This window comes from Malania oleifera, chromosome 4, assembly GCF_029873635.1.
Source record: "Malania oleifera isolate guangnan ecotype guangnan chromosome 4, ASM2987363v1, whole genome shotgun sequence".
Lineage (NCBI taxonomy): Eukaryota > Viridiplantae > Streptophyta > Magnoliopsida > Santalales > Ximeniaceae > Malania > Malania oleifera.
Genome location: NC_080420.1, coordinates 72,413,932 through 72,486,020, shown reverse-complemented (window position 1 = coordinate 72,486,020; position 72,089 = coordinate 72,413,932). Strand labels below are relative to the sequence as shown.

Here is a 72,089-nt window from a genome sequence, read left to right as displayed (position 1 = left end):
TATGTAGTGTCATGCTTAATTTTTGCCCAAAAATTCTCTCCCTGTTGACATCAATCAAAAAGAGTAAGTTATCAAGAAAAAACATATAAATACCAAGGCAATGAGCAACCATAAGAAAAATTATAGATCTAGTGAAGACACAAAATTGAACTTTGCATTCATCATGCATAAAAAGATAGACAATAACTCTCAAGATAGTATAAGAAAATATAAACGATTGTATATCAAAATTTTTTATAATTTCCAGTAATGAACATAAATCATGATATTATCACTTAAAAAATCTAACTCCCCCTGAATGAAATGTATTTTATATTTAGTAGATTCAAAATTTCATTCTAAAGTACAAACAATGAAACCATGTGTTGGCCTTATAAGGCTTAATATCCTATTTTGATGCTAACAAACAAGTGGATCTTAACATGCTATGTTAAGTGATGTATTTTCAGGACTAACTGAAGAATGCAAGGTTAAATCCATGCTTCAAGCTTGATATAATCATCCTTATCCGAGGTACAAGCTCTCATAAACTCTTTGACCTCGCATTCTTCAATTAGTCTTGAACATACATCATTTAACATAGCGTGTTAAGATCCAATTGTTGGCCTTACAAGGCTTAATATCCTATTTTGATGCTAACAAATAAGTGGATCTTAACATGCTATGTTAAGTGACGTATTTTCAGGAGTAAATGAAGAATGCAAGGTTAAAGAGTTCATGAGAGCTTGTACCTCAGATTAGGATGATTATATCAAGCTTGAAGCATGAATTTAAAGTTTAAAACCTGAAGATCATGAGAGCATTCATATTAAAGAAAAAGCTTCAAAAATGAAAGCCCAAGTGATCAACATGGAAATCTCAAAGAAATATGAAGCAAGCATAAAGACCTTAAGGAATTCAAGAATTGAAAATTTGAAAGAGTCTATGAAATTTCATGTAAGTACTTCAAAGAATTTTAATATAGATGCATGAGGCTCTTAGGTAAATTTATTAGACTTAGATACCTTTGAAAACACTTGGAAAATATTTTTATAAGGTCAAAAATTGTTTCAAAAAGGTTAGAGTCATTTTTGGAATGAAAAGCACAAAAAAAAGGATTTCTCAATTGCTGTAAATTTTTCTACATCAGCATTGATTTACATTTTCTCCATCAAAACATCTTTATTTTAAAATGTGTTCAACATGCAAGTTTTAGTATTTTCTCTTAGCTTTAATTTTACACCAAGAAATTCAAATTTGGAGTTACATAGAAAACGTTATGATAAAAATACTAAAGGGTGCTCGAATCTGACTGCATGACAGATGACTGTCAAGAACTGGACAGTCGACTGCTAGTGCACTTTGAGGCGTTTGTTCGTGTTTGGACAGCCGATTGCCACCTTACTGTCCCTTTGGTTTAACAGTACAAATGATTGCCAAAAATGGACAGTCATCTATCACACGGTTGTTTTGAATTTTTTCATAATGGTCAAATTTTTAAATGAGGTTACTTAGGGCTCAAAATTTGTGAAAACTTGGGGAACACTCAGAGTCACTTGGGGATCAAGTTATATATTTTTTAAAGTCTATTAATAAGCCTCAAAGATCATTGAATCAATGCACCAAGAATTCAATTCAGCAAAAATTCAAAATCTCTCTCATTTACTCTCAAATTCTCAAGGCTCTCTCTTGCTCTCAACTTGCACAAATTCAACTGATTTTTAGCTGATCTTCTTCCACTGAAATTGTCCTACAAATTCTAAATCTTTCAATCATTGAAATAATTAATTGGTGATATACTTCATTGAGCTTTAAGTTATATTCCATATTGTTATTTACTTTGAAGTATGTTATAGTGCTGAATTGTTGTACTAATAAGCTCTTTGAGGAGCAAAATTTTTGTACACATATTGTGTTTGTATTTCTTGTAGATTGATGATTCCAAGAATTGTTTGGATCGTTGGCTAAGCAAGGGGATTTCTTAGAGAGGCGAGCTCTAGCCTAGTTAAGGAGTGACCGAATGAGGGGATATCGTTTGGAGAAGGCGGGCTCTAACCTTAACCAAGGAGTGTTGTAAAGGTTTGTTCCACCCGTCAAAGGAATAGGTTTAGTAAATCCTTTAGTGGTTTTCCAAAGGCTAGGATGTAGGCTAGGTATAAGCCGAACCTCGTAAAAATCTCCATCTCACTCTCTTTTTCCCTACTCTTTATTTTCAGTACATATTTAAATTGCGTCGATGGTTTAAATTGGAAATCATACATACTACGTATATTTGGAAATCAAGTAAACTTGAAGTCTGATTTTGATTTGGGTTGCGGAAATCGAAAGGGAGTACGTTGGTTAAACTAATTTTTTAGAAACCATACAGGAGTACGTTACTTGGTTAAACATCTCAAAGATAAATTAACTAAGAGTTTATTTGGATTTTGAATTTTGGGAAGAGTGTTGGATTCTAGATTACACATCATATTAAAGAGGCAAATCCATTCATATAGGGCTTTATATCAACGAGCATAACATTTCATATATATAGGGCTTATATAAACAAACAAACTATTTGAAGTGCTTACATTTCCAAAGTGGTGTATGTGTTAATTTTGGTTTGGTTGTTTACTTTTAATTTGTGATTGATTGATTGGCTTGGCTATTTGGTTAAATGATTGATTACTTGTTTGGCTAGGCAATTGTATTGTTGATTGGATAAAAGAATCTAAGTTCTTTTATGATTAAAGAGTTAAACAAACAAGTCAATAATTATTTAAAAGAAATAAAAGAAATTTATGAATTCTCAAAAGGAATTAAAAGAAAGTTTTAAAATCCAATTCACCCCCCCTGGGACTACACCTTGCTTTCCAATTGGTATCAGAGGGGGGTTATAGCAAATCTTAATTAGTAGCTATAAAAAGATCTTAATGGCTAACTTAGGCATAGCTCCCTTTGGAGAGGGACAATCTTCAACTAGGCTACCAATCTTTTGTGGACACAACTATACACTTTGGAAAAAGATAATGCATTTATATACCTTCAAATCATGGATTGGAAAGCTTGGGAGGTTGTCATGGAAGGTGACCAAATTCCCACTAAGATAGTTTATGAAAAACAGGTCCCTAAGGAGAAAATTGATATGAAAGACTTAGACTATAAGATATTGCAAGTAAATTCTAGTGCCATGAATGCTCTATATTGTGCTTTAGATGCCAATGAATTTAATAGAGTAATGGCTTGCAAATCAGCTAAGGAAATATAGGACAATTAGAAGTAACATATGAAGGAACTATAGATGTTAGGGATAATAGGATTGATATGCTTACAAGTGAATATGAAGCTTTTAAGATGAACCCGAATGAATCCATAACTAATATGTTTACTAGGTTCACTCACATAATAAATTCCCTAAATGCACTAGGAAAAACCTACACTACTTATGAAATGATAAGGAAAATTCTTAGAGGGCTGCCAACCGTATGGGAACCAAAAGCCACTGTCATAACCAAAGGAAGAAATTTGAAAATTCCTTAGATGAACTTATAGGTTCTCTCCTTACATATGAAATGACAATGAATGAAAAGAATGGAAAAACCAAAGCCCAAGAATCAATAGCCTTTAAAGCCTTAACAGAAAACTCAAGTAGTGAAATGGATGAAGATGAAGAAGTTTTCATATCTAAAAAGCTAGTAAGGATATGAAGAAGGAGAAACAAATTTAAAAGAAGAAACCAAGACTCCAAATCATAAGAAAAAGGAGAAGAAATCAGCAAAAAGAAATCTAAAAGTGAAACTCCTACATGCTATAATTGCAACAAAGTTGGACACTTAAAACTGAAATGTCCTCTACTTAAGAAAGAGTCTAAGAAGAAAAAGAAAAAGGCCATGAAAGCCACTACTTGGGACATGATGAGTACAAGTAGTTCAGAAAATGAATCAAGTGACCAAGAGGTTGCTTATATGTGTTTTATGGCTTGGGATGATGAGGAAAGCTTCTTATCTAAATCTTCAAATAATTCTTGTAGTGATGAATCCAATGATGAAAGCATGCCATCTTATGAAGGACTTCAAAATGACTTATTCAAGGTGCATAAGATGCTAATTAAAGTAACTAAACAAAATACTTCTTTGAAAAACAAGAATGAAGGAATGATGAAAGAGTTAGAATCTCTTAGAACTACTAAAAGAGAAAAGGATTCAAGAATCAAGAAAATAGAAAGTAAGAATGAAGCTATAACAAAGGAGTTAGAATCCAAAAATCTTGCTGAAAAGGAAAAAGACTTGAAAATCAAAGAATTAGAATGCAAGAATGAAAAGATGATAGAAGACCTTTGATCCCTGTCTTCTACGGTATATGAGAAAGATATATATATTTCTAAATTAGAGGATAAAATCAAAAAATTATCTCTAGAATTAGAGAAATCACAAAAGAAGGTTGATGACAAGAAAGACAAAGAGATAAATGATCTCAAGAATCAAATTGAAGATAAAGAAAGAATCATTTATAACTTTACAAAAGGAAAAATAAACTTTGAAAAATGATAGGCTCACAAAGGATGACTCTAAATAAAGAAGGCACTGGTTTTAATGGAATTGAAAATATAAGGAAAAAGAATCTTTATATGGGTTATTTTTTGAAAGCCTCCAAAGACTATGCTACCACATCTAGTAATGCCCACACTAGTACAATATGCTATCAATGTAAGAAAAAGGGGCATATCAAGTTTGAATGTCTATTCAAGAGAAAGGATGTAAAAACAAAACAAGCATGGAAAGTAACAGAATCATCCTTTATCAAACCAACTGGACCCAAGAAAGTATGGGTACCAAGATGAAAGACTAGTTCATAAATGAAAAACTCCATGGATTAAGTCATTCCCTTTTAAAAATTGAAAAAGTAACTTAATTCATGATCAACAAATGAGTTTAAGAGCTTATTATAATAAATTTAAAAATGGCATTGTTGGCGAAATCATAAGATGATTTTTTTACAAAGTTTAACTTAAGAAAATATCAAATTGAGCTTATTACATAAGTACTTCAAGTTGATTTAAGTATGATTTTTTTTAAGCTCACTAGGTAAAGAGACTTAAAGACTTTAGTATAAAACTTGAAACAAGTTTTTCAAAGTTAAACAAGTTCATATTCCAAGATTAATTGAGCAAAGATGAGAGAACTGAAAAATATGTTGAAATGAGGAAAATCCTACTAATAGGCGATTGTCTGTCTAGTGATAGACGACTGGCATGTTTTTGAAGTTTTTTTTAACACAAGTCAGAAGACTGATAGACGACTGTCAAATAATGGACAGACAACTGCTAGTGAACAGTGAGCCATCTGTGAATGTTCTGCCAAACGACTATCAACCTTCTATGTATATTGAAAAACTGATTTGATCATGGATAGACGACTGTCACAATATGGACAGACGACTGTCACCCTTCTGTTCATTTTTAAAAACCTGGTTGTTTAGTGATAGACGACTGCCCTTTATTGACAAGTGACTGCATAAATTTTTTTTAAAAGATACTTGAGAATGAAATGCTATATGCTCTATGCTTACATGCCTAGATGATATACTATATGCTCCATGCTTACATCCCTATATGATACACTACATGCTTACATGCCTATGCTACATGATATGCTTGACTTATATTGAAAATTTATGGCTCACTATGTTGAAAATTTGAGCATGAGATTATTGAGTATAAGCATGAATTTTGATATGAGATTAATTCTTGATCATGTATGCTATTGATGAATTACATGGACAGACTTACTGCTTTTTATATTAATATCTAAAATTACAATAGCTTCCCAAAAGAGGGGTGAATTGAGTTTTTAAAATTATTTCCTTTTTAATATTTTGTTTTATATTAACAAGAACAACAAGTAATCACAAGATTAAATCAAGTTAACCACAACCAATCAACAAAGTAATCAATATCTTGATCTTTATAACAATAGCCCTATATCAAAGTGTAAAGCACGCTGAATTTATATAAGCCCTGTGTTATTTCACAATCACACTTCTTCCTAGTGTTTAGTTATTATACAAACTTTCAGTTTAATAAGTTTAGGATGATCAACCAACGTAGTCCCTTTCAGTTTCCACAATCAATGCTGATCAAGCCAAAACAAATTATCTTTCGGTCTATTTAACAACCATACATTCAGAATTTAACAATTTAAAGCATACACGCAGGTTGTAAATTTTGCTGAAAAATAAAGAGTAAGGAAGAAGAGAGAGACACAAGGGTTTACGAAGTTCGGCTTATACCCAGCCTACGTCCTCGCCTTTGGCAAACCACCAAAGGATTCATTAGTTCAGTTCTGTTGATGGATGGAACAATACCGATTACAACCACTCCTTCCTTTAGGCTAGAGCCCACCTCTCTAAACGATATTCCCTCATTCGGTCCAACGATTCTACAACCTTGAATCGTCTATAAACAAGAAACAAGATAGAGAAAGATTTGTGTACAAGAGATACTCTTACAGTAGAGTTAATTAGTACAAGATTCAGCACAAATATACTTCAAAGTAAATCAAATATAAAAAGATTGAAGCTCAAACTGAATTTAGATCACCAAATAGATCTTCCAAGTATTGAAAGATTCAGACTTTGAAAGCTCTACTTTAGAATTTGTATCAGTAGCAATTCAGTAGTTGAAGTAGGATGAACACAAGAGAGTTTGAGAGTTTTTAGAGAACTTTGATTGCTAGAAAATTTCTTGGTGTAAAAATCTTTGAAGTTTGGGGCTATTTATAGATGTTTTGAAAGTAATTCCTTGCCCCCCAAGTTTACTTGGAGTAATCCCCAAGTTTTTCAAAAGAGTAGTGCCCAAGAAATCCATTTAAAAAATCTTCCGGTTGGAAATTTTAAAATTCTATTCAAGTGGTAGTCGCCTGCCACGACCTGGCAGTCGCCTGCCAAAGAAGAAACTCAACAAACAGAACACTGGCAGTTGCCTGCCAAAACCTAGGCAGTCTCCTAGCTTGACCACCCAGGCACCTGGCTGTGCTCAGGTAGTCGCCTAGCACCCTACTGCCTATTTTAAAAAAACTTTTCTAACTTGGGCAATCGCCTACCACAAGTAGGCAATCGCCTGGCCCATCAGCTTTCACAAAAAAACTTTCTTCTTTTGAACCCTTATTTACTTTGATTTTTTAACATACTTTAGGGTTTTTCTAACATTACATTCCTAAGTTTCCTTTGATTACTAAGAGCTTCAATTCAGTTTATATTTGAAGTTTACATGAAGTACTTACATTCAAACATTTTTAAAACTATATTCTTTTGATCTTCAAGTAACTCCTTGTTCTTTTATCGTCTTTGAACTTCTGATCATCTTTCTTTCTTGATCTTTTTGAATAGTACTTTCATCATAAGCTTTATCATCCTTTTAAGCTTTGACCTATCTTTAAGCTTTGCCTTCTTCCTGAAAAATTTTCACTTGAAACAAACCATATTAAACATATCATGATTTGTTATCATCAAAATAATAATTGTAAGCTTTGTTAGGCCAACAATCTCCCCCTTTTTTATGATGACAAATCTAGAGCAAAAGGTATGAAAATATCACTTACATACTTTCCTATTTAAAAGAGTTTATGGCTCAAGGCTCCCCCTTTCAACGAGCATGGGGTTTTCACACATGTATCAAATGTATTCATACAAGTATATCATACATAATGATCAGGTTATGAAGCATATACCAAATGTAAGCATATCAAATACATTCATACAGTCATATTCAAAATGGATTTATACAAGCCATATCATATTTCTTTTTGCTCTTCTTTCTCTCAAACACTCTCCCCCTTTGGACATCAATCAAAAAGGAAAAGAAAGTGATACAAAAAGCATAGTGAAGAACTATAATACAAAGTACTTTTAGATCTTACAAACACAAAGGAAATGCTATCCAATGAAGTATATAGAAAAACTAATACATAAGCAAAAGATTTAAATTTCTCATAGATAAAGCAAATCAATCGGAGGCTTCCATAGACCCACTTTCATCTTCCTCTTCTTCTTGTTCATCATATTTTTCAGCAAATTCATCATCACTAGATGGAGCAGAGCTAATATCCATCGGAGTTTTTCCTTTGGAAGAACTAGCCAAGTGTTTCTCAATCTTGTCAACACGCTGAACAAGGCTTGAACAATGAGTTTCCACAGTGGAAACCTTCTCTCGAAGCGTACCAAGTCCAGTTTGCATTCCATCGCTGAAGGTCAAATAGTGATTGTAAAATGGAATGAACCAAGAAGGAGTTTCTAGGTCAAGTTGTACTGAAGGGGCTAGCATGGAAGGCTGAGGGGGTGCTGCAGAGGTGGTGTGATGATGTCCCTTGTGAAACCATCCTTGAGTTGTTTTCTTATATCTCATATGCTTAAGAATTGTGTCAGTAGAGATATCGAAATGGGTTTTGCTAGTGAAGTTGAATGATGGTGTGAGAACATTAAAATGTGCAAATACCATATTCAATATCCTAGCATATGGTAGAATGATACGAGGGGCATCAACTTTCCTATTATCCATTCGAAAAGTAAACTTGGAAGATCCAGTTTTTTCCCTTTAAGAATACACCACATAATGAAACAATCTAAGAAAGAAACATTGTCATGGGAACCAGAACGAGGTAGGATATTATATGTAATAATCTTATGCAGGATTATAGCTTGGAGATTGAATTGTTTGTAAAGAGGTGGATGCCCAAAGGAGATGGGAGTATCTGTTATGACTAGAGGTAAAAATTCCTCTAGAGTGAATCCTTGGGCCATTATCCATTGTTTTTCAGCAATTTGAACCTCAAAATCTCCTGGCTTGACTCGAAGAATTTTTCCCAAAGATATGGGAGTAAGATGAATACTCTGTCCTAGAAGATTTGTTTTTATCCCATTTTCAAATTTCTCCACGTTAGCATAGAAAATCCGAACCATGTTTGGATTATATCATTTTGCTTGATACATGATAAACCATTCCCATCCAATTTCCTTAAAAATTTCTATGATTTCAGGAAAATCAGAATTGAAGAATGTAACATCAAGTATTTTACCTAGAATTGGTTCACCTGAAGCAATTTGATTTCTATAGAGAGTTTTGGCGTGAGGAGTTACTGACCACTTCTCTACTTCATCATTGTTGATCCTTGTGGAGGAAGAGGTACCCTTGTTACCAATCGATTTGATCCGTGGCATGTTTGTTTTGAAGAGAAAAACTTATAAACCCTAGGTTTTTATGCTAGATGATGCAGAGGTTGGGTTTGATTCAAGATTTCAGACTAATTTGGAAGAGGAATCGGTTTGGAAAGGAGTAGGAATGAAGAATTTTGGAGTGAGAGGAGAAGTGGCAGACGCCTAAGAGAAGTTAAAAGGACACATAATAGGGTTTTAAACCCTTACCCGTCGTGTGGCAGTCACCTGCTACGAGGAGGCAAGCGCCTATCAACAAAAAAATACAAAGTCAGTAGTATGGCAGTTGCGTGGCACCTAGGTGGTAGTCGCCTGCCAAGCAGAAATTTCGTTTAAGTGGCTTCTTATATATGCAAAATTCCTAACTCTCGTCTAATGAATATGAACCACTCCTCACAGAGTGGTTTTTTGAATATGTCTGCTAATTGATCGTTTGTATTGACAAAGTCTAGCATTATGTCCTCGTTTTGCACATGATCTCTCAAGAAGTGATGTCTTATGCCAATATGTTTTGTTCTTGAGTGAGATACCGGATTTTTTGAAATATTTATGACACTTGTGTTGTCACACTTTATTGGAATAGTTTGATATTGAATTTTGAAATCTTTTAGTAGTTGTTTCATATACAAAGTTTGGGCACAACAACTCCTTACTTCTATGTATTCTGCTTCTGTTGTGGATAATGCCACAGAGTTTTGTTTCTTTGAAGACCAGGAGACTAATGAGTGTCCAAGAAAATGACAAGTTCCACTAGTGCTTTTTCTATCTATCTTGCCTCTAGCAAAGTCTGCATCTGAATAGCTTATCATTTCAAACTTAGTTCCCTTGGATACCATAAGAATAGTTCGAGTGTCCCTAGTAGATATCTAAGGATTTGTTTAACTGCTATTTGATATGATTCCTTAGGAGCCGATTGGAACCTAGCACACATACGTACACTAAACATGATATCTGGTCTACTTGTTATTAAGTAATGTAAGCTTCCTATCATGCCTTGGTAATGCTTGGTATCTACTTGTTTCCCTTTTTCATCCTTGTCAAGACTAGTTGAGGTGCTCATGGGAGTTCCTATAGGTTTACTTTCTGTCATGTCTAACTTTTTCAACATGTCTTTAATATATTTAGTTTGATTTATGAAAGTTTCATTTTTAGCTTATTTGATTTGTAATCCTAAGAAGTAATTTAACTCTCCCATCATGCTCATCTCGAATTCTTTTTGCATAGACTTAGCAAATTCATTACATAAATCCTCATGAGTTGCTCCAAAAATAATATCATCAACATAAATTTGTAGTATAAGCATGTCTTTATTTTTGGTTTTTATAAATAAAGTGCTATCTATCTTTCCTCTTGAAAATTTATTTTTAAGTAAGAACTTGCTTAGTCTTTCATACCAAGCTCTAGGAGTTTGTTTCAATCCATATAAAGCTTTTGTTAGCTTAAATACATGATTTGGATTTTTTGAATTTTTGAAACCAGGATGTTGTTTAACATACACTTCTTCATTTATATATCCATTTAAGAATGCACTCTTAACATCCATTTGGTATAATTTAAAATCCTTATGAGATGCATAAGCTAAGAGCATCCTAATTGCTTCCATTCTTACTATGGGAGCAAAGGTTTCATCGTAATCAATACCTTCTTCTTGATTATAACCTTGTGCTACTAGCCTTGCTTTATTTCTTATAAATAGCCCATTTTCATCCTTTTTATTTCTGAACACCCATTTAGTTCCTATGATTGATTTGTCTTTGGGTTTATGTATAAGTTCCCACACTTGACTTCTTTCAAATTGATTTAGTTCCTCTTGCATAGCTATATCCAAGAATCATCTTTTAAGGCTTCTTCAATGTTCTTGGGTTCATCTTGAGACAAAAAAGCATAATGGTTGCAAATATTTTTCAATGAGGCTCGAGTGGTTATTCCTTTTGATGTTTCACCAAGAATTTGTTCTTTTGGGTGACTTTTAGCATTCTTCTTTTATTTCAAAATCTTCTTCTTTTTGTGAAATATCTTCTTTTTCATCAATCTTAATTTTATTGTCATAATTGTTTGATTCATCAAATGTTATGTGTATTGATTCAATAATAGTAAGAGTTTTTCTATTATAAACTCTATAGGCTTTGTTGTTTGTAGAGTAGCCTAAGAAGATACCTTCATCAGATTTTGCATCAAACTTTCCTAAATCATCTTTAGTGTTAAGGATAGAACATTTGCATCTGAATACATGGAAGTAGGAAATATTGGGTTTTCTACCTTTCCATAGTTCATATTGGGTTTTCTCTATACTTGACCTTATAGATACCCTATTTACAATATAGCAAGTTGTATTCACAGCTTCAGCCCATAAATATTTAGGTAGGTTATTTTCATTTATCATTGTTCTTGCCATTTCTTATAGGGTTCTATTTTTTCTTTCCACAACTCCATTTTTTTGTGAAGTCCTAGGTGCAGAAAAATTATGATTTATTCCATGTTCATTACAGAATTTGTCAACCTCTTTGTTTTTAAATTCCCTACCTTGATCACTTCTAAATCGTGTTATATTATATCCTTTTTCATTTTTTAATTTCTTACATAAGGTGATTAGCATATCACAAGCTTCATCTTTGATTGCTAAAAATAATACCCAAGTGAATCTTGAATAATCATCCACTATTACAAAAGCATATTGTTTTCCTCCTAGGCTTGAAGTTTTAGTTGGACCAAATAAGTCTAGGTGTAATAGTTATAGGGGTCTTTTAGTAGATATATATATTTTCTTTTTGAAACTTGTTTTGACTTGCTTTCCCTTTTGGCATGCATCACACATCTTGTCTTTTATGAATTTGGTATTTGGTAATCCTTTTACAAGATTTTTATTTGATAATTTTGATAATAGGTCCATGCTAGCATGTCCTAATTTCCTATGCCATAGCTAACTTATTTCATTTATTGCTACCAAACAAGTTACTTTTTGATTCACTAGATTCTCAAGATTTATACAATAAACATTATTTATCCTATGAGCTATAAACAAGGTTTTATTTTCCTTAGTATTTTGGATAACACATTTTTCTTTCTTAAAGGTTATTTTAATGCCTTTGTCACTTAATTGGCTAATGCTTAAAATATTGTGTTTTAATCCTTCTACAAATAACACATTATCAATGGTAAGAGAAGGTTCTTTACCTATTCTCCCGATGCCAATAATCTTACCTTTGGCATTGTCGCCGAAGGTGACATATCCTCCATCCTTTTGTCTTAGAGAGGTAAACTTGGTCTTATCGCTAGTCATGTGTCTTGAACACCTGCTGTCCAAGTACCACTTATCCATTGACAATGTTGTCCTAAAACGTACCTACAATGGAGGATTTATTCTGTTAGTCTTTGGAACCCAAATTCTTTTAACTTTCTTTGTTTTGTTAGCTCCATTATTAACTTTCCATTCTCCTTGCACTTTAACATACTTTCTTTTTAGTGGGCAATCGAATATTACTTGACCTTTAGTCTGGCACACACAGCAAGTAGTGTGTTCATGTTTGTTATTTGAGGAAGAGCTAGCATAGTGCTTGGTTTCCTTGACGAAGTATTCCATGTATAATTTCTTATTATTTTTATTTTTTTTACCATTATAACATATTCCTTCTTTATTTCCATGTAGCCTTTGCTGTCCAATCATCTTTTCAAAATTATCTTTACCTTTGGTAAAGTTATATATAATTTTCTCCTTTTCCTCTACTAATTTCTTAAGTTCATTTACTTCTAAATCATTTTTATTCAAATTTTCTTTATGAGTTTTGCCTTATTCTTGAGTTACTTCATTTACTTCTTCTTCTTCTAACTTCGTAATATAAGAGTCCTTTTTTTTTTTCAATGATTTTGATTGATTCAAGTTGCATCAATGGTTCTTTATTTTGGTCTTTCAAAGTTATATTTCTTTTGGATATTTTTATGAATCTTTTATGTAGAGAAAATAAATCAGCTTATAATTCCTTGTATGATGGCGTACTATCACATGACTCATCACAAGAATCATTGTATAACTCTATTAAGGAGTAGTAGGAATTTACCTCTTCGTCATTCGCCATGAAACATATGTTTGTCATCTCTTGTCCACTTAATTCATTTTCCCTTTCGCTAGAGCTTGAGTCACCCCAAGTGGCCTTCATAGCTTCCTTCTTTTTCTTCTTGTCTTTCTTGAGCAATGGGTAGTCCGATTTGATATGCCCTGGTTTCTTGCAGTGATAGCATATTGGAGGTTCATTCATACTTTTATTTTCTTTTCTACTTAACTCTCCTTTTTTAGTTTTCCTTTTATTGAACTTTCTAGGAAATCTTTTATTCCTTCTATAGAACTTACCTAGTCTCTTAGTGATGAATGCTAATTCATCTTGATTTAAGTCACTTGTTTCACTTTCCTCTTCACTTGAGCTGTGGCTAGATGCTTTTTGTGCAATAGGTTTCTTATGGTTTGGTTCAGGATTTCTTTTAAAGCTATTTCATAAGTAAGGAGTGAACCTAGGAGTTCATCTAAGGAAGTGGTTTTAAGGTTTCTGCCTTCGGTAATTGTTGTAGCCTTTGGTTCCCATATGGAGGGAAGGCCTCTTAAAATTTTTCTAATCATTTCGTAGGTGGTGTAAGTTTTTCCTAAGGCACTTAAAGAATTAATTATGTGGGTGAATCTTGTGTACATACTTGATATAGTTTCATCTGGATTTATCTTGAATGCTTCATACTCGCTTGTTAACATGTCTATCCTATTGTCTCTAACATCAATAGTTCCTTCATATGTAACTTCTAATTTGTCCCATATTTCTTTAGCCATCTTACAGGCCATGACCCTATTAAATTTGTTAGCAACTAAAGCACAGTATAAAGCATTTATAGCACTCGAATTGATTTGAATCATTTTATAATCTGAATCAATCATATGCTTTTTCTTGTTTGGAATCTGTTTTCCATCTACTATTTTAGTGGGATTAAGGTCTCCATCCATAACTACTTCCCACGCTTTCCAATCCATGTGTTGGAGATAGATTTGTATTCTCTTTTTCCAAAAGGTAGAGTTATGTCCACAAAATATTGGTGGATGAGTTAAGGATTGGCCCTCTCCAAAAGGAGCTACTCCTATGTTTGCCATTTTGATCTTTGTATAGCTTCTTATTAGGAATTTGTTATAACTAGGCTCTGATACCAATTGAAATTAGGATAGCTTCCCAAGAGGGGGGTGAATTGGGTTTTTAAAATTATTTCCTTTTTAATATTTTGTTTTATATTAAAAAGCACAACAAGTAATCAGAAGATTAAATCAAGTCAACCACAACCAATCAACAAAGTAATCAATATCTTGATCTTTATATCAATAGCCATGTATCAAAGTGTAAAGCACGCTGAATTTATATAAGCCCTGTGTTATTTCACAATCACACTTCTTCCTAGTGTTTAGTTATTAAACTAACTTTTAGTTTAATAAGTTTAGGTTGATCAACCAACATAATCCCTTTCGGTTTCCATAATCAATGCTGCTCAAGTCAAAATGAATTATCTTCCGGTCTATTTAACAACCATACACTCGAAATTTAACAATTTAAAGCATACACCCAGGTTGTAAATTTTACTAAAAAATAAAGAGTAAGGAAGAAGAGAGAGACACAAGGTTTTATGAGGTTCGGCTTATACCCAGCCTACGTCCTCGCTTTTGGCAAACCACTAAAGGATTCACTAGTTTAGTTCCGTTGATGGATTGAACAATACCGATTACAACCACTTCTTCCTTTAAGCTAGAGCTCGCCTCCCTAAACGATATTCCCTCATTCGGGTCAAAGATTCTACAACCTTGAATCATCTATAAACAAGAAACAAGATAGAGAAAGATTTGTGTACAAGAGATACTCTCACAACATAGTTAATTAATACAAGATTCAACACAAGTATTCTTCAAAGTAAATCAAATATAAAAAGATTGAAGCTCAAATGAAATTTAGATCACCAAAAAGATCTTCCAAGTATTGAAAGATTCAAGCTTTGAAAGATCTACTTCAGAATTTGTATCAGTAGAAATTTAGTAGTTGAAGTAGGGTGAACACAAGAGAGTTTAAGAGTTTTTAGAGAACTTTGATTGCTGGAAAATTTCTTAGTGTAAAAATCTTTGAAGTTTGGGGCTATTTATAGATGTTTTCAAAGTAATTCCTTGCCCCCAAACTTTACTTGGAGTAATCCCCAACTTTTTCAAAAGAGTAGTGCCCAAGAAATCCATTTAAAAAATCTTCTCATTGGAAATTTTAAAATTCTGTTCAAGTGGCAGTCTCCTGCCAAAGAAGAAACTCAACAAATAGAACACTGGCAGTCACCTGGCTTGACCACCCAAGTGTCTGGCTGTGCTCAGGCATTCGCCTGGCACCCTACTGCCTATTTTAAAAAAACTTTTCTAACTTGGGCAGTCGCCTACCATAAGTAGGCAGTCACCTGGCCCATCAACTTTCACAGAAAAACTTTCTTTTTTTGAACTCTTATTTACTTTGATTTTAAAACATACTTTAGGGTTTTTCTAAAATTACATTTCTAAGTTTCTTTTGATTTCTAAGAGCTTCAATTTAGTTTATATTTGAAGTTTACATGAAGTACTTACATTCAAACATTCTTAAAACTATATTCTTTTGATCTTCAAGTAACTCCTTGTTCTTCTATCATCTTTGAACTTCTGATCATCTTTCTTTCGTGATCTTTTTGAATAGTACTTTTATCGTAAGCTTTATCATCCTTTTGAACTTTGAACTATCTTTAAGCTTTGCCTTCTTCCTGAAAAACTTTCACTTGAAACAAACCATATTAAACATATCATGATTTTTTATTATCAAAATAAGATTGTAAGCCTTGTTAGGCCAATAATATCCATGAGCTTTGAGAGATATAATGGTTATATTGGTATCCATGAGCTATGTATAATGTGATAATAACTTTGGTATCTATAAAGTCTTTGGTATCCATGAATATTTTTGGTATCATATTTTAAAAATTTTAATTGGTATCACAATTTTACAAAGCTCACTTGGTATCACAATCTAAAAGTTAAATTTCTCTTTTAATTATGACAAGTATGATTATATCTATGAGCATAGTATGTCATTGATGATATTAGCATGATATTGATATTTGATACATGATGTGAATCAATGTTTTGAAACATGGGATGATGAAAGCAACATTGATAACAAAACTAAATGTATTGAATTCAGGGGGAGTGTTATGTCATATTGTTTATATTATGATTGTTTCCCTATTAATCAATTCAGAGAATTTTCAATTGATATCATGAATTAAATTTTAAATTGGTATCAATTCTCAATTGGTATCATGAATTTTAAATAGATATCATGAATTCAATTTTAAATCGGTATCATAAAATCAACAATTGAAATCTTGAATAGTGTCAAAGGAAGAAAAAGTTGTTAGTAAAGATATGACTATTAAAACACACTACACATGTTATATTGAAAAATAAATTGAGTGTGTACATATGTTGATATATATGTTTGATGATATGCTCAACATGTGATTTTACTGGAACTTAATCATTTTTTTTTCTTTTTGATGGATGTCAAAAAGGGGAAGAAGTTTTAAAGCAAAAATTGAGCATAGTATTGCAAATTTCAAAAATTGAGCATGAACAAAATATATATCAAAAGGATAAGTATTTGATAATGATGAGCATGATTATAAAAGAGTTTTTGAAATTGATATTGATCTTGCAAATATTGTTAAGATGATGCTTATTGAAAAGGGATGTCTTTTTAAGGCTCACTCCAATATTTGCTTCTTGTTTGTCATCATAAAAAAGGGGGTGATTATTGACCTTACAAGACTTAATATCCTATTTTGATGTTAACATACAAGTGGATCTTAACATGCTATGTTAAGTGATGTATTTTCAGGAGTAAATGAAGAATGCAAGGTTAAAGAGTTCATGAGAGCTTGTACCTCAGATAAGGATGATTATATCAAGCTTGAAGCATGGATTTAAAGTTTAAAGCCTGAAGATCATGAGAGCATTCATATTAAACAAAAAGTTTCAAAAATGAAAGCCCAAGTGATCAACATGGAAATCTCAAAGAAAGATGAAGCAAGCATAAAGACCTCAAGGAATTCAAGAATTGAAAATTTGAAAGAGTCTAGGAAATTTCATGTAAGTACTTCAAAGAATTTTAATATAGATGCATGAGGCTCTTAGGTAAATTTATTGGACCTAGATACCTTTGAACATACTTGGAAAATATTTTTATAAGGTCAAAAATTGTTTCAAAAAGGTTAGAATCATTTTTGGAATGAAAAGCACAAAAAAGAGGATTTCTCAATTGCTGTAAATTTTTCTACATCCGCATTGATATACATTTTTCTCTATCAAAACATCTTTATTTTAAAATGTTTTCAACATGTAAGTTTTAGGATTTTCTCTTAGCTTTCATTTGAGACCAATTTGGAGTTACACAGAAAAAGTTATGATAAAAATACTGAAGGGTGCTCGAAGCTAACAGCATGATAGACGACTGTCAAGAACTGGATAGTTGATTGCCAATGCACTTTGAGGCATCTGTTCGTGTTTGGACAGCGACTGCCACCTTATTGTCCCTTTGTTTTAACTGGATAGACAACTGCTAAAAATGGACAGTCATCTGTCATGTAGTTGTTTGGAATACCCTTCAGTATTTTTATCATAATTTTTTTTGCGTAACTCCAAATTTGACGTTCTTGGTGTCAAATCAAACCTAAGAAAAAATACTAAAACTTTCATGTTGAATACATTTTAAAATAAAGATGTTTTGATGTAGAAAAATGTACATCAATGCGGATGTAAAAAAATTTACTCACATACTTCTCCTTTTGATATATATTATGTTCATGCTTAGTTTTTGTAATTTGCAATACTATGCTCAATTTTTTCATAACGGTCAAATTTTTAAATGAGGTTGCTTGGGGCTCAAAATTTGTGAAAACTTAGGGAATACTCCGAGTCACTTGGGATCAAGTTATATATTTTTTAAAATTTATAAATAAGCCTCAAAGATCATTGAATCAATGAACCAAGAATTCAATATACAGCAAAAATTCAAAATCTCTCTCAATTACTCTCAAATTCTCAAGGCTCTCTCTTGCTCTCAACTTGCACAAATTCAACTGAGTTTTAGTTTATCTTCTTCCACTGGAATTGTTCTACAAATTCTAAATCTTTCAATCATTGAAAGAATTAATTGGTGAAATACTTCATTAAGCTTCAAGTTATATTCCATATTGTTATTTACTTTAAAGTATGTTATAGTGTTGAATTGTTGTACTAATAAGCTCTTTGAGGAGCAAAACTTTTGTACACATATTGTGGTTGTATTTCTTGTAAATTGATGATTCCAAGAATTGTTTGGATCATTGGCTAAGCAAGGGGATATTGCTTAGAGAGGTGGGCTCTAGCCTAGTTAAGGAGGGACCGAACGAGGGGATATCGTTTGGAGAAGGCGGGCTCTAACCTTAACCAAAGAGTGTTGTAAAGGTTTGTTCCACCCGTCAAAGGAACAGGTTTAGTGAATCCTTTGGTGGTTTGCCAAAGGCTAGGATGTAGGCTGGGTATAAGCCGAACCTCGTAAAAATCTCCGTCTCACTCTCTCTTTCCTTACTCTTTATTTTCAGTACATATTTAAATTGCGTCGATGGTTTAAATTGAAAATCATATATACTACATATATTTGGAAATCAAGTAAACTTGAAGTCTGATTTTGATTTGGGTTGCGGAAACCGAAAGGGAGTACGTTGGTTAAACCATATTTTTCGAAAACCATACGGGAGTACGTTACTTGGTTAAACATCTCAAAGATAAATTAACTAATAGTTTATTTGGATTTTGAATATTGGGAAGAGTGTTGGATTCTAGATTACCCATCATATTAAAGAGGTAAATCCATTCATACAGGGCTTTATATCAGCAAGCATAACATTTCATATATCTAGGGCTTATATAAACAAACAAACTATTTTAAGTGCTTACATTGCCAAAATGGTGTATGTGTTAATTTTGGTTTGGTTGTTCACTTTTAATTTATGATTGATTGATTGGTTTGGCTATTTGGTTGAATGATTGATTACTTGTTTGGCTAGGTAATAATATTATTGATTGGATAAAAGAATCTAAGTTCTTTTGTGATTAAAGAGTTAAACAAACAAGTCATGAATTGTTTAAAAGAAATAAAAGAAGTTTAAGAATTCTCAAAATGAATTAAAAGAATGTTTTAAAATCCAATTCACCCCCCCCCCTCTTGGGACTACACCTTATTTTTCACCATGTATAGTATGAGTGTAAATATCATGTGATGTTATCATCATTATCAGTCATTATTAACAATTATCATTATCAATCATGCTTTTAAATTTATCATGTCATGCTTATGCTCAATTTGCTCACATTCAATTTTGCTAAATTGTCTCCCCCTTTTTATATCAACAAAAGCATACAGAAAAAAAAAATATTATGCAAAGGTACTAAGGACCAAAAACTTTCGCATTTAAATCGCAATAACAAGGTCCATAAGGAAATTAAGGCACTGATTTTCACCTTCTTTAACATTTGAGCTTGATGCCTCTGGAGTAGTGAACTCCTTTTCCTTGGTCTCTCTGTATTTCTTTTCGAGTTCTTCCCAAATAGCCTTAGCATTTTTACATACCATGACTTCACTAAAAATGTTAGTATCTAAAGCACAATAAAGCATGTTCATGGCACTAGAATTAATTTGCAGTAAATTTAAGCCGTGCTCATCCATTTCATTCAATTTTTTAGGAGACTCGACATTTTGAATAATTTTCATTGGGACATGGTTCCCTTGTTCGATCACTTTCCAAGCCCTTCGATCAATGGTTTGGATAAAAATGGTCATTCTTAGTTTCCAAGCGATGTAGTCTACACCATAGAACAATGGAGGTCTTGAAACGAACGACCCTCTCTAAATTGGACACACCAAATTGAGTCATTGCAATCTTAATGCAAACACCATTAAGCTAATTGCAATCGGGCTCCGATACCAAATGCGATTTTAGGTGTAATCCCAAGAGGGGGTGAATTGGAAATTTTAAAATTTCTTGGTCAAACTAAAATCAAGATCAGTATTACCCACCTAGAGTTTTTCTAATCTAAATATTAATCCAGCAGATATATGAATATTTAAATAATTTATACAAGTATCACTGTTCTAGTATTTTCCAATTAATCACAATGTAATGTTTAAGTATTCAAACAGTTATACCAAAAGATAAATATAAGCATGTAAATATAGGAATGTAAAGAGAATAGGGAAAGCGTGACACAAGGTTTTTATTGAGGTTCGGCCAATCCTACGTACATCCCTGCCTCAAGCCAACCCACTTGAGGATTCCACTAAATACTCACTTAATCGAATGGAGCAATGCCATTTACTACTATCCTTACAAGGCAAAGTCTCCCGAGTTTAATTACAGGGCTAAGCCACAACTTGGCGGAGTCTCCTCAGTTCACTTACCAAACAGAACCAAACCAATTCTCTTTATGAGGCGGAGTCTTCTCAGCTCACCTAACCGGGCTAAAGCCAAACCGATACACCTTACAGGACGGTCTATAGGACTTTAGGCCATGCCTAGATTACAAAGATAATAAAATAAAGTTTTGTGTACAAAAAGATGCTTCTCAAAAAAGCTAGTATGCACAAAATAAAACACTCTTCACCTTATAGGTCATTCCCGATTTTGATAATGACAAATAATCTTTGTATTTGATGGCTTTCAAGTTTATGTGCAAGATCATACTAACTAGATCATATTGATGGCATACGGCACATAGTGGCTTGAAGCAAAAGAAGACTCATAAGATTCATTGTTGTAATTTTATAAGTTTAATATGGGGTTTGTAATAGTAATATAGGAACGTCTATAATAATTAAGGCATGGCGTGCATGTAAGATCTATAAGCTCAGCAAGACCGAATGACCTTAGTGAATACCCTTAGAAAAGACCCTAGGTCCCAACACTTACTGCACTTAGTCCCCGACAACACTTATCATATCATGGGAATTAATAGAGGCGAAATTGGACTTAAAATGAAAAACATTGTGAGAGGTCGGGTGACCGAACCCTTGGTATTCAAAACACCTTGGGCACTCGTACTGTTGAGAAGTCAGCGGGTTGACCAAGTTTCAGGCAACCAAACCTGTAAGGAACGTACCGCCCTCGGGCGACCGAACCTATGTCAGGGTACTTTTCACCAACTCGGGCGATCAAACATTTGCGTTCAAAATGATCTCGGGCAACTGAACTTGTTAGCTCGGTTAACTAAATATTAGACCGGGCACCTGAATCGCGGATAGTAGGAAAATTGCCTTAGTTCATCCAACTGAACCAAGACTCGAGCACCCGAACGCTTAAAAAATAGATTTATAAATTGAGTCTATTCGAGCGACCGAACTAAGGTTCAGCCGCCCGAAACCTCTCGGGTTGCTTATTTTTTATCGGGGTTAAATTTAATTAAATGGGGTTAATTTTCCTGATTGGTTTTAAAACATTCCTAATAATGACCCCTATGTCCCCAATGGTTATAATTCGGCCTTTGTCTATATATAGGGCCTCATTTGTGCAAATTAAGTAGAGATTAGCAAGATAATTAGTCAAAAATCCTCTCATTTTATAAAAGCTTATCTTGCCTATTTTACTTCAAATATTCTCATACATCCATTATGCTATTGCTTGTTATAAATTGCTTATACTCCCATTGTTTTTCTTGATTGATTGTTATTGTTTTTGGGGAGTCAAGCAAGAGTTTTCCCACAGATTTTTATTTGATAAATCTAGTGTTGGGAAAACTCATTAGCTTAAGGATCTTTGCATTGTCATTGCAAACATTCCTATAGCAATTATCTTTTGTGTGAAAAATATTTTTTACAAGCTATATATATACTTCAAACTACTTTTGTGCTTATTTCATTGAAGGAAAATATTTTAAGTTAGTTTGAATATTTGATCCGTGTCTTTGAAACCCTAATCAAGTATTGAGATTTGTTATATCTAGTTTCAAAGAAATAGCTTGTTAGAACACTCTTGTGCTTGATTGTTTATAGACATAACTTTGACTGTTGATTGCACACGTAGAGCACCAAGCTTATAGTTCATACATCATTAAGGTGCATTGATTATATTGTGCGTAGTGGTACATATCAGCTTGTGTAAGAAGATTTTGTTTGTAAATAAATTTTATATCATTTGTTGTATTCCAGTCATGGGCCTAAAAAGGGAGACTAGCCTTGTTGAATAGTCCTAGATTGGCTTAAACCCAGTTAGGAAAGTTAGGTGCACCATCCTGGTAAGGTATAGGTTGAGGTCAACCCCACTAATTGACCTAGTTGTAACCAGTTTCACTCCACCCGTTAAGTGAGCTTTAGTGGAATCCTAAGGCTTGCGAGCTAGAGGCGGGGACGTAGGCACAGTTAGCCAAACCCTGGTAACATTTCTTGTGCGTCCTTTTAATTTTCGCATTTTAAATTCCTGCACATAAATGTTTGTATTTTACTATTGTGAATGATTGGGTTTATAATTTAATAGATAGACCCTAGGTTGAGTAATACTATTTCTAGATTAGTTGAACCTAGGAGAAAATTTACCAAATTCATCCCCCCCCCCCCCTCCCTCTTGGGAATACACCAAAGCTAACAAGCACTATAAACACTCTCAAATGATTTGCAATTTAGGCTCTATAAAGTATGTAATTTTTCTCTCAAAATTATTTTTCAAATAAACACAAAGAGTTTTGGAAGATGCCTTTCCTCAAGATTGACCTTGTATAAAACCAAAATACAAGAGGCTTTTCAAGCAAAGAATATATGAGTCGATATTTCGCTCAAGCACTCTTGATTTGCTCAAAGATTATCTCCACAAACAATTTGCAATGATGAAGCGTATAGGAGATTTTGATCTTCAAGGTTAATCAAAAAATACAATAAAGACTTTTCGATCTAAATATATGAAACTTGAATACAAGCTCAGGTCTTTCTCAAGAACCCAAAAGATATTTTCTCCAAAAAAGTATTTTTCAAAAACAAATAATTCTAGAAAAAAGATTTGTTCTTTAAAATCTTAAGAACGAGAGGTTTTTCAAGCAAGATATATAACTTGAATAAATATTCAAAGCCAACTTATATGAACTTCAAGATTTCTCAAAAATATTTTTCAAAAATATAGTATGGGAAAAATGGATTTGATCTTTAGATATGGAGTAGAAAATGAGAAAGAGTTAAAGAATAAGCAATATAACTTTCAATCTATTTTTCTAACATTCAAAAGATGTTTCGTCCAAGTATTTATAGACTTTTTAGGATATGGCCTATTGACCAGATAGGTCACACCCAGTTTCGATAATGACAAACACTCTTAGTACTGATATTTGTACTAAGGTTTGCATGCAGGTTCAACTTACGCATGTATTTGAACTGAAAGATGCATCATGATGGTGTGTGGTGATCAAACAGAAGAATGAAGAAATTTGTACTATATTTTGTAATTATTATTCATTTTCTTCATTCTGGGATGTAATTTTATTATGGATTGTACACCTATATGGCTTATAATAATTTGCATCATGCATGATAGGTAGGTATGCTCAAAACGACCTTAGTTGGACTTTTGGCACCTACACATAGTGCACTAAGTCCCAAACATCACTTAATATATCAGGGGAGTTAACTAAAGCAAAATTGGACTTTATTAAAAATCTTGTGAGAGGTCGTACGACCGAACTTGTGGCATTCAAAGTGCCTCAGGCGACCGAACCATGGACAGGTCAACTTGTTGACTTTTGTTCGGCAAACCAAACCATATTGTACACATCTTCCTCGGTCAATCGAACCCCTGTCAGAGTTCTTTTCACCAACCTGGGTGCCCAAACCTTTGCATTCAAAATGGCCTCAGGCGACCGAACTTGTGAGTTCGGTTAACCGAATCGTAGACCGAGCACCCGCACTGCAGTTTTTTGAGGAATCGCTCAGTTCAGCAAATCGAACTACTTTTCAAGCGACCGAACCTCAAAAACACCTTTTTGTGTTGTGTCTGTTCGACACCCGAACCTTGGACCGGGCACCCGAAAGCTCTGGGGTTGAATTAATTTTTATCATAGTTAAAATGGTTAAATGGGGTTATTCTCTTTGAACAAGTTTAAAAATTTTCTAATAATTCCCATTAGGTCCTCAGCGGTCAAATATGTCCTTGCCTATATATACTTGTTCAATTGCAAAAATTCGCAAAGATTAGCAAGATCATTAAGGCCAAAATTCTCTCAAATTAAAAAAATCATATTTTAGCCCACACTACTCCCATACACTCATACACATCATTTTCCTTGATCATTCAAGTGTTTTGAGTATATTTAGTGTGCTTGTGCTTCATTCTAACTTGCTCATACTCTCATTTGTTGTATTTATTGATTGATTTTTATTGAGAGTAAAGCATTAAGTTCTCCCACTGATTTTATTTGATAGATCTTGTGTGGGAAGAATTAGAGGCTTGTGGTTCTTGCATTTTCATTGCAAGTTACCTTAGCCTATATTTTTGTGTGCAAAAATTGTTTTACAAGCTTGCATTCAAACATTCCTTGTGATTAGTATATTGAGAACATCTTGTTAAGGTTTTTTGAATCATCTTGCTAGCATTTTTGAAACCATGATTTGATATTGTGATATTCAAATATTGTGTTTCAAATCTAGCGTTGATATACACTCTAGACCTTGATTGATTATTCTTACTTGATTGAGTGTTTAACACACATATTTAAGCATTGAGCATATTTACATATCATTCGTTCGTGCATTATTTCTTGAGTTATACTAGTTTACATATCTACTTTTGAAGAAGCATATTTCCTTATATGCAAAATTTTATACACATTTGTTGTATTCCAGACATGGGCATGAAGAGGGAGACTAGCCCTGTTGAATAATCCCGGATTGGCTTAGACCGGGTTAGGAAAGTTAGGTGCACCATCCTGGTAAGGTATAGGTTGTGGTCAGCCCTGCTAATTGACCTAATTGTAAACGGTGCCGCTCCACCCATTAAGTGAGCCATAGTGAATCCTTGTGCTAGTATAGCGAAGGCGGGGATGCAGACAATTTAGCCGAACCCTGATAACATATCTGGTGTCAATTTACTTTCTGCACTTTATTTTCTAAACCTGTATGTTTATGCTTTGATTAAATATCTGTTTGGGATTGAAATTGCTTAGACTACCCCTAGGCTGCGTAATACTGATTGTTGAATTAGATAAACCTAGGAGGTAATTTTTTAATCTCCAATTCATCCCCCCCCCCCCCTTTATTGGGATTGCATCAAAAACTAACAATTGGTATCAGAGCCTCATAATTTAGACTTAAACGTCATTTAGTAAAATATCATGATAGCTCATGTTAATGCATCCCCTTCATGTGAGGGAAGGTTGGTCACACACTCGCCAATATTTTGTGGTCAAAACTATGTTGTATGGAAATTTCAAATGACTGTGTATATGTGAAAGCTTTAAATTGGAGATTTTGGAAAGTCATTGATTAGGGTGATAGTGTGCTTGTTAAATCCATTGACTGTGCTAAAGTTCTTAAATCTGAATGTGAATTGAATGATACTGATAGGAACTTAGTGCAAGTAAATTTTGATGCTATAAATACATTACTACATGCTTTAGATTCTAATGTTTTATGTGAGGTTATAGAATGAAGTAGTGCTAAGGAGATCTGGGATGAACTTGAGAGGAGATATGGAGCATCCATACAAAATAAAGTGATCACTCCTTATGACTTAAGCCCTGCAGATCTTGAAGGAGGTAACCAATGCTTTGTTGCTTTAACTAATAATGAGGTAATCTCTGCTCCTTCTATTTTAGTAGATAAATCTGGAAATGATTCATGTGCTGATTTAAATGATATATCTGATTCTGAATCATATGATAGTTTTGATGATGAAAGCATGCCAACTTATGAAGAATTGCAAATTGAGTATGTTAGAATTCATAAGTTATTTGTTAAATCTAATAAGAAATATACTGTTTTGGAAAAAAAAGTATGAAGCATGCATGAAACAATGTCAATCTAAAGTTCTTGCTAAAAGAGAAAATGATCTGAAAATCAAAATATTAGCAAGCAAGAATGAATCATTAGAAGAAGAAATGATTGTATTGAAATCTAAGATTTCTAATGATAATAATAAAGATCTTATGATTGGTGAACTGGAACAAAAGGCAAACAATTTGACTGAAGAATTCATCAAATTACAAGATGTTTGCAAGGGTCTTAAAGACTTGAAAATGAAAGAGCTAGAAAAGAAAATAGAAGATCATCCACACGTTCACTAGAGGGAAGGACAACTTTGATAAGTTGTTAGGATCACATAAGATGACCTTAGATAGGGAAGGTATAGGATACAACGGAGTTAAAAATAGGAAGAAGAAAAATCTGTATATGGGGTACTTTGTGAGAGAAGCCTAGTACCTCCTACTGTCCATATACCCATACCTACTGTGCGTTGTGTAAAAAAATGGACATACCAAATTTGATTGTGCGTTTAAAAGAAAAGGGGTTAAAATGAAACAAGTTTGGAAAGTGAAAGAAAAATCTGATCCTGACTCTTCTTGAACCAAATATGTTCCCTAGTGTCCATAAGGTAGATTAGAAAGACTCCATAAACCCTAGGTCTCATATTTAAATCATGGGGGGTCCTTCCATATGAGAATTGGTCAAAGGAAAATTGTTGACCAAGTTCGGGCTGCCGAACCCATTTGTGCCTTGGCACTTCGGGCGACCGAACTTAGATTTTTACCAGTGCACTGACCATCACTCGGGCAGCTAAACTTCATAGTTCAAAAGTGTTCGAGCTACCAAAAGTAGTTCGGGTAACCGAATATATTTTCGGGTAACCAAATTATCAATTCAACCAACCAAACTCCGCAGTTCAAATTGAGTTCGGGCTACCGATCGTTGGTTTTCCAAAAAGGCGTTTGAACTTCAGCCAACCAAACCCATGTTTGGTCAACTGAATGAACTTAGTGCCCTCTGTAATTATTGCAGTTTGGGCGACCAAATCCTTGTTCAGGTGACCAAACCACACTGTTATATATAGAAAACCCACGTGAATAGTGTCATTTTTCATCCACTCTTGAGAGCTCCTCCAGTTTTCCTCACTTCTAGCCACTCCATTTTCATTTCCAGCCTAGTTCCTTTTAGGAAAACTTCTTCCCACCTTAGACCAAATACGTGCTGCGACAGGCATTGCGCTTGATCAATGGTTCCATACACCTGAGAGACAGATCAAGTATGATAAAATTTTTTACCTTAAGGATCCCATCCTCAGTAAGGTTTTGGACATTAAATTTATGCAAACATATTTTAATAATGTGTTAGACATGTTCAGATACTAGGGATGGTATGAATTTATAAGTTTCTTGCCCAAGGGGATCTACCCCATACTCGTCAAGCTATTCTATGCCAACATTGGGCAGGACAACCAAGGCTTCTACTCCAGGGTGTTCGATACTGATATCCGTTTCAATGACGCATACATGGAAGAGACGTTTGACATCCAGTGAGGCGACATCGTTTGTCCTGATTCCACCTCGTTCTGGATTAATGAGGACTTTACGGTGAGCACTTTTGTGAACCTTGTGATGTCACATCCTGATGTAGACCTCGCACACACACCTAGCTATAGGTCACTAACTTTGGAGGCAAAGGTGGTACACCACCTAATTTCGTATAATATATTGCTGAAGTCAGGATCTAGGGATCACCTGTCGTATTTGGATTGCTTCGTGATGTGAAATCTATTCACAAGGAAGAAGTTGGATCTCCCTAGGTTGATCATCAGGTGGATGTTCATAAAGATTGTAGGAAAAAGGATCATACTGCCATATAGAGGCATCCTATCCAAGCTATTTGTAAGAGAAAGAGTCACAAGGACTCCATATGCAGTATTAAAGAAGATAAAGAGCACTGATGTCTTCTCCTCCACCACTCTGAAATTGATGGGGCATGAGCTTGTGGGTAATATGTGGCTACCTACTATTCCTAAGAGAGGTCCAGGGGCTCAGGAGGTTCCATAGGAGCAGCCCCACGTGCCATCAAACGCCGAGATCATGGCGGCCATCACTAGTCTCACAGCATCATTTCAAGAATTTAAGACCTCCATGACAGAGCAGGTATCCTCCTCCTCGGCCAGGCTTGATGCTTTTTATGGCGAGTTTACTGAGTTCCAGTCCGATGTTCGGGCGAACTTTCATATCCTTGGTGAACACTTGAGAGAGATGAATGATGAGGATATTGGGGAGGATCAGATGGAGATGAGTGGTGATGAGGATGACAATCATGATGATGGTGAGACTTAGAGGGGCACCGTGGGGATCAGCTGCTCCATATTCCATTTTTATCTGATCTATCTTATGTTTTATTTACATACACTTACATTTGGTTTGTAATAATTAAAATAGTTTTTTATTTTACTTTTTCAGTCGTACACACTCACCACACACATACACAGATACATACAGATACTATCTTGTGGTGATTGTGATTTTGGTTATATATATCTCATGGTATTTAGGCTTGCATGTTTTTTTTTATATACTTATATGATTATATTCCTGAAATGCATGTTTATGATGAAAGCCTCCTGCATGACGGATGCAGTGGTTGTGTATTGCCAGTTGGTAGATTTAGGTTCTCGCATGCTCAAAACTTGTGAAATACTGTCTGTTTGAGAATCTTCTTGTGCAGACTAATTTAGGAAATGTCCTATTTATATACGGCATGCTGCCGTATTTTTGGTAGACATCTTCCCAAAAATACTGAAATGTTTTCTAAAATGAAAATGGATGTGCAAGAAAAATCTGTTTTTGGATTTTAAAATGTCTGCACTTTGTTCATTTTAATTTGAATCATCTGGAGATACTTGTGCATACATATTTAAATGTTTTGAAATTGGCAGGTTTTATGGGATAAATCACATTTTTAGACAAATTGCTGCCAAATTTTTTTCAAAATCACTGCACATATCCTTTATCTCTTATAAATGTTGAATGTTTTAAAACCTAAGTTGCGCTTCTAAAATAAACCTTACATTGTGTTCAAGGTATAATTTTAAAGAAAATGCACATTCTTAGGGGAAACCATTTTACTTTGAAAAACATACGACTATAAGAAAATGAAATGTATTCAGTACTATAATTCTACATCTTGTAGGAATACACTAACAATTGGTATCAATGCGTACATTTGAAAAACTCTAACATTTGAAAACTCCCACATGTCTTTTCTTGCTTTATATCTTGTGGGAATGCATATGTTTGCCAACAAGCGAAAATCAAAGATGATTATAATAGATTAAATATTAAAATATTTTTGAAATGATGAGTGGAAGCTAAATAAAAATTAATTTTCATCCTTGCATACTCATCAGTTGGGAGAGTAAGTCCTTTGTGCTGCATGATAATATTAGGCTTTAATTTTTGTACTATTTGAGTTGATTAAATGAAATGTGCAATATACTGTTGGTTGAAACTCAAAACATGTCACTTAGATACAGGTGTTATTTTGGGAATACTCTATTTTCAAACGGCATGCTGCTGAATTTTTTTAAATCCTCCAATTATATCTTTTGTATCTAAACGATTTCTTTACCTTCATGCATTTCTTGGCCCTTTTTGTTGTTGCCAAAAGGAGGAGAAGAGGCAAAATTGGGTATAATAATTTAAATTATTGAGTACATTGAGCTTTAATTGTCTTTATATATAAAGTTAGAGGGAGCCTTTCCAAGCTGTACCCACTTTTGCATAAAGTATTTGCCATTTTCAAAAAGGGGAAGATTGTTAACCTGATAGGTCACACCCAGTTTTGATAATGACAAATACTCTTGGTACTGATGTTTGTACTGAGGCTTGCATGCAGGTTCACCTTATGCATGTATTTGAATTGAAAGACGCATCATGATGGTGTACGGTGATCAAACAAAAGAATGAAGAAATTTGTGCTGTATTTTGTAATTATTATTCATTTTCTTCATTCTGGGATGTAATTTTATTATTGACTGTACACCCATATGGCTTGTAGTAATTTGCATCATACATGATAGGTAGGTATGCTCAAAACGAACTTAGTTGGACTTTAGGTACCTACACATAGTGCACTAAGTCCCCAACATCACTTAATATATCAGGGGAGTTAACTGAAGCAAAATTGGACTTAATTGAAAATCTTGTGACAGGTCAGGCGACAAAACCTATCGTGTTCAAAACGCCTCAGGCGACCAAAGCATGGATAGGTCAACTTGTTGACTTTTGTTCGGCAAATCGAACCATATTGTACACATTTTTCTCGGTCACCCGAACCCCTGTTAAAGTACTTTTCACCAACCCAGACACCTGAACCTTTGCCTTTAAAATGGCCTCGGGCAACCGAACCTGCGAATTCGGTTAACCGAATCGCAGATCGGGCACCCGAATTGCAGTCTTTTTAAGGAATCACTCAGTTCAGCAAATTGAACTACTTTTTAGGCAACCAAACCTCAAAAACACCTTTTTGTGTTGTGTCTGTTCAAGCACCTGAACCTTGGACCAGGCACTTGAAAGCTCCTGAGTTGAATTAATTTTTACTATAGTTAAAATGATAAAATCGGGTTATTCTCTTTAAACAAGTTTAAAACTTTTCCAATAATTCCCATTAGGTCCCCAATGGTCACAAATCTACCCTTGCTTATATATACTTGTTCATTTGCAAAAATTAGCAAGGATTAGCAAGATCATTAAGGCCAAAATTCTCTCAAATTTAGAAATCATATTTTAGCCTATACTACTCTCATACAATCATACACTTCATTTTCCTTGATCATTCAAGTGTTGTGAGTATATTTAGTGTGCTTGTGCTTCATTCTAATTTGCTTATACTCTCATTTGTTGTATTAATTGATTGATTTTTATTGATAGTAAAGCATTAAGTTCTCCCATTGATTTTATTTGATAAATCTTGTATGGGAAGACTTAGAGGCTTGTGGTTCTTGCATTGTCGTTGCAAGTTACCTTAGCCTATATTTTTGTGTGCAAAAATTATTTTACAAGCTTTCATTCAAATATCTCTTGTGATTAGTATATTGAGAACATCTTCTTAAGGTTGTTTGAATCATCTTGCTAACATTTTTGAAACCATGATATGATATTGTGATATTCAAATATTGTGTTTCAAATCTTACTTTGATATACACTCTAGACCTTGATTGATTATTCTTACTTGATTGAGTGTTTAGCACACATGTTTAAGAACTGAGCATATTTACATATCATTCGTGTTTGCATTATTGCTTAAGCTATATTGGTATACATATTTGCTTTTAAAGAAGCATATTTTCTTGCTTTTGAAGAAGCACATTTGTTGTATTCTAGGCGTGGACCTAAAGAGGGAGACTAGTTCTGTTGAATAGTCCCAGATTGGTTTAGACCTGGTTAGGAAAGTTATGTGCATCATCTTGGTAAGGTGTAGGTTATGGTCAGCCCTGCTAATTGACCTGATTGTAAATAGTGCCGCTCCCCCCATTAAGTGAGCCGTAGTGGAATCCTTGTACTAGTGTAACCAAGGCGAGGATGTAGGCAATTTGGCCGAACCCTGATAACATATCTAGTGTCAATTTACTTTCCGCTCTTTATTTTCTGCACCTGTATGTTTATACTTTGATTAAATATCTACTTGGGATTGAAATGGCTTAAGCTGCCCCTAGGTTGCGTAATATTGATTGTTGGATTAGATAAACCTAGGAAGTAAATTTTTAATCTCCAATTCACCCCCCCTCTTGGGATTGCATCAAAGCTAACATGGTTGTTATCTGATTGTTAAGTATTAAAATAATATTAAAATTTGAATTTTAAGACCCTTTAATGCCCAAAATTTTGAACTTCCACAAGGTTCGGTCAACTAACACTCAAACGATTTCAAAATTTGCGATAGTCAGTCTACTGTGAATAAGCATTGGTTGACCAAGTGAATAGTATCAGTCGGCTGAGCCATTTACGTTTTAACGGGATCGGTTTGCCGAGCTCATTGAAATTACAAAATTGACTTTAAGCACTCGTTGGTCGACTGACATTATATAAAAATATCATTTTTACTTTTAAGGACACGTCGGTCTACTGAGCTTGACTGGTCGGTCGACTAGCAAAAAAATCAATTTTTGGTCAAGTTTTGATTCCAAAAATATTTTAAACCTTTTGTGAAAGTGTTTAACTTTAAGTAAACAAGGTTTTAGTCTAGTTTAGGGTTCCTATGGTCAATCTATGGTTTTATTAGAGCTTCAATAGAAATCAAATGAAATACATACACATTCAAACCCTAATTGCTATTACAATACAAAATTACATAAGCCTTCTACCTTTGCTCTTTGTGTCTATGGAATACGCCTTGGAATACGATCATGTAGGAGCTTTTCAAGGCTTCCATATTGTAGCATCATTTGTGTTTTTCTAGGATTTAACCTGTTCAACACTAAACACAAACATGAGATGATATTGTTTGTCATAATCAAAACAGGGATAAGACTCAAAAAGTCAACATGGTTTGGCTTAGCTCGGTAAGCTAGGGAGACTCCGCCCTGTAAGGAGAAACGGTTTGCCTTCACTCGGTAAGTGAGCTAGGGTCACTCTGTCCTATAAGGAGAATTGTAAGCGGCATCATTTCGCCTAGCTAAGTGTGCAAAGTAGTGGAATCCTTGGGTTGTTGGCCCAAGGTGGGGACGTAGGTAGGATTGGTCAACCTCGATAAAAATATTGTGTCATTCTCTCTTTCCCTACACTATTAATTTTTTGCACTTATATGCTAATATTTGACTTGTTGTGAATACTAGATCTGTTTTAAATATTTGCATACTTGATTATTTGAGAATTTGAGATTTCTTAGAAAGACCCTAGGTTGCGATATAATAACTGTGGATTTGAAATTAAGGAAAAGGTAACCTAGATTTTTAAATACCCAATTCACTCCCTCTCTTGGGATTACACCATAACTTTTAGTATTTTATAATAATTTTCTGCATTTTACTCAAAAATAATAAATTTTTGCATTTTGCTAAAAAATTCTCCCCCTTTTGACATTAGTAAAAAAGTTCAACAAAGATCGACATACAAGTATATTTTTACATTTTGCTAAAAAATTCTCCCCCTTTTGAAATCAATAATAGGTTCAATAAAAACCAACATACAAGCATATTTTTAAATTCTGCTCAATATATTCCCATTCAAAATTTGTATATATATACTCAACGGTTTTAGTTTTTTCAACCAAGAATTTCTCAGAGCCAAACAGCAACAGTTCAAAATGAAGATTCAGCAGTAATTCACAACAAATATTCATCAGCCAATAATCCCAAGGATATGAATTTATCAACCAACATGCATTCAGCAATCAGCATGCATAAGCAATAATTAGTATGAGCACAACCATGCATAAATCAAAGCATCAACTGGCAAGAATATTGAAGTATCAACCAGTAGGGATTATAAATGGACAACAAAAGAAAATATAGGTTGACCAACAAACAGCATTGAATTCACAAATAGTCAGCATTACTAGCATAGAATACAAAGTGGTTGCAAACATACATGAATCATCATAGATAATTTTGCTAACATTCATCAAGTCATAAATATAATCCATCTAGGATAACCATGTATATAGAATATAACACTTAATACCAAACTATATGTATAGTGTTCATCAATCCTTAATAGCAATCCATATATATTCATAAATTCTTAAAATTTCAAGCCATATATGATGTTTATCATTTCATAAGAAACGCAATTAAATTTCTTCACCATAAGATTAACCATTTTGCATTTTTGCTGTATATTCTCCCGAAAAAAAAAAATTTATACAAGCATTTATGCATTTTCAATTAAGCATATATCCAATGAGCATTTCAAAGCCAATATAGAAGCATAACTCAACAAGCGTGATTTCACCAATTGAAACACATAACACGCAACATAATTTTGTCAATACACAGATATCAATTAGAATAACATTCCCAATATGCATTAATCAGCACAACCATTCATATGATTATAATTAGTCGTATTTATTAAAAATTGAAATCATACATGATTAAACATAATGTTTTCAAAACAAAATATATTCATAAGTTCTCCCCCTAAACATAAACTATCCCTCAATCTAGTCTTTATCAGCTACATCTTCTCCTTAAGATTAAGCTCATTCTGCCCTTTAAGATTAAGTTCTCATTCTTTTTGCATTTTGCTTTACTATCTCCCTTTTTTGATATTAGATCATTTATTTTGTATTTTTTTTTTGTTCAAAATTCTCCCCCTTTTTTATCTAAAAATAAGATCTCCATTTTTTTAACTTTATTTAGAATTTAGTTCTCTATGTTAGTCCAATGATAACTAACTTTTATAATCCTTGGTTTTGGGTTTCCTGTTTATCAGTTGGAGCGTTTCAAAGGAATTAAACCAATCCCAATATACAGGTCAAACTTTGCAAGGGAGACTTGCTATGTTGTAATGTGATGCACCATTTTTAAGGCTTTCTAAATTTAACTACCTCATTTGTTTTCTTTTCCTAACTTTCTTAAATTTAGCAACATCATATTAAGATTTGAGTGTTCAGGTGATTTGGTGGAGTTAAGGAAATAAATAGAGAAGGACCAATTTCTGAAGTCAGAATGGATTCGGTCGACTGGACAAGGGATTCAATAATTCGAATGTCCTAAACTTATCCAATTACTTAGAATTAGGTTGGAATACATAAGGTAGTGAACCGAATCTCTTCAAACACTTTCCTTAACATTTGATAAGCTTGATTTACTTCAGATTCTCTCCCCCCTTTTTTTTTTATCTAAAATCATTCGTTTTTCATATAAATGGCCAAATTTCAAATGGCTTTCCAAATTAGCTATTAGTGCATAGGTTTCTTTGAATTCAATGCTTTTATCTTAATTGAAACCTTATGCAATCCAACCTTGCTTGGTTGCAGCCAACAATGCCATTTTCATATTCATTTAGTTTCAATACTTATGTCATCAATAAGCCTAGGAACTAATCTCCAAGACTATCTTAACCCATTTCAACTTTGATTTGCATAAGATAAATTTTCTAGGTTCTAAGGGTAGAATAATTATCTATGTTTTAGAGTGAAAAGCTAGTAGTTTCCCTATAGAGACTTATGAAGTGTTTGATAAAAAGTTAAGGGCTGAATGTGGAGTATGGTCTTTTATAAAAAATAAGCCTAATAACTTCATGCTTGTGGATTAAACATGATAATCATGTTCTCATCATTTATGTTGGACCAGGGGTAGAGTTTAGAGGGGGTGGGGGGGTGAATGGACTCTTTCACATATTTTCGCTTTTCTCTACAAAATATAAATCTTGGCAAGATACAAGCAATTATTTCACAACATATAAAATATAAATCATGCACAAGACATAAAATAAAGAGTATAGTGAAGATAAGTTTAACACCAATATTTTAACGTGGTTCGACACCCAGCCTACATCCACGCCTTGAGACACACTCAAGGATTCCACAATCTACTATAAACTCCTTCACCAGCAGAGAAGTCTTTACAACCTAGGAACAAATCCCTTAAAGCTCACCAAAAGCCACAAGGTTCACCAAGAAACCTTACAATTCGGTTCACCAAGAACCTTCAATACAATAAGACGATGAAAAATGATTTACAAACCAAATGCTCCTTGAATGAGCTGATAATTCATACAATCAAAACCTCACACAAATCTCTCCAAGTAATGATTCATAGTAAGATTAATAAGCAAGAGAGATGTTGAGCACAAGAATGATGAACTAAAATGAAGTGTGCTTGTGAATGATATGTAATAACTAAAATTCATGTTTGAACAAGTCTTTAGACTTGCATTTATAGTAAAATGGGCCACTAGTCATTTTATAGTCGTTGGGATGATATATTATAAGTTTACTTTGAAAGCTAGTTGCTTATAGCCGTTGGGGACTGAATCCCAATGCAAATCATCGACTATTTGACTCAATTCATTGACTAATTTACCCAATTCATCAACTAATTACTCCAATTAGTCGACTATTTCAGCTGGGCTACATTCTGCCTAAAATTGTCGATGAATTACCCCAAATTGTCAACGAATTATCTAGATCATAAAAATTCATCAACATAAAAGTTGTGATATTTTTTCTTAAGTTTCCATAGACCAAGATCGCCATTTTTGGACTTTTTTAGCAAAAGTTATGCCCAAAATATCGAAGGGTGTTCAGGAAATTTGATAGGTGCATAACTGAGGTTTTAAACCCAACGAGGACCAAGTTTGTAAAAGATTATAACACTAATATGATTTAAAACTTGTCCTTATGAAAAATATACTTATTTTCCATGAATATTTAGGTACATAAAAATAGTTTTGACACAACCGGGACCAAGCATATTAAAGTTCACAATACTAAGACCACTTAAGACTTGTCCCATTTTAATCAAAGTTGAGCATATGATATTTTCATATGAGTCATGATTTTTCCTTTGAAAAATCTTATGTATGAAACAATATTTTTCATTTAAGTGATATCCTATATACTCTTATGTCCTAGTATGCATATCCAATTTGCTCAACTCTTACTCAAAAAACATGCATGAAACAAAACTGCAAGAGTTACAACAAATATTGTCTCAAACACTCCCCATTACATATGATTCTATATTAGCTTCCTTGGATGTGCTTGAAGTCTTCCAAGTGAGTGTTTTTTTTTATCTTTCATACTCGAATGTCCTTTCGGTCCAATCTTTGCATTTGATCTAGTATCTTCTTGTAATTGTCACTTGTATCTGTACTAACTTGATCTGCAAAGATAGAATCCACTTGGAACAACAGATAGGTTAATATCATCAAAACATATTAAATATAATTATGTAACAACTAAGGCTAACAATCTCCCCCTTTTTGATGATGTCTAACCTATTTGGATTTTACTTAATCTTTGCATTTGAGTTTGTACATATGATATCTTGATATGCAAATGTTAGTTTACCTAGAACCACTAATGGGTTGTTATTATCAAAACATGACAATTAATGTCATGTAGCCACCAAGGCTAACAATCTTCCCATTTTTAATGATGGCAAACCATTGGTGTTCTTATAGGATATAATTGTAAGCTCCCCCTTAATTTATGCATATTGTTAAATAAAATGAAATCTTTCTCCCCTTTAATATATGCATTTAAGGCATAATTAAAACGTTCAGTATACAATTATATAAACTAGAAAGTTCATTTTATATTAAGACAAATCAACAAATAAACTGAACTTTCATTAAAATAGGTTAAATAACAAATCTGAACTTCCATTAAAATTGTTTTAGGCAACACTACATATTTTCACTTAATACTCCCACCTATAGTACCCAACCTACAACACCAATCTATTTCTCCCCCTTTGATCATCATCAAAAAGATAGGAGCTATCCTTTTAGCTTAAAAAGCTTTTGGTGATAGGAGACACGTTCTCCTTATTAACCACTAATGGGTAGAAACCATAAACTAAGATTAATCTCCCTAAGATTCAATTTTATGCAAAATATGTTGACTATCCATATTCATAAGTTTTACCATTATATGTTCATATGAGTAGGGAAGACATCTCTTGTCCAAAAGAGGTGGGTTACTTGGGCATGCTTATGAGATTTTAATCGAAAGTAAATGACCTAGGTTGTCACCCATAAATTTACTCCCAAAGAACTAGTTTTGAATAAAGAGCTTTTGAGGGTGTACAGGCTATTTCATCCCATAAACTATGGCCAATACTTTCATATAAAAAACTTAACCAATTAACAATGATATATACAATTAAGAGATCATATTGGTTTTGACATTTGAACTCATCAATATTGGCTTGATCTTCTAAAGTTCTCAGCAAAGAAATCAAACAATTATAATGCATAAACCAAGTTTTTACACTTTGAGCTCTACCCACAAAAAATTTAATAAGTGTCTCTAATTTAGCACAATATAATTATTTAGTCAACACTCATTCCTTTTTGTCTAGGTATTGTCTACGTAAATCCTATTTCCTAATCCTAGGTCCTAAGTAAGAAATATTTTAAAAATCATGTAATTTTTTTGGCACCCACTCTTTCTTGGGTCCCAAAGGGTTGGTTTTCTTAGATGACCATTCTAACTTCCTTTCTTTGCCTCTAGTACCTCTAAAGGGGTAAGAATAAGGGATGTGACCTTTTCTCTCACAATATAAACAAACTTTGTTTTTGTGTAAGTGTTTTGTATTGTTTGCACTATTTTTTGCTTTATGAGGCATAACCAAGTGATTTATAAAAGAATTCAAAATTCTTTTTGTGAAAGCTATTTCTTTTAAATCCCAAAAATTTATTTGAGTTTTCTTTTCCTCTGGTAAATTCGTTTAAAGTTTTTCCATGATCTTCAACTCTTTTTTTTTTCAAGAGATTATTTTCCTTTAAAACATTTTGTTAACCTTATAGGTCACACCCAATTTTAATAATGACAAATACTTGTTGTGTTTGATGGTTGTCTAAGGATATGTACAGGAATACAATTGGTGAATCAAAATGATGGCACAAGCAGTAGAAGTTGAAGACCCTTTTTGTTGTATTTAAATTCATTATTTATTATTAGTCTATAATAGTAAATAGGATCTGGGTTGTGATAATCCTATGCATCACTTGTATGATATGATAGGTAAGCTCAAACGAAAAAGACCTAGAATGACCCTAAGACACTCATACATGCACAAACATATATACTTATATGGATAGGGTGATTGTATAAGAGAGTTGGAACCGCAATGCATTAAAAATGCATGTTTGGTCAATCAAACTTTCATAGTGTAGATCTGTCGGTCGATCAAACTGGTCAAGCGGTCAATATTTTGACCATAGCTCGGCCAACCGTACTGTACCAAGTTCATATGACTTGGTCAACCAAACTCCCACTAAGTCACCTTTTGACTCTTCGGTCGACCGATCAAATTTAAATGGGCAACACTTTGGCCAACCGAACCCACACGTAGGAGAATCCAACGCCCTAGTCGACAGAACCACTTAGTTCAAATCCATACGATCAACCGAACCACGCTAAAATGAAAAAATCGCCTTAGAAACCCTAAGTCTGGTTGACCGAACTTGGTCACCTGGTCAACCAAACCTCACCTTTGGTTGACCGGTGCTCTCGAGTTGCCTTATTATTTTTACCGAGGTTAAAATATTTAAACAGTGTTAATTGGGTTAAAATGTTTTAAAACAAAATTAATAACCCCCTATGTGTCCTAGACGGCTATAATCAAGGGGTAGTCTATATATACTCCCTCATTTGAAAGAATTAGCATCAAATTAGCAAACTTGATTAGTGAAAATTCTCTGAATTCCAAAATCTTTCTTACTCACTTCCAAGCATCCTACACTCATACTTACCTTGCCATATTGCTAAAAATCTGTTTGTAAGTGTGAATTGAGTGTTCTTGTCTTATAGGTTTGCTCTCTCCAATTTGTGATTGATTGAGATTATTTTGTTTGAGAGCAAGACCTCAAGTTATCTTAGGAGACTTTATCAATAAGTCTTTTCTAAGAAGACTTTACTTGAACTTCTGAGTATTGCACTATTATTGCAATATCTTAAGGAGTTCTCTTTTGGTTTTGGTTGTTAAAAAAAATCTTCAAATCATTTTCAAATATCTCGTGTGTTTCATTTTGAGAAAAGTTCTTGGAGAGATATTTGCTTATGTTCTAAAAATCTTTGTTGCAATAGTTTTTATTAGTATTATCTTTTGAACACAAAGATCAAACCATTTTTACAAACAAAATTTATATATCTCTTGAGACATATATTTTGAGAAAAATCATTTGTTGAGATATCTAAAGTGTGGCAAGTATCTTTGTTTGAGCATTGTGATTGAATATATTGTGTGATACAAAGATCTTATTATTTGCACTCTCACACACTACTTACAAAGCTTGCATAAATATTTGAGAGTAGACCTTTTAGACCACATTGAGCTTATTTCATTATATCATTTGGTGGTGTATATGATTGGTTATATTGGGTACAAATCTGTTTTACATGAAAGCATAATCATTGTACCAATCTCATTATTATGAACATACTGTTGTATTCCAGGCGTGGCCTGAGGGGGTGGTAATCCAGCCCTTTAAGGATTGAGTGTAAAGGTTGAGGTTAGCCCTACGCTAATTGACCTGATTGTTTAGGTACTGCTCCACCCATTTAAGTGAGCATTATAGTAGTAATCTTTGTTCTTGTTAGCCAAGGCAAGGACGTAGGCAATTTTCCGAACCTTGATAACACTTCTGTGTGTCACTTCTCTTTAATTTCGTCTGGTGCATGCTTAGTTGATTAAATTGTGTTATTTAATTTCTACTACATATTACAAGTGATTTATTTTACTTGCACTAGATTGACTTTAGGGTTGTGAATATACTGCTGTTAGGATAATGACCTAGGGTATTAATTTTAAAAGTACCAATTCACCCCCTCTCCTGGGATCACGGTAAAGCTAACACATTTTCAATTTGATTTTTCAAATTTCCTAAAAAAAATTATGGTCTTTTTGAGCATTTTCAACAAGCTCCTCATTTTTCCCTTTTTAAGGAGCTATTTTATTCTTTCAATATGGAACAAAGACAAGCTTCCTTTCGTTTGCATTTTGACAATTTATCTTCCACATTTTTTATTTTTACTTTTAAAGATTCATGCTCCTTTTGAGTATTTATAACAAGATTTTTATTTTTTATTTTAACCAATACTAACTCATCATAAAGTTTTCTACAGTTATCTTTTAATTCATCATAAGAAGGAAAATAATCATCATCATCATAACTTACTTCCTCTTCTTGTTCGTCTGCCATGAAGTAAGAATATGCTTCTTTAATTGTTTCATCATTGGTGGATAATCCATCGATTTTATCCCAAATAGTAGCATTCATGGCATTATAATATTCTTTTCAAAATTTCCCTTCGTGTTTGATCTAGGGACAATTAGTTATGATATGCCCAACCTTTTCACAATTGTAGCACCTAATGTTATCATTTTTTCTTGTTTCCACTTTTATAGTTTGCTTACTAAGTTGTGGTCCTTTTACTAGGAGTTTTCTAAATTTTCTTGTGAGTGATTCTATATCATCCTCACTATCCTCATCATCTTCTAGTATTTCTTTGTATTTTGAGTTAGATCATTTTAATGCAATACCTATATCCTTCCTAGGCTTTTTAGGATCCAAAGTCAGATTTTTCTTAATTTCATAGGTCATAAGTCACCCTATTAGATTATCAAGTGTGACTTAGGTCAGATCCTTTGCTTCCTTAATGGCAATTGATTTAGCGTGTCATGATTTGGGTAAAGATTGGAAAACTTTTTGTACATTATTCTCCATAGAATAAGTTCTAACGAATGCTTTTAAACCATTTGTGATATGTGTGAGCCGAGTGAACATGGATGTGATTGATTCTCCCTCATCCATTTTAAACATTTCATACTTATTAACTAACATGTATATTTTGGGCTTCTTAACTTGGGATGTACCTTCATATGTGACTTCAAGATTATCCCAAATTTCTTTTGTGGTTTCACATTCAAAAATACGATTATATTCATCGTAACTTAAAGAACAATAAAGACATTTCTTGGTCTTAAAATTCAGTTGTACTAACCTCATTTCGGTGTTTGACATCTTTTCTATCTCTTTTGATTCCCCTTCTTCATTTTTGAAGATGTAGTCTCCCTTTGTAATGACCCACCACATTTGAAGATCATGTGACTTAATGAAGATGATCATTCGATTTTTCCATGCCTGGTAGTTGGATGCATTGAACATTGATGATTTGGTCATGGATTGTCTTTGGGAAGAAGTATCCACCATATATGCCATTTGATCTTTACACTATAGAATTTAATTTGAAAAATTAAGCACCTCACTCTGATACCACTTGTTGGACCGGGAGTAGAGTCAAGAGGGGGTGGTGAGTGGACTCTGTCACGTATTTTCGCTTTTCTCTACAAAATATAAATCTTGACAAGATACAAGAAATTATATTACAATATATAAAATATAAATTATGCATAAGACATAAAATAAAGAGTACAGGGAAGAGAAGCTTAATGCCAATGTTTTAACGTGGTTTCGTACCTAGCCTACGCCTACACCTTGAGAAACACTCAAGGATTCCACAATCCTTTATAAACTCCTTCACCGGTAGATAAGCCTTTACAACCCGAGAACAAATCCCTTAATGCTCACCAAGAGCAGCAAGATTCACCAAGAACCTTTACACGGGAACCAATCTTTTTCGCTCACCAAGAGCCGCAAGGTTCACCAAGAATCCTTGCAATTCGGTTCACCAAGAACCTTCAATACAACAAGATGTTGAAATATGATTTTCAAAACAAATGCTCCTTGAATGAGCTGATAATTGATACAATTAAAACCTCACACAAATCTCTCCAAGTAATGATTCACAATAAGATTAATAAGCAAGAGAGATGTTGAGCACATGAATGATGAACTAAAATGAAGTGTGCTCGTGAACGATATGTAATAACTAAAAAAAATGTTTAAAACAAGTCTTTGGACTTGTATTTATAGGTAAAATGGACTATTAACCGTTTTATGGTTGTTGGGATGATATATTATAAGTTTACTTTGAAAACTAGCTATTTATAGCTGTTGGAGACTGAATCCCGAGCAAATCATCGACTATTTGACTCAATTTGTTGACTAATTTACCCAATTCATCAACTAGTTACCCCAATTAGTCTGTTAGAATTGGTGTATTCCCAAGAGGGGAGGGGGGGTGAATTAGACTTTTAAAGTTTTCTTCCGAGGTTCGACTAGCCAGCAGCAATATATACACAACCTAGGGTCTGTCTAAGCGTATACCAATTCAACAAATATATAAAATATACAGAAATTAAATTTATCGCAGTAAACACAATATATCAGATACAACATATATGTCCAAGAAAATAAAATGTGGAAATATAAAACAGTGCATGCACTATATATTATTGGGGTTCGGCCAATACTGCCTACGTCCCCGCCTCAAGCTTACAAGCAAGAGGATTCACTAAATTGCTCACTTGCGGATAGAGCGATACCGATTACAACACCTTATAAGATGCTGCACCTAATTCTCCTAACCAAATCCGAACTAGTCTAATGCTCACCTAACCGAGTCTGAGCAATTCGGGATTATTCATAGGGCTAGTCTCCCTCTTCCGACAATTTGTCAGGAATACAACAAATGAATATTTTTGTACAATGAAAATATGCTTCTAAGCAAGCAGATGTGTACAACAATATGCTCAGAAAAACACTCATGTATGATATGCAAATAAGCTAAATGCGAGTCTGTGATTTTCACAAAAATAATCTTTAAATAAAAAATTATATGATGAGTGCTCAAAGATTTTATACCCAAATAAGAAATTTCTCTAAAAATATTTTTCTAAATAAGGTGCTGGAGAATCGAGGGTTTATGGGGTTTATGGCTCAAAAATATTTTCGCAAGCACAAGCAAATGAGCCTTTGAATCTTGCAATGGATGTGCAAGATTCACAAGCAAATAATATTAACTCCGAATAATATTTATCAAATGAAATATGTGGGAGAAACTAAAATAATATTCTCAAAATAAGATATAAAAAATATATGCAAGATGAGAGTAAAAACAATTTTGATTTGTAAAACAAATGCCCAAAACAAAGTTTGAAACTATGCTCTTTTGAAAGATTTATCAAAGAAATAATAAAAGAGAGTAAAAATTAAGGATAAAATTTGAGAGGATTTTGGGTCTAATCTCCTTCCTAATTATGAGTAATTAACGGGTATATATAGAGTTGGGTAAAAATATAACCATTGGGGACACGCTGGGTATTTTTAGAGAAGATTAATTAATTTTTAAACGTGTTTAGGCATTTAAAAAATGGTTGACCCGAGAGGTTCGGTTGATCGAAGCAAGAGGTCGGTCGACCGAGTCAGGGCGATTTCCCAAACCTTCGTAGGTTCGGTCGATCGTGACTTAGGTCGGTATGCCAAGTGGGTAAGTTTGGTTGACTGAGGAGTTTTTAAACTGAAAGTTCGGTCTGCCGGGGCAAGTAGAAAAAGTCGAACTCAATGGTTGGTCGACCGTGGAAGCTTATTTCAAAATAGGGTCAGTTGACCGAGGCTTAGTCAAACATTTGAATTTTGGCCTACAGTGAGTTTGGCCAACTAAGCTGATTATAACTATAAAGGTTCGGTCAACTTTGCTTTTGCCCCGATTTGGACCATAACCAATTTATTTTTTATGAATTTAGTTGTTAAGAAAAAAGTTTTCTGTGAAGTGCATTGGTCCCTAGAGTCTGTCTACAGTCATCTGAGCTTATTATCCATAGCATGCATGCAATGCATTATTACAGACCAAAATATAAAATAAAATACAATAAAATTGAAAATAGATGTTTTCTTCTTCTATCTTGTTCTTCAAATTTCATGGAATACGTAAGGATGTATGATCTTGAGGTCCTTCTACCTTCCTCTACCTTCCATTTTCCTTTTACCTCATGTGCATGTTAAAATATAGACCTGTTCACACACTAAATGCACACATGAGATACAGATGCTTTGTCAGCATCAAAATAGGGATTTGACTAAAAAAGTCAACACACACACACACACACACACATACTTTCAACATTCTTAATTTTCTTATTTTAACAGGGTTTTAGTAGTTGGCCTATGAGATTACAATCTCGCAACACTTTGCAGAATGCATTGGCAATTGAAATGTTTGTCATCAAAACTTTGGAAAATTGAAATAAGGGGATTTGCTGGGAGTCAATATATAAAAATTCAAATTGGTAAGGTGTTTTTTTAAAGATTTTAGAAGTAGAAAAATCATGTGCTCTTACTTAATCTTTTCAAGAGTCTATTTGACATTAGCAAGAAATTATTAATGCTCCCAAGGCACTCAAAGACTTGTCAGATCGACATTAATATTTCATAGCCTTGACATATATATATATATATATTTATGCAAAGTAATATTAGGACTCAACAAACAATTGTTGTGGTTTTTTTATTTTTTATTTTTTGAATTACATTAGTTTGTATTTCAAAAAAGCTCATTTCATGAAACTTGAAATTTGTGTAGAAGTATAGTAGTTATTTTTACCAACAACTAGAAATTATCACTCTGTTGTTAGTTTAAAAATTGTTGATTTGATGCATTTTTCCTAATTTATAAAAAAATAGATCCATTTTTTTATTATGAAACTAGTGAGAAAGAAAACAAAAAATGATGTAACAATTTTTGAATGTTCGCACAATCAATGAAGAATTCTTTTGTCTTAGTAAGTTCACCTTGATTGCCTGGGTAAGACGTCAATCGACCATGACGAAAATGAACTTCTCTATGATACAAAATAGAAGAGCCATCAAAACATACTTTTTAAATGTTGATTTTACGTAAGAGTGTGCAATTGCATGTACGCAAATCAAAATCAATTTTTGAATAATTGGTTTCAATTTGCATGAATTGGTGTGTTGCATGTATGAGAATAGAATTGATTTATAGAAAGACGACTTTAAATAAGAACCAACTTTCGAAAAATCTATGCTTCCTAACATGAAACAACACGACATTGATCGTGTTGAAGCGCTAATCGTGCCGTTATTTTAAACAAAAGCCGACTTTTCGTAAGTCAATGTTGGGGTAAAATTGACTTACAAAAGTTAATTGGGTACATTTCTCTATATATTCCACTAATAATTGTCCGAGGGTGATGGACAAAGGTGTTCCTCGTATCGCTCGCGCTTCAAAAGAACTTTGACCTTCTCTAGTCAACCGAACCGAAGTGGAGATTACTTCGCTCTGGGGCACGCGCTTACGGTAGTTACGGCGAGTTCTGCAGTCAATGTGAATTTACGGCAACGCCCTCCAGGTTGTAGAAGAATCGACAAGCATTTGAAGGCAATTTAGTCATTTCAGCAATAAAATCACTTCCATAAATGGCCTAAACATGAGAGTAAAGTGGGGCCGGAGATATGATTTTTACCGTGTGCCGGCGAGACATGAATGGGTCAGCGGGCCGGTTGAGCTGCTGACTCAGCCTAAGAACACAGAATCCAGGGCTCCACGTCTTTGACCCCTTCTTCTGCTTTACCATTTCCCTCCGATTCTCCTCCATAAAATCTCTCCGATTTCTACTCCTTCCCCCCCCACGCTCTCTCTCTCTATCTCTCTACTCGTTCCGTCTCCGCGTTGTTTTTGCTTTCTTCGCTGCCCTTTTGTTGCCTTTCTCGCCCCCCTTCTCTTTTCAATTTTCATGGCGGCGTCTGCTAATTAGCATTGTCAAAAGCCCCCTCTCAGATTTTTTTCATTTCTACATATATCATATATGGAAATGGATTCTTCGAAAGGTGTAGGCGAAATCGACGGACAGCTGCCGGTGAATGATTTCTCGAAGAACTACGGGAATCGGCCGGAGGAGACTGGAGTTTTTCGCGGTGATGAGTTTTCCGCGGAAGATGGAGGGAAAGAGGAAAAAATAATTGGAAACTGCGAAAGAATAAACGGGGAGTTTGTTGAAGTAGATACCTCAGGTATAGATGACAAGGGAAATTTTGAAAATTTGAAATCCAATGAATGCGGGGAAGCCGAGGATAACGCGATAGAGTTAAATACAAATGAAAAATTCTCTGTAGTCGAAATCGAAAAGCGAGAGATAAATGGAGAAGAGCACCAATCGACGATTAGAGAAGAAAGTGTAGCCATTAGTCCCAAGCACGGCGGCGTTGTACATATTATCCGTCCTCACGAACAACTGCCCAAGCCCGAAGCCCCGCCAGGCCTCCAGAAATCTCCTTCGGACGAAGAGGAAAAACAGAGGACGATGGATCGATTGCATCCTTCGTCGGAAACTTTCACCGTGGATGTGCCGGCGATAGGGAAATTCATCCGTGAGAGGAGCAACAGCTTCTCGGCCGCAATCGCGAAGCGGTTGTCGTCGTTGAAGGAGAACAACAACGATTCGAAGTCCAATGTGACGGAGTTCAATCTGTCGGGGCTGAAGGTGATTGTGCAGCTAAAGAAGGACGATCCCGATCTCAATTTGGTTTTCAGGTCGAAAGAGGTGAATCTCAAAGGACAGATCAGCTTCTTCTCGAGATCGAATTGCAGGGACTGCACTGCGGTTCGGAACTTCTTCAGAGAGAAGGGATTGAAATTCGTGGAGATCAACGTCGATGTTTATCCACTGAGGGAGAAGGAGTTGATTCAGAGAACGGGAAGCTCGTCGGTGCCGCAGATCTTCTTCAACGATAAGCTTTTAGGGGGATTGGTGGCGCTAAACTCGCTGAGGAACAGTGGGTTGTTCGAGCAGAGGCTGAGGGAAATGCTGGCGAAGAAGTTTTCCGGTGATGCGCCGGAGCAGCCGGTGTACGGGTTCGATGATCCGGAGGAGGAACGGACGGACGGGATGATCGGGATCGTTAGGGTTTTGAGGCAGAGATTGCCCATCCAGGACCGTCTGATGAAGATGAAGATCGTGAAGAACTGCTTCGCGGGGAGTGAGATGGTGGAGGTCATGATTCAGCACCTGGACTGCGGGAGAAGGAAGGTACGTTCTTTGAATTTGATTGGGTACATCTCAAGTGTAGTTACTTTCTTAGTCCCTTGACTGCTTCTAGGTCAGAGTTTTTAGGCTTTAGCCGTAGATCAAAACATATGCGACTAAAAACTACGCAAGACCAACGAGTACGGTAGACCGCGTTACACGCAACAACTGTCTCCAATTTATTAATAATAATAATAATTAATTTTTTTTTTTGGGTTAAAATTTGCTTGATAACTAATTAAGTTTGAAATTTAAGCGATCCGATGAGCCGCTGACTAGCGCCAATGTACTGATTCGGAAAGACGATTTTACCCTCTTTCCATTTAACTGTTAACAGGTTATAGAAAACTTTAATTATGACGAAAAAATTGGGTCATGATAACATCAGGTAGCCGAGTGGGCACTGAGCTGCTTTTAAGTAAATTAAATGATGAATAATAGTGTTAGCTGTCAACTTTGTTACAGCGCGAAAAACCGACCTGTACGCGTTTCTGTAAATTGGCAGTAATTCATTCCTAAAATGCTCTTCCTCAACGAATTTTAAAATTTCAGAAATTCTCAACTAACAAACGATTAGGCAATTTAGCATTCTTCATAGAGTTACCCTATCATTGTATGAAAAACTCACTCTTCTTCTCTTACCATTCTAAGAGATGATTATCAACTCATCTTCTCATATGCTTATGGCCCTATGTGTAATTAGATTGTAAGCTACAATTGCACAAAAAAAAAAAGCATTAACGATACATGAGACGAGATAAACTCTTAGTCAATTTTTTAAAAATTTCTCCTTTTCTTTTCTTTAACTACTAGAGTTTATTTACTTGCATTGTGAATATAGATTACCATAGCTCTCCTCTCCTTTCTTTTCTTTGGATCGAGAAATAGCGAATAAAGCATTAAAAAATAAATGATACTCAGAAGAATTAAGGCCCAATGGAGCCCATTAATTCTTGCTTTAGTTTAAAGGGGAGACATCTATTGACGTTGTCCCTAATTTGTTGGAGAAGTCTGAAGGTGCTCTAATTTAGTAGTTCATGATCTTAACATTGGATTGCTATTTGGATATAATAATGGTGTGGTGACTAATAGTTTGTTTAAAAAATAAATATAGTTATGCGTAAACTAACTCTAATTTTGGGAATTTATGATAACCTTAGAAAAATTTAATTAATTACAAAAATGTATACAATGATTAATTATAAAAATTATAGAATTTCATTTTATAGATTAAATTATTATTGTCAATGGTTGAAATTTGCATCTTATTGTGCTGACAATAATATTAGATAATTTACAGAGAGTTTGATTCCATAACCAGTATATTAATTGCTATTTTTTTGCGAGTTGTTTTGTCACTAAATGGATATAAAACTTAGTGCACAAACTCTCAAGCCAGTTGTATGCTTTGTCCAATATCTTGGTTTTTCTTTGTTAACAAATCTGTGGTTACTTAGCTTAAGCTGAATTGTTTTTATTTTCTAGTGACTTCTAGAGTGTTCTTCACGACTTCCTTCACAGTGCGATCTAAGAAGCATCAATGCTGAGACACAACATGGGCACGATAAGATACTAACATGACGATCCAATACTTTATATATATATATATATATATAGGATATGGCACAACTAGGTTATTCCACTTAATTAAGTTTAGAATGTACATATTTAGGCATATTTTTCCTTCTAGATGAGAACAAATCAAGGTGAGCACTTCCATGCCAGGGTCAAATAAGAGGAGACTGGATGTGGCAACAATAAAAGTAAATTTTGATGTTTGCATATTTGGCTCAACTTCTCCTTTTTATAAGCTAATCTTCCTAGGTAATACATGTCTCTATCATTAAGATTTCCCATTAATTATAAGGAAATTACAGCAGTTCAAAAGGTTCCCAAATCTAGGTCTTCCCTTTAATTTACTTTCCCAATAGCCGTAATAAACATCCCAAGTCAAGTATTCTCAATAAAGGATATACTTTGTGCCTAATTAGATACCCCCGCCCCCAACTCCTTGGCCGTGGAAGGCACTTTCAAGCTTGGGAGTATGCATATGTAGAAGATCGGTCTCTAGAAAAACACAACCGGACAAGCCGAAAATTTTTGACTCAATAAGCTAATTTCCTCAATAATCGAGATGCTTTATCCAAGGCTCCCCTCATTTTACCAAAATCAAACTCTAGTTCCTAAGTCCTCCATGAGGTGAGTCCTCGGTTCTTTTGGGTGAGGTTCCTTTCTTTTTCCTTTGTTTTGCATTGAGGTGAGACCTTTGTTTTTCTTACTAAGGCGAGTCCTTGCTTTGTCTTATCAAGGAGAGTCCTTGAGTCTTTGGCAAAGGTGATCCTTGTTTTTTTTTTTTTTTTTGGACCTTGATTTTTCATACCAAAGTGAGTCCTCGGGTTTGTTTACCGAGGGAAGCTCCCAGGTCAAGGTGATCCATGAACCCACTTTTACATTTGTTCTCTTATCAAGGTAAGACCTCAAGTTTTAGGGCCAAGGTGATCTTGGGATGACCAACCCCACCCCCACCCCCCCCCGGGTCCCAAAACCCAAGTTTGAGGTAAGCCTTTTTTGGAAATCAAGGTTTTTTCTTTCTTTTCCTCATCCTTGTGCTCTTATGTGTTATAGTTGAGGTGGACCTTAAGGTCTTTTTCAAGGGTGTTCCCAAGGTTATCCCCTGATCTTAACAACAGCAAAGATCTACTTGTCAATGTCATTTCCCATTGTTACCAACCCAAGCCTTATGGTCGAGGTAGCCCAAGCGTATCTTCCCAAGAACATGTCTTAATGACCACAATGGGAGGTGGCCTTCTTTCTAAGGCTATTTGCAAGGTTAATTTTGGCCTTTGGCACTTGAATCGTTTTTTCCAAATGGGTCTATTTGACCCTTTGTCCTTGGCCATTCTACCAAGTTTCTTCACTGGGTCTATTAGCCTTTTATACCTGACCATTTTGTCAATTTGTTCATGTGGACCTATTTTACCTTTTTTTCTTGGCCTTTCGGCCTAGTAGGCCTACTTGGCCTTTGTACTTTTGTACTTCAAGGACTTATAGGCCCTTCAGGACCTTATAGGCATCCCTTTAAGGTTGGGCCTCCTCCCTGGCATTTTTTGTATGAGTTGCTATAATAGAAAAATGCATTGTCACATTATTGATGGTGTTGTTTCAACTATATGCATATATAAACAACTTTTTATTTGTATTTCATATTTTTCAATATGTAATTTTGTGTCTATTTATCCTTACCTATTCATATAAGGGTGTTGGTTCTATTAATCCATTGGTATTCTAAGGAGTGTTCCAATTTTATTGGGGTTATGCATCAAAGCTTTTTTTTATGTACATGAAATTTTTATGCATGCTTAGTTTGTGTTTATGTGTGCTTGAATAATCCCTAGGTAATTTCATGCCAATCCCCATATGCAAAAAAAAAAAAAAGTATTTGAAATTGCTACATGTATTTACCGATATATATATATATATATATATATAGTTAGGATTAGGATCTTGTTTATGCCAACTAATTTATGTGAGCCTAGGTATTTTATTTCAAATGAATCTATCATGGTTAAAAAGGTCCATGCAGGTGTTTATATATTATTTATCAATTAAACATGGCCCCCAACATCTAACTAGTAATAGGCTAGGACAGTGGCAGATTTAGGAATCACGGCTATTGGGCGCCAAAGTACCAGTAAAAAAAATTATTTTTAATTTACAAAAAAAAATCCTATTAATAGGCATTCTGAAGACCAAACTAACCAAACTCAATACAATTATTTATTTAATGTTACTCACATATCTCTACAACAGGTTTAGAAGGGAAAGGATCTTCAAATTTTGGGACATATAAAGCTGGGAAAAATAAAAAAATATGTGTGGGGAGTTCAAGGGGGTGTGCTAGGAAGTGGTTTGGGAGTAGAGCATTTGGAATGGCCAAATGGTAAGATTTATATATATATATGGGTGGGGGTAGAGGGAGAGGGAGAGGGAGAGGGAGAGGGAGAGGGGTGGGGGGAGGGACCTGGATTGATAGTGGAACATTTTGAATGACCAAAGGATAAAAAACATTTTTTGGCTGCTTAGGTAGGCTGCCCCCTCTAGACATCCACAGGTGGGATCGGAAATTTTATAGCTACCGCTTAACAATTGGAGCATTTGGTGTGCTTACTCATGCAAGCTGGATGTCTTAGAGGTTTGCAACAATCACAAGGCTTGATAAGCCACACTGATCCTTCTCCCTTCCGAATCATATTCATTAAGATTTAGTGGCTTCTTTTTTTATTTGCTTCTTTTTCCCCTCCACCCGCCCTCTCTATTGCCATTTTTTTTTTTTTTATGGTTGAGGCTCTTGCCTCCCCAAGCAATGGAGCCAAGGTGCTATCCTATTTTTTCCCTTTCCTTTTTTTTTTTTTTGGCTCTTGTCCTCATTGAAGATTGGAGCCATGGTGCTCCTCACACTTTCGTGTGGGCTCTTGGTCTCCCCCAGAAATTGAAGCCAAGATATTCCGTAGCTTGGGGTGCCATTAAGGTGACACTGGATTCTGCCCCAAATCCGTGGGGGCCGCCACCTCTTTCCCTTTTCCTAATAGGGGCAAGGGCTCCACTTTGTTTTGCTTTCTCATGAGATCTATTTTGTTGAAAATTTTCTCCAAGCATCTCATCCGTAGAAGGCCATAAATTGTTCCATTGGAACCATCTCCTCTAGCGGTGATGCATTGACTTGTGGCGAATGTACCAACAGAGGAGAGTTAGTTTACTGATCAAACTGATTGGGATAAGGATCACTGTGGATGCACATGAACTCTAGGGCTTGAATGAAGGAAAGGATATGTTGTTTACTGGAATTTATGGAGTTTCGATTTATACCAGGAAAAATTGTCAAAAGCTGCATTTTGCACCGGGATTGGTCGAAACCAGTGTTTTAAAAGGCCCAATCGAGGCTCGCCTCAAGGCACAACATGCCTAAAACACCTTGAGGCTTAATCTAAAATACCAAATTCCAAAAAGGCTAACGCATTATATGCTGAGGCTAATGCATTTTTACAAAAGGCACACCTTTTGCACCTTTTTAGTTGAGGCTTAAGCATGTTGGTTGTGTGATTCTCAAATAAAAAATTGGTTAAAAAATTTTAACTACATGTTTGTGTAAAAGAAATCTCATAATATGAGTTGATTTCTAGAACTTTTGAACCTCAATCTTTCCAAAATAACATAGAGTTGTATCTTAGATCATGAAAATAGTTTGAACTATGTAATAGCATAGCTATCTCTTGTCATGATTTATGTCATGTATTCAAGTAGCAATTTTTTAATAGTCGACAAGTAGTTTGCAAAGTATATACCATTTTTCTTTTTTGCATTATATTTGCGTTTTTCTTAATTTTTCTTTATTTTTAAAATATATAAATTTATTTACATTTTTTTAATCTTAAAAATAAATTCTTAAAAGGCTTATGCCTCAACGCCTTAAGGGTTATGCCTCACCTTTTAAGGGTTAAAATGCCTTGCCTTATGCCTTCGCATTTTAAAACATTAGTCCCAACCAAAATGTTACTTTTTAAAAGTAAATAATTTTACATGTTGGATAATGACACTTGCAGCCTCCAGAAGGGTGGATGCTTCCTAGGGTGCATCTCTTAAAAGTTCTTGCACATAGTCAGACTTCATTCACAGTGTTCCTTCTCAAGTCATGTTTTCAGGTTGCTTAGTTATTGCTCAAAATTTCACATATCGTAATGTCCTTTATGTGGAGTATTCTTTAGTAGTGTTTGGGAGCATAGATTTTGAGCCTTGAATTTGAATTTGTGTCGATTTGGTAGAAATTCAATACAATTTTCTATTGAAAAGGAGATTTTATATATTTGACTAGTTTCAAAATAGAGGAGAAGTACTTAAAAGAAGTGCGTACGGATTCAAGAAAGTTAAAAGAAATGTATGTGGGAGACCACATGCTATGCATGTATTAATAAACACATATTTGAGGGAATGGAAAAAATCCTACATAAAAGGTTGCATCAGTGAAATGAACACATCATAATGTTGGGCTTTTGTGGAGCCTAGTTGCGTTAAATCTGGATGATGACCCGACCTTTCTTTAATGAGAGATTTCTATCCTAAGGCTTAGTCCATGGAGCGAAGGATTGGGCCCGTTTTGTAGCCCATTCGGAACCCTGTGCGCAGCATATAAAATGATTATTTTTTGGGTGATTAGGGTAAGCGGTCACACTTCGCGAGAGAGCGAGAGAGAGAGCATTGTACCGCTGCACTCTCTGTATTTTTCTTCCTGATAATAGTGAAATCCTTGCAACTCCATGGACGTAGGCAAAATTGCTGAACCGCGTAAATACTGTCTTGTGCGTGTGATTGACCATGAATTACATTTTAAGAGCTTCTCTTGGATAAAATGACTGTTAACCTCAATACACTTGGTTCACTTATCGAATATGGGATTCTTAGCTGCAAACAGATGACTATTTATCACACATAAGGTTCTTATGTTTTAACTATTCAACTTGTCTTAACCAAATCAACTCACTTTTAGTGTGTGTGTGTGCTGTGGCTTTGTATTCCAGTTCATCACTTGATCTAGCAACAATAGTTCCTTTCTTTATTTTCCATAACACCAAGTTACAACCAACCAACATGCAGTACCTAGCATTGGATCTTCTGTCATCTGGAGATCCAAATCAATCTATACTAGTATAATCATCAATCTGAATATGATTGATTTCCATAAAGCAAACCATAATCAAATACACTCTTGAGATAACTCGAAAGTACAAACAACTGCATTCCAGTACTAGTCCATGGAGCATCAAGAAATTGAATATACACTTATTACAAAGGAGATACTTCTTCAAATAATCTTCAATATCATTTAGGGTCGGATAGCAATTCGTCCTCTGGTAAGTTTTATGTTTGGATTCATGGGAGTAACTGTGGGTTTTGTCTCCAACATCCCTATTTTAGAGGATCTTAACCTCACTCTTCTTTGCAAAAAACTCATATATGTCTTTCCTTTTCTCGCTACAGGTTCCCTGTTTTTTTTTCCTCTCGTGGCTCCACTCTTTTTTCTTTATTCTCAGCCACCTCTTTATTTTCTTTTCACTCTCTCTTTTTCTTGAGGTTTCGGCCTCGCTCTCCTTTTTATTTTCTCTCATTTTTCTTTCTCGTGTTTCGGCCTCACCCTTTCTTTTTTGCTCAATCTCACTTTTCAGCTTCAATTGGTCCTCATAGGTCTGTTTTGGGGTTAAAGGAGCAAGCTTGATTGTTTTTCCATCCTTTACAAAGTTGTACCTGTTCCTAAATCAATCATGAATCACCCTCCTATCATACTGCCACGGCCTCCCCAACAAAATATGGCCAGCATGCATAGGAACTACATCACAAAGCACCTCATCACTATACCTCCCAATTGCAAAAGCTACCAAAACCTGCTTATTGACCTTGACCTCCCCACATTTCAACCACTGCAACTTATAAGGTCTAGGATGCTTTAGTAAAGGTAAGCTCAACTTCTCAACTAGGGTGGTACTAGCTACATTGGTGCAACTTCCCCCCGTCTATAATCATACTACACACCTTGTTGTTTACATAACATCTAGTATGAAATATGTTCTCTCTCTACTGCTCCATTTCATCTACCTTAATTTGCACATTGAAAACATGCATGGCAACAAGAGATTCACCGTCTATAAGATATTTCACTCCATCATCATCACTAGCATCGACCAACTCAGGCATCTCATCACTATCATCCTCACTCTTAGTCATCACCTCCCAATTGTCATGCATAACCATCACCCTCTTGTTTGGATATTGAGACGCGATGTGCCCTAAACCCAAACATTTAAAAAATTTAATATCTCTATTCCTTGAAGGTTGGAAATCTACCTTGGGTTTGTTCTTGTTAGTTCCCACATCTTTTCCCTTAGGTGGTTCGGCCTTCCCCTTTACTACAGCTCGATCATTTCTATCCCACTTTGGTTTCCAAGGAGGGCTAGAAACTAAGGTGTACCTTGCTGCCCCTTTTCTCTTTAACTGCCTCTCCACCTTCATAGCAATGTGCACCATGTCTTCTACCTCCACATAATGTTGCAACTCAACTACATTGGCTATGTCCCTATTCAAATCACTTAAAAATCTGGCAATTGTGGCCTCCTAATCCTCCTCTACATTAGCCCAAATCAAAGCCACCTCCATCTTCTTATGGTAATCCTCTTACACCCCTAGACCCTTGTGTAAGATTTTGTAATTTTTGGTAGAGGTCTCTATAGTAGTGGCTAAGTACAAATCTCCACCTCATGAGAGCTTTCAACTCACCCCATGTTTCTACAGGTCTCTTATGATTCCTCTTCCTATTGGTCAATAATTAATCCCACCAAATAATTGCATAATCAGTGAACTGAATTATTGCCAGCTTCACCTTCTTCTCCTCTGAATAATTGTGACGAGCAAAAATCAACTCTATTTTCTTCTCCCACTCTAAATAGATTTCAGGGTCATTCCTACCTTGGAAAGATGGTATTTTCATTTTTATGCTCCTAAGGTTCCTACCTACCCCATCTCGATCCCTTGGACTTCTCCTACATCCTCTTCCACGCCTACCTCCTCTAGGTCTGCCCATTCCACCCATTCCAACTTCAGATGCTATGTCTTCTGCATCCTCATCATCTTCTTTGTTCTCATACTCACTTTCAATGCTAGGCTCACGTCTCCTCCTATCTTGCCCACCTTGCAAATTTCTAGTCACTACGTCTTGCTGATTCATCCTATCTCTCACCTCCCCCAACACCAAATTCAACCGTTCAAACTGTTTTTGCATGACCTGCAACACAAAGAATGAGTTATCTGCCTCCTCCTTAGGTGTTGAGTCACTCTTATGAGACATTTTTAATGCGTTGCAAAACAAGAATATTAGTGGTAAAACCTCACACACTTCCTTACGTGTTTATGCTCAAATATTGTCACTCCACTCAATTTTCACTCTTTTGGCCTTTTCCAATACTATTCTCACCCACTCTTGCCTTTTACCTCACCTATTTTTCCTTTCAAGTTCTTTAAGAACTAGTTGAACTAAATCAAGACACAACCTTGTATTATTCCAACCAGCAATAGTTTCAAGAAACAAGAAAGGAATAAAATGACATGGATCTCAAGGAATTTGTACGAGGAAAAGAGCAATTAGGAAACAAGATACTTAAGATGATATATTCGACCCCTTTGAAGATAAAGATCAATTAACACCAAATCACTTCAATTTTCAGATTGCAAAGTATATCAAACAGTCATTTCTGAAATTTTATTTTATTTTATTTTATTTTTTATTTTTATAACTATGCAGCAAGCTTTGAATATGCTGCCTCTTTTTCTTTTCTTTTTTAATAAAAATTCGGTCACAAGCAGCAACAATCATTGCAATTTTCGAAAAAGATTGATCTAATTTCAACAACAAGAAACGGAAATAGAAGGAATCAAAGCAAAGATTACAAATCTGGAAATTACAGCAAAGATTTGCGTAATCAATTAAAGAATTTGCAGATCTGAATTCTTGAATCAAGTACACGAGTAATCAATTGTGAAAATCACAGATCTGAATTCAAACGCACGAAATTAACAAGAATGAAGTAGGAATCACATATTAGAATAGAAAACCCTAGAACACGCCTAAGACAAAACCCAATTGCAAGATTAAAAAGGATAAATCAAACCTGACTTGGAGCCTGAGCTCTGATACCAAATGATGTGAACCCGTGGGATCAAAATCCCTTGAACCCACAAACAAATGAAAACTTACCCAAGAAAGCCAAGAATCAAGTCAAGATGATCTAGACCCGTTGAAATCTTGTTTCAAGAACTTAGATTCTGAGAGAACGCCACAAAGGGTTTGCCTTTGATAAGTTCTTAGTTCAAAAAAGAACAAGTAGAGAAAACGGAAAATTCTCTATGAAGAAAACTTCATTCACGTTCAACTTATGGAGAATGCAGCTATAAGTTTGTTTTTAAACCTCTCCATGAAACCCTAGGGCTGACTAAGGCTTACATCAATTAAAAGACATGGGCTGAACATCTCAAGCCCAAAACACCCTAAGCTACACGCATATAGCTAATAAAAGAAGTCCACTTAATGAATTAAATGGCCCAAATGCCTACAACCATAGAAACATAAAATAGTCCCACACGCCTATACTTAATGAAATAAAGAGTCTACACTAAACCACTAGGCTATGTTGCCCCTCTTTGTAGCTTGTATCACATGGATTAAAACTGGTTCTTCTTCTCTCAAGCCCATGTTGAATGTTGGGGTCTTGATCAATAAATTTGCAAACTTTGCCCAAGTGGATTGCACCAATCCTTGCATTGCTTCCTTGATCTTCTTAGCTCTTGACCTTGTGATTGGCCCATCTGTAACTTGCAAGGGATTTTAAAGACTCGGTCCACCATGGTGCCCATCAAATTTAAAATCTATATTCTGTGTAACAAGCCACATTGCAGTGGATCTTTTTATGATGAAAATACTTGCTGATGTCAGCCCTAACTGTTGCTGATTTCAGAAACCTGTAGTTGTAAGACTTCAGTTATTTGTCTGGATCTCCTCTCTGTAGTTTATTCCTTAGAATTTTATTTTGAATGAAAGAATCTTATTTTGAATGAAAGAAAAGAGAATTAAAAAATAGAGGTAAAAACTTATGTACATGGGAGAGAGATCGAGAGAGAGATCGAGCACAAAAAGACTGGGTTGGCTCCTCTCTATTTACCATTAAACAAGGTTTTGCAAATGACAGTTGGACCTTTACCTTCCTTAAAAATATCCTAGAGCTGCATAGCTGCATCCTCGTAAGTAGCCTCTTAAGAGACTTAAGAACCAATATTTTTCACCCAGGCTAAAGTACAAATTTCTTCAAACTGGTTTCTTGTATTCTGATTCACATACCAACTGTCTGTGATTACCTGTTTTATGGATCATTATGGTGATCTTGTTATTAATGATTCCAGTATAGATTCTAGAATCAATGTTAGTCAGGCATACTTTGTGAGAAAACTTCTCTCCTGCTAATGGGGAGCATGTGCAGTAGTAGGGATACAATTGATCTTTTCATTCTATATGTTGGCAAGTGTCTCTTGTCAATATTCATATTGTATAAATTCCAAATGAACTGTTCTCATCTGCCAATGGCACTGAATGTTGTTAGAAACTTTGTATGGTGTAACAAACGCAGGCTGTCGAGATTGGGAAGGAACTAGCAAGAAGACAATTCATCCATCATGTCTTTGGGTAAGAATATTCTCTTACATACTATTTGAAAATAGCACTCTTTCAATACCATTATATTCTGTGGGAACATTTTTGTAGGGAAAAGGATTTTGAGGATGGGAACCATTTCTATCGTTTCCTTGAGCATGAGCCATTTATTCCTAGATGCTTCAATGTTCGAGGATCCATGAACGATTGTGAGCCCAAGCCTGCTACAGTGGTTAACCAAAGGCTTACTAAGATAATGGCAGCGATACTTGAGTCCTATGCCTCAGATGACAGGAACCATGTCAATTATGAGGGCATCAGCAAAAGTGAGGAATTTCGGAGGTATTATTACTCTTTTTCTTCTTTTTTCTTTTTCTTTAATTTCCATTCTATATATATTTCTATGCATATTTAACAAGACCACAATAGAAATAGGGAGTTGCTACCATCTACTATCAATTTCCATTTGCAATATAGATGATATTAAATTACTTAAAGACTGTATTTAATTAATTAAGAGGCAGTGATTTGTTCTTGAATGTTATATTCTTATTCTTGTGTTTTAAGGATTGAGACATGGGACCTGCTTTCTCCTTTTCTGTTTAATTTTGTGCTTGATGTTGAGCAGAATGTTTTCTCAAGCCAGGGGCTAGGGGTGGTTAGAGGAATTTAATGAGAGAGTGATTGATGAGCTAGCTAATTTGTTGAGAGTGTTGATTTTATTTGACCCTCACTTGAGGTTTGATCCACATATTTGGTTAGGGGATCATTCTGCTTTTTTCTATAAATCTTTCTTCCTCCTGGTCTTTTGAAATTTTTGACTTCTTATCCATTTGCCTTGGAAAAAGAAATTTGAAAGGCTAAGGTTCATTTATGATCAAGACATTTTACTTGGTCTTTTGAATCCGGTCAAGACTAGTACCGATGACTTATTGAAGGTGAGGGTACTATATAAAGTGATTAACCCAGATATGCCATGCTTAGGTCTAGGGATAGAATATATTGGAGTCGTGCTTTGCATGTTATTTTTTGGACCTTGTGGTTGGTGAGTATATTCAAAGACAAGACTTCATTTTCCTATTTGTAATGGGATAGAATTGATTTCCTAGCTTCTCTTTGGGCATTAGCTTCAAGGGTGTTTTGGGAGATTCCTTTGATTTGCAAAGGGATTGGGGATTGCTGTTCTGAATTGTCTTTCTATTTTTCTATAGGAGGATCTCTTGCTCTCCAAATCTTGTATTTTTTCTCTCTTTCATTAATCAGTTCCTTTTCTTATCTAAAATAAACAAATAAATTCTCACTCGAAAAAAAATGCTATTGTATTGTGAGATTTCTATATGTAGAAAACAGTTACTCTAAAATGAAAAAAAAAAACAAAAAAACAAAAAAAAAGAAAAAAGCTCAACAAGAAAACATAAAAATGACAAATGAGCACCAAAACAATTCATACATTTTGGGAATATTCAAGAATCTTCTGCCAACAATTTACAGGCACTATGGAGGAAAGAAAATCTAAAGTAAATCTTTTTTTTGTCTATTTTATTTTCTTGTTTGTTTCCCGTATGCTCTTATGTTGTGACAATACAACACCTGCTTCTCAAACTAGAAGTATCTGAACACTCCCTTTTAAGCAGAGTATCATATGTCTATTTAGCATCGATGGCTTCTCTTTTCTGCCTGCCACCCTACCAATGTAATCACATGATTATAACCCCGCCTCCCCAAGACCCCCCCCCCCTCCCCCCTAAAAAAAAAAAACACGATGACTATGTACCAACTGAGGGAAAAAGATTTCCAAACCAAGAGCTTAAAATTGTATATGTAGTTTCTACCCCAACACACTTCATCTTGAGGACTCTGCAAATTGAATAAATTGTTCACTTAAATGCAGACAGCAAGTAGAAATTAACTGCAGAAAAATAGTGGATGAAAATACAAAAAAACACAAGGCTATATAAGTAGAATAAAATAAGAACAAGCAAAGAGAGAGAGAGAAAAGAAGGCAAGGATAAAAAAAAAAAGAAAGCACTTGCATAGTCCAAAAACAAAGTTTGTGGTCACAACAGTCAATTTGACATTCAATTATTCCAATAGAGGGATTAATAATTTTAAAATATAAATGGACCTAAAACCCTAGTAATAACTGATCCCACCCCTGTATAATTAATCGGAACCCTTTAATCAGTTAATCTCAATCACTGACTAAAATTCTAAATAATAAGACCCCAGAATGCAGCAAAATCCTCACTATCTCATTGCTACAGTGTGTGAACAGTCACTACAGTTATATGAGAAGTATCCTGTACAGTAAAGTGAACAGAAATTGCTTCTATGATGTGCATCTTGGTGACACAGTGAATCTATTCAGTATTTTACCTTTGAACTCGTATGTTTTAAGTATTTTAACTTCATGGATTCTTCTGATCCTATTTTTATTTACAATTGTAGATATGTAAATTTAGCTCAAGAACTTCATCGGGTGGACCTCTTATCACTTTTGCCGGATGAGAAGATGGCCTTGTTCTTGAACCTGCATAACGCCATGGTCATCCATGCTGTGGTTAGAGGAGGACGTCCAGAGAGGGTAATTGACAGGAGATCCTTTTTCTCCGATTTCCAGTACCTAGTTGGAGGCCATGCCTATTCATTAACTGCAATTAAAAATGGAATCCTAAGAAACAATCGGAGACCACCCTACTCCTTGGTCAAGCCTTTTGGCACTGGAGACAGACGCTTAGAGGTAAATAATTGTATTATTTGACTATAATCAAATTGTTGTGTGAACAATTTTCCTCCTGCTAAAATTATTTTTAGGAGACTCCATCAAACTGTATCTGGTATGCTAGCAGTTCCCTGTTGAATAAAGGCACAGTTTTGCTGCTGCAATGAGAGGCTGATTCATCAAGCCTGTAGCAGCCCAATTCTGTATATTAATATTGATGCTTCTTCACTAACCTTTAATATTTAAAGAAAAAATTTATCCCATGTAATGTTAGAGTTGTTTAATTTTATTTCTCACATGAAACTTCCATTGATATGATTTCTTTTCTAACCTGCATTTGGAATATAGAAGAAAAGAAAGGTACTGTTTAAAATAAACGAACAAAAACATATTTTTACTATATTTATTATCAACTTATCTGGATGGTGATTGCATCATGTTGGATTACCTCTTTTGACACCCATAGTTTGAGGGTTTATTTAACTTTAAACCCACTTCGTATTTTTTAATACATAAAACTCCTATCCAATATATGACAAAAGTCCCATTTAAGGATGGAAAAAACATTTGTACGCATCCTGTAACCTTTCATTTCTTCACATGCTTACAGATATATTGCTTATTGGTTAGGAGTCAATTTCATGTCAAGTTTTGTGCTTCATTAATTGCTCCTCTTATAGTTCCTTGTCCAGTGAATTCTTCTAATTTTGATTAATCAGGTGTTTTATTGGCATAATTTGTCCATTAGGCACTTTTTAAAGGTCACACATGATACATGCATGCACATTTTCCATTCACATATAAAATGTATTGCTATCTACTGGATTGACTTGCAACAGTTCGTTAACTTGAGTGCTTTATTCAGAGGTTTTCTCACACCATGGAAGCCAAAGTGTAATCTTCCCAAGAAAGTTTTTCTAGATAGAATCATTAAGATTATGCGATCTATTAAATTTGTTGTAAGGTTACACTCATATCAGCAAGTGCGATATTAGCTCAAATTGTATGCCAGCCTGAGAACCACTAGATATTTGCTTGAATGCATGCATTTACTTTTGCTGCTACCAAGAGCAAAAGTAGTTGGTGTACCAGCACCATTTTGCAATGTCTAAAATGCACTATAGTTGTTCATCCACTTCCCTTCAAGAAGATTTGTATAAATGTTTTAATATGCACTGTGTATGCATTATAATTTGCACTCATGTTAAGTGGTCTTTTGACTATCCCAGTTGGCATTTCCTAAAATTAATCCACTGGTTCATTTTGGACTCTGCTATGGGACACGATCAAGTCCAACAGTGAGGTTTTTCACTCCCGAAGGGGTTGATGCTGAATTAAGAAGTGCTGCAAGAGAGTTCTTCCAAAGAGGTGGAATGGAGGTTGACTTGGACAAGAGGACTGTCCATCTTACTCGGATAATCAAGTGGTTAGTTATCAAATTTATATTATTTGTCTATTATTCATTCTTTTGAAATCAATTATTACTTAAACATGAAAAAATGGCTGGCTATGTGCATTTCTTTTTGTTTAGTTTCTTTCATAAGCTGCTGGGTTGTGGATTAATTAGCTTCTTCTGAATGAGGCATTAATTAGCAATTTAATTGTGTGTTATGTGTGTGTATGTATGAATTTATGTATTTTTTTTATTCTGCAGGTTTAATGTTGATTTTGGGCCCGAGAAGGAGATTCTGAAGTGGATCATCAGTTACTTGGATGCAACTAAAGCAGGTCTTCTAATGCATCTTTTAGGGGATGGAGGCCCTGTTAATATTGTGTACCAAAACTATGATTGGTCTATGAATACTTGACCAGTTTTCATTTGATCCCATCATTCAAACAAAAGAAAAATTTGGAAAGAGAGTTTGAAGCAATGCAGAGTAGTGTCTGCATCAATGAAAAATTTGTATATAATACCATAGGTTTTGGAGAACTTGAGTACCCTGTTCAGGACTCAGGATTTTGAAAAATGATATATACATTTTTTATTGATTTTTGGGCATCATGAACCATTTGACATTTTTTTTTTTTAATTTTAACAAAATGATTTGATTTCCTTCCATGACTACAAGTTTCGAGCTTATATGACAATGCCTGTAGATCTTGAATGATCATGAACACAAAGGTTGACAAACTATTGTTCAAGCTTAGAACGCCACATAAGTGTTAAGAATGCCAAACCATTGATGAGATATGAAGAACATGAAGCACTTGTTCACTTTGACCTAACTCGCTGATACTATTTTTCCCCCTTGAAAAGGATGAGCTTGACTTAAGGGTGGGTAAGAGTTGTTGGACTCAAATAAGTTCAATAGCTTAGGAAATCATTTGTTCTTGGCGGTCTCCAATATGATGTAAAAGTCTCGTGCATCAAGTGTTGTGTTTTTAGTATTTTGAACTTGTTAAGATAATGGTTAGCACTCTTTATTTGTTGACTAGAATTACAACTTAGGGGAGTCATAAACTTCAAAATGCTTTTGACATTTAGGGCGCATTATCTATCTAAGCTTTGGATGGGATTGCCAATACCTTGATCCTTGTGCTAGCTAATTTGATCAATCCTTCATAATAGGAGATCATGCAATTGGCATGCCATTTTATTGAGGACTCCAAAATTTTTGTAATTACTTTCATATGTCATGAAAATTCAAAATTGATGATATTATAATACCAAAATTACCTTGAAAAAAATTATTAGTGAAAATACAAGCAATCGTTAGAGGGAAAAAAGGGAAATAATTGAAACAAAAACCTCACACGTGGTGAACATGCCAAAGGATTCTTATATTTTAAAAAATAAAAAAGACATGTGCATATGTGCATATAGGCTTCACTAATGGTATGTCTTTAAGCAAGTATAGCTAGCTAATTTCTAAAAATCAACGACCATTTTTGTTTAGTATTTTGTGAAAGAGAGTATAATGTGCAAGAATAATAGAAAAATAAAGTTGTTTCAAGCTTGCAACAATTCCTCAAGCAAGATCCTTCCATGTGTTTATACATAATGTTAGCCTTAGTGGCTACATAATCATGTTTATATGTTTTGATGATATTAACTTATATGTTGTTCTTAGTGAACATCTTTGCAGATCATGTTTAGTATAGGTTTAAGTGGCAAATATATGAACACTGAATCAAAGGCAAAGACTGGACCGAGTTGACGTCGAGTAGGAAAGATCAAAAGGACACTCACTTGGAAAGGACCCAAGCACAACCAAAGGAAACTTAATGTAGAATTATATGTAATGGGGAGTGTTTGAGGTAGTAGTCTTTGTAACTCTTGTGGTTTTGTTTCATGCATGTTTTCTAAGCAAGAGTTGAGCAATTGCACATGCATACTAGGACACATGAGTTTATAGGATTTCTCCTAAGTCACAAACTCAACTTTCATAACTTTCAAAGTTAAATCAAATAGTTTGTCAAAAGAATCCTAAACTCAAAATATTTTTTCATAAGGGACAAGTTTTTAACATCCTAGTATTATAGACGTTTATATACTTGGTCCCAGTTTTGACAAAACATGGTTTATGTCCTAAAACCTCAAGAAAGTTAAGTATGTTTTTTATAAAAGGGACATGCTAAGCATATAAGATATCAAATGAGCTTTCAAATATATTTTCATAAATAAGATATCTTATATTCAAAAGGAAACTCATTTGGACAAGTATAAATCTTCATTAGAGTTAATATATTTAATATACTTTTGTCCAAGATTTATCTGAGTCATAAAAAGGCTTTTTGGTATGAAAAAACAAAGCACTCGTTGACTAATGTGATGCGGTTGTAGACTAATACCAGTAGCATAAATTGAGTTTCTGTCTAGGCCACTCATCGACAAATGGGCATGACTAATTGACGAATGGTTTGAACTCGTCAACGAATTTTTTCAATAGCCAAAACGAGTTTTCAACCCAAGTGAATCGTTGACAAAAAGGGGTAACTCGTCGATGACTTAGCGTCACTCGTCAATGAATCAATGCCACTCATTGACTATTCGTATCGGGACCTAAACACCAATGGCTAGAAAACGACTAGTTTCTTTTGGGATTCACTCCCAATGGCTACATAATGGCTAGCTCGGTATTTTGGCTTTAAATACAAGTCCATAGACTTGTTTAGTAATGGTTTTGGTGATTTTACAAGTTCATAGTGAAAAATATCTTTGAATACAAAACCTAGGCATTTTGCATATTAGTTATTCATCACAATTCTCTCTTGCTCTTTAATCTTGTGTGATTCAATCCTTGAAAGAATAGTGTGAGGTTTGGTTTGTATTTGATATCAACTCATTCGTGGATCATTTCTTTGTATACCCAACTTCTTGTTGTAAAGGTTCTTTGCGAACCGTTTGGTGAAGGTTCTTGATGAACCGACTTGCAAGGCATCTTGGTGATCCATGTGGCTCTTGGTGAGTGTAGTAGGGATTTGTTCCTGAGTGTAAGGCTTCTTCTCCGGTGAAGGAGTTTATTGTGGAATCCTTGAGTTAGTCTCAAGGCATGGATGTAGGCTTGGTGCCGAACCACGTAAAAATACTGGTGTTAAGCTTTCTTTCCCTTTACTCTTTAATTTGCGTCGTGTGCATGATTTACATTTTGAATATTGTGATATAACTACTTGTATCTTTCCAAGAGTTTTATTTTGTAAAGAAAACCCAAAATACGTGAAAGATTCCACTCACCCTCCCTCTGACTCTATATACTCCTGGGCCCACTTTCAATTGGTATCAGAGCGAGGCACTTGAATTTTTTGGAGTAAAATCCAAAAAGTAAAGATCAAATGGAGTATTTGGTGGGCACCTCTTCCCAAGGACAATTTGTGGCCAAACCACCAATGTTCAACGGCTCCAACTACTCTGTTATAAGAAATCGGATGACTATCTTCATCCAATTACATGATCTTCAAATGTGGAAAGTCATCACAAAGGGAGATTATATCTTCAAAAATGAAGATGGGGAACCAAAAGAAATTGAATATGTTGCCCTCACGAAGCTTAGAATCTTGTTTTGATGATAACAAAGTAAAGGAACTTAACATATTTGGTTAAGTGATGATTCAGGACTCAAGTGTTCAAGAACAAGTGCTTGACAAAGTCTTTTGAAAGCTCGAACTCAAAGATACAAGATCTTATGAAGCTAAAGACTATTGAAGCTTAAAGTCAAGTCAAACATGAAGGAAGTCAAAGCAAATGCTTGAAGACATTGAGAGCAAAGCAAATACATGAAGACTTAGCGCTTAGAAAGTTATAGTCTTTTAAGAAGTCTCATGTAAGTACTTCAAACAATTTCAATATGGATGCATGAAACTTGTAGGTTAATTACTTAGACCTAGATACCTTTTAAAATACTTGAAAAATATTTTTATAAGGTAAAAAATAATTTCAAAAAGGTTCAAATTATTTTTGGAATGAAAAGCATCAAAATAGGATTCTCCAAATTCTCTTCTTTTTTTCTATATCTGTATTGATGTGCAATTTTATCTATTAATGATCTATTATCTTCAAAAATGTTCAACATGAAAGTTGTATGATTTTTTTTAGCTTTCTTTTGATACCAATATCGTCTTATTTGGAGTTGTATAGTGAAAGTTATATCCAAAATACTGAAGGGTGGTTGAAGTTGATAGCAGGACAGGCGATTGACATTTTATGAGTTTTTTAAGAAAGCAGACAGAACTGAGTTAGTCAACTGGCCTCTCAAGATCAGGTGACTGACCTTGTACTGGGTCTCAAAAACATGCTGAAATTTAATAGGCACATGCAACTGACCTTCGGAATCAAGCGACTGACCTTCATGATTTTAAATTTATAACAATGAGGGAAACTTTCCAAATTTGATTTCTTGGGCTCCAAACTTTGAGAAAACTTGGAAAATACTCCAAGTAACTTAGGGAATACAAAAATTATATTTTTCTCTCTATAAATACATGCTAAACCAAAAGTTTAATACACCAACAAGCAGCAATCAAGCTATATACTCTCTACTTCTCAAAGTTATTGTGCTAATACTCTTGCTGATCAACTTGTTATGACTTTGCTGAGAAAAGCTCACTATTCTTTGCACGTATTATTGAGTCATTAAATCTAAGAAAGAATCCTGGTAATAAATTACTTGAACTTCATATTTATATATTGATTTTGATTGAAGTATATTGTGATATTCACTTGTACTAATTTGCTCTTGTTGAGAATGCTTTTTGTACACATGAATTGCACTTGTTTCTCTGGTTGTTTTTTACGGTTCAGGATTTTTGAATCTTTGGACTACCAAACGTGGGGTATTGCTTGGAGAGGAGGGCTCCATCCTACTTGAAGGAGTGTGTAAACAGTTTGCTCTGCCCGGTTAAGGGAGTGGTATAGTGAAATCCTTGGTGGTTTACCTAAGGCGAAGACGTAGGTAGGTATAGTCAAACCTCATAGAATCTCGGTGTCTCTCTCTTTTCCCGACTCTCTTTGGTTTTCAGCACATATAAATTGTGTGGATGTTTACTTAATTGCTGAAAATTAAATAGTTATTGGGAATTGCGGAAACCTTGATTAAAGGAAATACGTTGATTGCGGAAAACCTTGATTAAAGGAAGTACATTGATAAATATCAAAGTTCATTAACATACTTAAACTCAAGTAACTTGTTTGATATCAAAATTTGAAGTTTGGAAGTTTGTTGAAATTTCTATTTAATTGTGACATCAAGTTTACCTTATTGATTGGATTGATTTATTGAAAAGCTGAATTCTAAATATTGAAGTTTTGACCTTTATGAATAGTAAGGTGTGCTCCCAAGAGGGGGGGGGGGGAGTGAATTGGGTTTTTAAAACTTTCTTTGTAAATTCATGTTTTACAAATTCTTTTAGTTAAGTATTAGTCCTTTTTTCAATTTGAGTTAATTTGCAATCACGCTCTTTAACACAACTACTTCACAAGAACAATTGATTTGTAATAACCAACACTCAAACCAATCAATGAGGTAAGCTTTGAATTCACAATATGAAATAAAATAGAAAATCCAACCAAGCTTCCAAAATTCAAATATTGATATCAAATAAGTGTCTTGAATTTAAGTATGAAACCAATCAATTTATTAATGAGTTTTGGTATTAATCAATCAATGTACTCCCTTGCGGTTTCTACAATAATATTGATCAATCAACGCACTCCCTTATGATTTCCGTAATTCCCAAAGGCAAATTAATTTTCATCAAATTAAGTACACAGCCATGCAGTTTATATAAGCAGAAAATTAAAGAGAATAGGGGAGAGAGTGACACTAAGACTTTTTATGAGGTTCGACTATGGGGCCTTACGCTCTCGCCTTAGGTCCCCCCCCCCCCAAGGATTGCATCACACCACTCCTTTAACTGGGCGGAGCAAATCGTTTACACTCCTTCAAATAGGATAGAGCCCTCATCTCCAAGTGATACCCCACGCTCGGTACAATGATTCAACAACCTGAACCGTCAAAAATAATAACAAAAAGAAGAACAATTCTTGTGTACAAAGACACTCTCAAAACAAAGCTGATTAGTACAAGTTAGAGCACTAATATACCTCAAATTAAATATCAATAAAGAATGAATTTGAAGCTCAAGAAATTAATCACTGGGTTCTTCTTTTATATTGAGTAAGAGCCCAAGAACCGAGTGGTTGTCAGTAGAAAATCAGTATTACTTCAGCAAGGATGTGTGAGCAAGAGAGCTTTTGAAGAGTATGAGAATTAGAGACTTTGATTGCTGATTGTATGTAGTTGTTGTAAAGGTCCTTTGGTTTTCCATGCATTTATAGAGTTCTAAAAGTAATTTCGTGTTGCTCAAGTTTACTTGGAGTATTTCCCAAGTTTATACAAAGTTTGGAGCCCAAACAAACATTTTTGGAAAGTTTCCCACACTATTTTAATTTAAAAATTACGAAGGTTAGTCGCATGTCACTTTAAAAATCAGCGTATTTCAAAAGTCAATGCTCTTTTAGGCACTTAAGAGTGTTCAGTCAATTTCCTGAGTTAACCTCAGAAGCCTATTAGTCACCTGATATGGATCTGTGAGGCAACTGTCACGGTTCTATTTGCATTTCTTAAAAACATATAAATTGTCAGTCACCTGATAAAACTCAGTTAGGCACCTGAGAGTAAAATTTTACTGTTTTTAAGATATTGTTTCTGAAAACTCTTTTAGCTTTTAGTCTTGGAATCTTTGACTTGAAATTTGAAAAATATATTTTCCAAGGTTGTAAAAAATGGGTCTCTAAGTCTATAATCATTCCTAAAGAGTTTCAAAGCATCCGTATTGATTTTAAATGAAGTACTTACACAAGACTTTCTTAAGACTTAAACATTCTAAGTGTGAAGTCTTCATGTATGTCTTCCTTTGAGTCCATTATCACTTGAGCTTCAACATTCTCTAAACTTTCATTAGATTTGTCTTTCTTTGATCTTTTGAGCTTTTTCTTGTTCACTTGTTTGGAATGTAAGCTTTCAATAACTCTTGTGATCACTTGAAAGTCTAATGCTCGATTCCCAAAACATCATCACTTTAACCAAAACAAGTTAAATTTCCTTGATTTGTTATCATCAAAATAAGATTCGTAAGCCTTGTTAGGCCAACACTTTATCATCATTCATTAATAAATACTAAATCTTGGATTGAGTGTTGGTCATTGCAAATCAATTATACTTGTGTGATTGAGTTGGGAAAGACTTAATAAAAAGATTTATAAATAAAATTTTAAAATCCTAATTCACTTCCCCCCTCTTGGGAGTACACTTTACTTCTCAATTGGTATGAGAGCATTTGGTTGTAGTAAATGTTAAACTAGAAGCTACATAAAGATCCTTATGGCACACCTAGGTGTATCTCCCTTTGTTAAGGGTCAATCCTCATATAGACCACCCATCTTTTGCGGTGTAAACTGCACCTTTTGGAAATAACGAATCAGAATATACTTACAAACTATGAATTGGAAAACATGGAAAGTTGTCACACATGGTGACCTTATCCCCACTAAAACCGTGGATGGTAAAGAAATGTCTAAAGAAGAAAAAGAGATGACTGACAATGACCATAAGAACAACAAGTAAATTTAAGTGCTATGAATGCATTATATTGTGCTCTTAATGTAAATAAATTCAATAGGGTCATGACATGTAAATCAACTAAAGAAATATGCGATAAACTAGAGGTAGCCTATGAAGGTACTGTTGATGTAAGAGATAATAGAATCGATATGCTCACTAGCAAGTATGAAGCTTTTAGGATGAATCCTGATGAGACCATTAATAGTATGTACACAAGGTTCACTCATACTTCAAACTCACAAAATGCATTAGGGAAAAACTACACCACCTATAAGATGATCTGGAAAATGCTTAGAGGACTTCCACCGATTTGGGAACCTAAGACCACTATAATAACTGAAAGAAGAAATTTGAAAAACACGTCCTTAGATGAATTAATAGGTTCTCTCCTCACATATGAGATGACAATAAATGAAAGAAGTGGAAAATCTAAAACCAAGGAATCCATTGCATTTAAGGCCTCAAATGAAAGCTCTAGTGATGAAGATGAAGAGGTAATGGATGTAAATGTTGTAGCCCTCATAAACAAGAGACTTGCAAAAATTCATAGAAAGTGAAACCAAAGAAGAATAAATTCACTAGAAAATTTTAGGACTCAAAATCAGATGAAGGTGAAACCAATAAAAAGGAAACAAGAAATGAACCTCCTACATGCTATAATTGCAAGAAAATTGGACACATAAAACCATATTGTCCACAACTTAAAGAAGGATTCCAAGAATAAAAAGAAAAAGACAATGAAGGCCACTGCATGGGATAATATAAGTTCCAGTAGTTCAAAGAGTGAATCAAGTGATCAAGAGGTTGAAAATGGTTGTCTTATGGCATGGGACGATGATGAAGTACAAAGTCCCTCATCCAAATCATTAAATGAAACATGTAGTGAATCTTGAGACAATTCATCTAATGAATCCACTGATGAGAATATGCCATCTTATGAAGAACTACAAAGTGAACTATTCAAAGTTCATAAGATTCTAGTTAATGTGACTAAATGATACACTTCATTGAAAAATAAAAATGAAACTGTAATGAAAGAATTAGAATCTAAAAAACTTGCTGAGAGAGAAAAGGATTTAAAAATCAAGAGATTAGAAAGCAAGAATGAAAAAGTGATGAAAGAATTGGAAGATCTAAGATCCTAATCTTCTATGGAAAATGAGAAAGATCTGCATATATCTGAACTAGAAAGTAAAATAAAAAAAAGTCTCAAGATCTA

General features: G+C 34.6%; 1 protein-coding gene across 1 annotated transcript; it reads left to right on the top strand.

Annotated features, from left to right (window-relative positions):
* Nucleotides 1–46,110: 46,110 nt before the first annotated feature.
* LOC131153168 (uncharacterized) lies at nucleotides 46,111–63,800 on the top strand. Its single transcript, XM_058105291.1, has 6 exons — nucleotides 46,111–47,850; nucleotides 59,067–59,122; nucleotides 59,201–59,431; nucleotides 61,538–61,829; nucleotides 63,041–63,237; nucleotides 63,466–63,800. The coding sequence occupies exons 1-6, from the start codon at nucleotides 46,630–46,632 to the stop codon at nucleotides 63,617–63,619; spliced, it is 2,151 nt and encodes a 716-aa protein (XP_057961274.1). The 5' UTR covers nucleotides 46,111–46,629; the 3' UTR covers nucleotides 63,620–63,800.
* The last annotated feature ends 8,289 nt before the right edge of the window (nucleotides 63,801–72,089 follow it).

Bases quoted from the DNA above. Each gene is read 5' to 3' on its own strand.
- LOC131153168 (XM_058105291.1), top strand. From the start codon at position 46,630: ATGGAAATGGATTCTTCGAAAGGTGTAGGCGAAATCGACGGACAGCTG. The intron at 59,432-61,537 runs GTATTATTACTC...TTACAATTGTAG, and splicing joins AAAAGTGAGGAATTTCGGAG to ATATGTAAATTTAGCTCAAG. The intron at 63,238-63,465 runs GTTAGTTATCAA...TTTATTCTGCAG, and splicing joins CTTACTCGGATAATCAAGTG to GTTTAATGTTGATTTTGGGC.